Genomic DNA, 71930 nt, shown 5'->3' with positions numbered 1-71930 from the left:
TGACATTTTTCTCTTGGGCACGTCTCCAGTAAATCCCTGCACAGGTCCCCAGCTGGGGTCAGCGGAGGATGCCTAGGGTGGCCACGGAGCCCATGCCCCAGTGAGGCAGCTCTTGGCTCAGCAGCTCAGACCTGTCTGCTTTCCCTCCCCTGCCTGGTCCAGGCTCCTAAAGCCCGAGCTGCAGGGTCAACCCTCCTGCAGGAGACAGTTGTGCTCTGGATGTTTCCAGTCACTTCTCACACTCCTAAAGGACTTCAGGATGTGCAAACAAAAACAATAAAAAAAAAAGCAGCTGTGCGAAGAGGAGCTTAACACCATCAGAAAATGCTGTCTGGAGGAAGGAGCATCACTTGTCCTCACTAATGAGCTTTTGCGGGAGACGAGCTGCAGAAGCTGCTCCACAGTGGATGTGTTCATTGTGGTGACATCCCTTACGGGACCTGCTTGGGCAGGACAGGAGTTTTGTCACCTCCGGGACCATGGCGTTGCCGCCACCCAGCTCCATGCCCTGGGGCAGGCAGGCACGCCGACCTGCCACTTGTCAGAGCAAGGATGTCAGTGCCTCAGCCGTGTCTCCAGCTACCGCAGCGCAGGAGAGCCCGGGTGCTGCAGGTGGGGACATGGGACCGGGACACAGATGCTCCGGGCTGCTGCGTGGGCTGCGTTCAAAGGCCTCCAGCAATGAGGCCGCAGGGGTTTCCTGTGCCACGTGCTCAGATGCGACAGACATCTGGCAGAATTACTGTTGAACGGGCCGTTAAAGACACATGGGGACTGATGGACTGTCTCCTCCAAGAGCCACACACAACAAACCACTCTCCCAAGACCCAGCCCAAAGGGCAACAGGGCCATCGCTCCTGCGGCAAACCCTGCCAGCTAAAGCTTCTCCTTGCCTTCCCCACAGCCTCCCCACACATGAGACAGGGTTTTGGGGACTATCCCGCCCACCCAGCCCCTAGGTCTTTGGTATATAAATACCACGGCAGTAGCGTCCTCAGAGAGCTAGAGCAGCCCCTGACTTCTCCTTAAAGCTTGGGGCCAGACCCTCCTACCAAGCCCATGGCTGAGGCCCATGTTCCTGCACAGCACAGCTGGGAAGTTGGTTTCTCTAATGTCATTCTCAGGATGCTGGCAACCATCACGCCACTCCCTCGAGGGCACGGAGGAGCTTCCAGCTCCTCCTCACAAACTATGCTTCCCTCCAGCATTCGCAGGGAACAGCTTGTAACCTTCTCGAGGACAAGCCATCATGACCTGTTGTGGAACAGGTTGCCTCCCTTCCCTCTCCTCCACCTTTTCTGGCTGCAGCAACAGCACCAGCACAAGACTGATGCCAAGAGGCAAGAGCAGCTTGGTGAAGCAGAGGGGAAAGCCACCTCAGCTGGATGTAAAAAGGGTTAAAGCTATGGAAAAATTTGCCCTATTGACTCCAGTCAACGGCTGTTACTTAGGGTTTAGCAAAGCACGGCAGTCTCCTCTAGATGTTGGACCTGTTCCATAGAGCCTCCCCCTTTCACACACACTCCTCCAGGCTGCTGCAGCACTTTCCTGCACAGGGAATTTGCGGGCTGTAACTCCAAACCTTTCCTCCAAGGGTGACCCTCAGCATCCCTAAAGGAGCAAAAGCATCTCAATGGACTCCCAAGATAAAACTAAGAAAAAGGAGAACTTTGGGGGGGGATGTGGGAAGACCATGAGCAGAGGCTAGTCCTGGGACTGATAACCATATCCCCAAGGCAAGCTCTCTTATACCCAGCATGGGGGTATATAGTTATGCCTGAGACAAGCCTGGCAAACTTGAATATAACTCAGTGCTTTTGGTGTACAGGTCAGTGTGAGCAAGGTCCCAAGGAGACGCGGGCTCTGACACTAACACCGTCACAAGGCACTTGCCCTCCCGATGCCACAGACTGCACACCAGGGCAGAGCTGTAATATTTACCTGTCCCTACGGGCACAGGGAAAACAAGTTAACTGATCTTATGAAATCCGATAATTAATGTTTGTAAAGATTCAGAGATGAGAGTTGCTATATAATTATTTTATAGCACACCCAATTCCTTATCAAAAGGACTGGTGGTAACCTCAAAGCCTAGAATGATGCCTTGGTTTAATCCAGCCCTTTTCCAGCCCAATTTAGCAATAGCCAGGCTGATGCAGCGCAGAACGTAACTCATCCAAGCCCTTGAAAGACAAGTCAGGGTTTCAGAGCCCAGCCTAGGCTGGGAAGATAAAAATTAATGTTAAAAAGCAAGAGACATTCTGCATGAACAGTGCTGGGACCACATAACATCACTTACACTATCTAAACCCACCAAACTCTTCCACAGTTGTTTTATTCCCAGCCAAGACAAGCCTGGCATGAATTAGGAGCAATTCCACCCCAATGCCTGCGGTGGCACCCCTGGAAGACCAGTACAATGTCGATCCCAGCCATGCCAGCAGCTCACAACACGTGCTCAGTAGCAGAAGAGACTGGAGCAACTCAGCACCAAAGTGTTAGAGCAGGGAAGAAAGCACATCCTTACTTGTCATCTGCTGAACTGCTTGCTAAGCCAGGGAGGGCAACGAACGGGACCTGCACGGGTAAAATCATGTATGTGCTATCAGTCCCCTCCATGTTGCAAGGCCACAAGAGCTGAACACCCTGGAAAGCATTAGTCCATGAGCGGGAGGTCGCTCGGATTGCACATGGCACAGCACACAGCAGCAGCAAGGTTATTCTTAGGAGAAGGTGGTTTCTCAGGTTAAGCTCTTAATACCCAATTAATTTTTTTGCACGTTGCTCCGAACGCCTCTCCCTCTGCTTTTGGAAAGATGGCAGCATCAGATTTTCCAGCAGGAAAAGTCTTCTGTGTAACAAACGTTTTATTTCAGCAACGTGCTGAAGAAGTGCAAAGGGTCACGGGAGCTTTGAGATGACATCAGCCTCTTTACTATTAATCCTGTGTTGAATATTATCCAGGAGAGAGTAATTTTTAATGGGGCCCTGGTTTGTCTTGTTTAAACTTGCACATACCTGAGCTACTTTTAGGCCTAAACCCACAGAAAAGAAAATAATGCAACTTGGCTTTAGTGCAAGCAAGAGAAGTGCTAATTCCACCTTCTTTTATCTCCACGTTTACTCAGTAGTACAGAGTAAATACACAAAAATGGAGATTGTTACATTAAGGCACACCTAATAATACTACACCATTCTTAATGCCAATTAACTCTGGGGCCTTTCAACATTGCAATCACTCAGAGCACACTTCAGATAACACAGCTGATAGAGTAAGTAAAAAAATAAAAATGGTGTGATCAGCAGCTATAGGTAAGGCTGAGCTTTAATGAGTGAAACGAAAGCGTTTATCACAGCAGCACATGGCACCTTTGTTCTGCGGGTCTCCAGGGCTTTATCGATAACTAACCAAGCTTGGATACCGTTATTAAATATTATGCTTTTGTATGTACAAAAGGCAAGCCCCAAGCAGCCAGAAAGCAATTGAGGAACCCCATTTCAGTGCTAAAGTTTTAGCTTATCCCAGATTTACAAATAAAACCAGGTGAAAAGGAACTGAGCAACTGGGCTCGGCTTGCCCAGCAAGCCATGGCGAGAGGCAAGGAGAGGCAGGCATCCTGCCTCCAGCATGGCTTGGAGCGGGCTCGGTCAGAAACTGCCAAAGGAGATGCAACCATTTGTGTGAGCAAAGGACTGAAATCCAACCCATGTAAAGGACACCATTGCTGCCTGTAGAGATGGGTTTTCTCTACCAGGATGCAGGTTACACAGGTTTCCAGCCCATTTATTAGTAGTGTACAGACATAGCTCTCTGCTAGTGCCCCAGAAAAGCCTACCAAAAGTGTAAAGTTATATTAGTAATCAAAAGAGACTTTAACATTTTTTTTTCATAACCATCTGTCTGCTAGTAATGGAAAAGAGTCTTCCATGAGACTAGTGTCCGGGTCTGAGACCAGTGCCCAGTTACACAGCCAGACACCAACAGAAGCCAGTGCCGGCAGAGAGGAGACACGGGTCTGTGGTTCACGCTCCTGCTCCCAAATAACTCATGAGATGCCCAAAGCCGACTGAGAGAAACCTACAGTCAAGTGGGGAAACTCCACGGCTGACGAGCAAGCAAGAGGCTCCAGAAGCCTGAACTGCCCAGCAGTTCAAGAGGGAGCTTTTAATTTTTGTGCTCTAAATTAAGTCATCAGGTTTGGTTATTTTTGAGATGGAAGGTATGATCTTCCTTTCTAAATATATGCGTGGAAGGCTGCCAGGGGGAATGCGGGCCTCCAAAAGCAACAGGCAATTCAGCTTTCAGGAGAAGAGAAGAGAAGCCCTCGGAGACCTCAGGAGCTGTTTGGAAGGTCTTTTTCACAGCAGGGAGAGGAGACCTCGGTAAGCTTTGCAGATGGGGAGAGCCTACGTTTCTGATGCAAACTGAAAAGCGACAGAGCCTTCAAAGCAGAGAAGACGTGTGTAAGCAGAGCAGCCCTGCAGTTCAAACAAGCCACAGCGCTCTTGATTCAACAGCCTCCCGTTAATGAGCGGGATGGTGCCCCGAGGAGAAAGCAAGGAGCTGACGATACTCCCTGCGCCTTTGGATCACTCTCACACCTTTGACTGAATTAGCTCAGCTCGCTTTAAACCTGTTTAATGGCCAGACCGCAACGTTGCACATTGTCATTAGCTACCCAAGGGTACGGGACCTGTCTGACAGGTGCTCCAGGCTGTGATGAAGCCCACCGGGGCTTTGCTGGAGGAAGGCTCGGGCTCCTCGCAAGGGTGGGATGCTTCTGGAGCCAGCGGTATTGCCCAGGTCACGAGGGGCAAGGCAGTGCTGTGAGCATCGTCCGAAGTCCCACAAAGCAAAACCACCAACTATTTCCTTCTCCCATCAACCCCAAAGAGTGATTAGATTAATTAAGGGGAAGGTGCGCTAACGCCACTTGGGCACCAGCACCACCCAGGACACCAGAACACTCCAGACTTCAATGCACCAGAGGCAAAGATAAAACCCTCCACAAGGAACCAGTCTCAGACGTACAAGCGTGGCATCAGCCCGCGGGATGGGAGCTCTCTCCAAAGCACGCCAGCAGCTCTGAACAAAGGTTTTGAAGTTTCATAAAAATTCCAGCTTCCAAAAGCATTGCTTCTCTGCCTTTTGCCCTGAAAATCCAAGGTTTCCAAATGTTGAACAGTTCTAAATTTTCCACTGGGGATCAAAAAGCATTTAGGAAAAAAAAAAAACTGGAAAGGATTATTCAAAAAAGCATTTCAATGGGATGGGGGAAGTAACCTGCAACACTTATGCCAGGTGGAGAGTTGGCTCAATGTTCAAAACCAAGGCTTTAGGAGTTACTAAATTTAAGAAAACACCTTGTTACACCTTATAAAGGCAATTGATTAAATCACAGAATCTGACACTATGGAAAAATAAGTTATTGCTTGAGGGGGAGGGGAAGAAGAATTTTTTTTTCAAATGCAAATGTAACTAGACTGATTTGTGCCAAAGAATTTTTTTTTTTTTCTTTCTTAAACCTGCACTGTTTGTTCTGTGGCACAGACCAGGGAAACCTGGTTTCAGCTCAGAGCTCGTGTTTACAGGGCAGTCAGCAAGCCTCAGAAGGGAAGGTCTAGAGCCCTGGGATGCCACCCTGCCGAGCGCCGTGCAAACTGGGGCTGTGTAACAAGAGCAGCCTGATGGCCTCGAAACAGTAAAACCACACTTGCTTGGATTAGCGCTTCGGACCAGTTTTGCAAGTGCAATGACTTCTGAATAAGTGTCTAGAAGTTTTCACTGGGGCCATAACAAAGTCAGTCTAACTCATTTCAACAGGCTTTTCCCAGCTGCAAAGACGGGCTCACCCGTGTTTTATAGGGGAAGGAGCCTATCAGGGGAGATGCAAGTTAAAAGAGCAATACCTGTGAATTTTAAAGTCATCTGCACTGCCTTTTATCTACGTGTTGCTGAAAACATGAGCAGGATCATGGCAAATCAGGTCATTTCACACCACGGAGCCATAAAAGAGCTCTCCGGGTCTTGCTGCTCTGGTTAAAGATGGCTCGGGCAGAGCAGCGCTCGCAGACAGACGACCCACCAGCCCTTCCCAGCAGCCTTCCCCGTGCTAATCAGAAACAGCCCTATCCGACTTGGAGACTAAAACCAGTCCCCATTGCTGCTTTGCTGAATGAGCAAAACCCATCAGCAGGTTTCAAGTGAATTTTTCTTCTTTCCTATCAGGCTGGATCTAATTAGGAAAGGAACAGCACCATCAGAAAGGCTAAAATTAAACTGTCCCTTCAATTAATGAAACATTGCTGGCAGGAAAGCAGGACCTCTGGGCTGCTAGTTTGCTGTCTGTGTCTTTGGCTTGGCTGTCCAGGAGCAGCAGGCACTCCCCTGCCTTCAGACCCCACTTGGTAGTTGGATGCTAATTTAATTAAACCAGGATTTCAGCAACAAAATAGGTGACTTTCTGGGAAATGCATGAGTGGGGACAGGCTGACTAGTACTGCAGTCACTGTCCTAGAGCCAGAGCTGCTTCTTAGCCAAGAGGTGGAGAAGGAAGAGAGATGGAGGTAAAACAAGATTGCTGGCCATGCCGGTGCTCCCCAGCATCTTGAACCTCCACCAAGCATGAAGGAAGTAAAAGGGCCAGCCTAGACCCAAACTAACCCCTTCTTCTGCCTTACCCCATAAAGGAACCTCCCAAGCAGCCTAGCTTAAGCCAAAGGAGGGATGCTCTCATACTAAAATGCATCAAGGTTTCACCCAAACCCACTACAATCATGACAAGAAGATTAACAGGTTTAATTACTAGCTCCTGGATTTGGCTGTTGCTGCCAACTCCTCAGTGCAATACCACATACAGAAGTCCATCATGAGCATATGCTCATGAACATCAAAAGGCTTGGAGATGCCGCCTGGGGAAACCAGGTATTCTGATGCAAATACATCCAGCCCCATTACCCAGAGCTCGAAAGCAAGGCTCAACCAGAAATACAGCTTCTTCAGACCAGGATCCATTACAACATCCAGTCTTTCCTGCTTCTAATAAGATCTGGAATTGCCCTGAAAGAGCCTTTCTGAAGATAGTTCAGAAGAGCTGTTTTTAGACTTCTCCACCTCTCTGCACACACGACTCCACTGAAGGTCACGGGAGAGGAGGTGGTGACAGTCCCATCACCTCCAGATGTCTCCTGCCTTGTGACAGGGAAGTCACAGGAACCACACAGGGATCATAAAATTTGAAGTATCATCTTCATTTTACATTCCCTTGAAGACAAGTGACTTGCCTGAAGCAGGATTACAGAACATGACCCACTAGTTCCCAGTTTACCATACTGGGACGTGGCAGACTCCAGGTTTCCTATTGCAAATTAGCAACTCCCCCCACCCGTGTGGCAAAAAAGCTTCTGCTCAATGTTTCAAAATGAGTGACTTTAATGAGGAACATGTCTATTTTTCACACACACAAAAAATTCTCCCCAAAGACTGCAAGATTTATAAAAAAGTAGACCCAAACAATGGTAAGAGAAGAGGCCATTCCTGCACTCTGTTAATGGGGTGTTAAATTATCCCAATTACATGTGTTGCAATATCACATATTTAGCTCTGTTACAAGCAGTAAAATCTTGGCATTGCTTTTGGCCAAAGGCAATTGCTTATCAAATGCAGTGCCAGAGAAAAATGATAACTATTTCCTAATGCATTAGAGGAATTTTGCACTAGATGCAGAGCTTCATTAGCCATTGACAAATCCATTGTGACTGCATGGTTTTAATCCATGTGGGGTCTAAGCCGGCACTGCGAGAGCACGTTGCGGCAGGGAGGTCTGCAGAGAGAGGCTCTTGTTGAAAACGAGATGAGCAGAGCGCAGCCAGACACATGCACTGATGTGCATTAATTTACTCGTGCTGCTTCTTTTATTATTATTTATTTAGAAAGCTTGCTTTCTACATTCAGCGAGTTGCAAAGAGGGAACGCCAGCAGCACAGAAAGGATTTGTAAGCGTTCATTACGCCATGGGAAGGATTTATAGAATCATTTAGGTTGGAAAAGACCCTTAAGATCATTGAGTCCAGCCATTAACCTAACATTACCAAGTCCACCAAGACTACCAAGTCCACCACTTTGGCAAGAAGAGCAGCTGCAGGAGGAATCAGCAAAGCCGGGATGAGTGTCCCAGGTGTGGCTGCCTCCAGCCCACAGTGGCTGGACACCGCTCCCTGGGTGAGCACAGCAATCCTGCAGCGCCAACCAAGCACAACCCTACCCCTCCAAGCACCGTACCCACCTACAAGTGGGGGAATAAAGATGATCTGCTACCCTGAACAACATCCAGATCTTTGCTGGATACGCGACACATCCATTTATTCTGTTTGGAGCGCCAGGAGCACTGCAACGTCAGGATCGCTCTAAGTCACACAGGCACTCTTGGATTTAGGTTACTGGCTTGTTTCAGCCTGGTTTGGAAATCCTGCAGCGACAGCTACAGCCTCCCCCAGCGCTTCAGCAGCTCCATATCCCAACCCTGCTGGAACCTGGATGAGAAGAGCCTGCACTGAAGGGAAAAATAACAGGGGAGAGGAAGAAAGTTAGCTGAACTTTCTTTAACCCCAGAAAGAGTGCAAAGGGATTTCTTATTTTCTTCCCTCTGGTTTGTCCATCCCTAATTAGTATCTCAGAGAAAGCCACGTCGGTATTTCGTAACCCTGCTAGAACGGGGAGGCTCAGCCAGGATTGCTTGGTGTTGCAGAAATTTATAATTTACACTCTGTCCTCCCGGCACTTCTCCCAGGCCAGACCACAGGGTGTGCCAGGGGCCAAACTGCCAGACATGAAAGCATGCTTTGGCCCAAAGAGTCCTAAAAAGGTGACTGAAACAGGATCTTCTGGGAGCTGGAGCACCCTGGCCTGAAGCCAGCTCTGGGAACACGCTGGATCGTACCAACCACAGAGGTACAAGGACTTTGCCATCCAAAGGTTGGCCCACAAACGAGAGAAAGCACAACTACTGCTAGCAGCTTCCAGTGGGGACAATTCTCCAAAATTTTGTCCATTTAAGCTCAAGGGCGAGAAGCTCAGCTTGGGAGGTTGCATCTACCCAAGGCACAGCTCCTATAGATGCAAGAGACTGAGGTGGAGCAAGAAGGACCCAACCTGCTCCCTCCCAAAACTGCACAGCTAGCAGTTGGTTTGGGGGAATGCAAGTACTTCTGCCATCAGCTGCTAGAAAGCAGGATTTCTACTCCGAGCGGATATTTATAGGTGTTTCCCAGGAGTGCTGTGGCAGGGAACCACGGACACAGTCTGTAAGTTTGGGGAAGACTGAAGCAAGTTTAGTTGCATTCAGACTTTAAGGACTGGAAATGGGCACGTCAGGATTAGTTATTCGTAACAGCCAATTTAAGCCAAAAACATAACAAATTCTAGACTTGCCATTAAATAGTCACAACAGAAATCAGATCTAAGAGCTACACTCAACCAGTTCAGGGAACAAAATCAGTGCTAAATGATCTGTTACGCAATCAAGGGAGTTAAAAAAAATGCCATAACTTACTAACAAGCCAAAGCATGAGATTGCTCATGCAGAAACCTTGCTGTTCTCTTGGATCAAAGTGAATCTTGTCAATTCACCAATTCCTCCCACTCATGGGCTACCAAGACCTGGCCAGTACACGCCTTTGTGGATGGCAAAAAGATTTTAGACCAGATGTTGTCAACCAGCATAGCTCCACTTGGTTCATCTTCAGAGCAACACCACGGCTTTACAACCTGTAGAATCTGGCTCGCCGGGACGGTTGTTAAGAGGTGTCCTTAATACATATCCCACCCCGCAGAGCACACCCACCACAACAGGGCTCGCAGATGACTTCTCCTGGAGAAGTGCAGTCATTAACAGCTCGAGGAGGGGTCTCCATGGGAGGGATTTACTCCGAAGAAGACATCCTTCCTCATAATGTGTTCCAGTTTCCTTTTTCCCATTAACAGCTGGGGTATATTTATATGTAGCCAATTTAGCTCAGTGATTCCACGTACGGTACTGCAGCATCACCTTTTTCAAGCCCTAGCACTCGCTGCGTGCCCTCAGAGTGCAGAGAAACCTTTCTTCTGGAAAGCGGCGAGAAACGATCCCCAACGCTTTATAAAGTTGAACAAGGAGTTGCTAACACACGAAGAAACAACAGGAAAAAGGAATATAACTTTGAACAAAGTGGTGCAACGGCTCTGGAAAAAAACAAGCAAAAATTATCCAGTTCGTATAAGATATTCCGAAACCGGGAGTCAGTCCATCATGTTTTGTATTAAACGCAGATGTATATCATCTTCTCATCAAAGAGAAGTGGCTGTAGTTGTTACAGTCGGCCAGCTGGTTTTAAGCTCCCCTTTTCCCCGTAGTGTAATATATCCCGTGCTCGTTGGAGCTTACGTCCCATGGAATATCTTTGCAATTTGTAACCAGCGCACAATACAGCTCAGCTGTAATTTCATAAATCACCCTGGAGCCTCCGTTTAATAATAAATCTTCTGATAGCTCTGGATTGCAAGGGACCAAGCAAAGGTCTGAAAGGGGATTTTTTTTGCCTTTCAAAGAGAAAAAGAGATGCAAAGACATTTGCAAAATCCACAAGGGGTCAGTGTCTTGGCAGAAATCCTCCTTCAATGTTGAGGAGCACAAGCATGGTCTCAGCACCAGGATGTTTTTAATACTCCAAGACAAGGGTAGGATTTGTGGGGGCAGGGGGTTGATTTTGATGTTTCTCCCTCCCTCTGTTTTTAATGAAAAAAGCAACTGAAGCAGTAATTCTGCTTTGCTGCACTATTTTTCTGCTTGCTTCGGCACAAGTGACCTCTTAGGAGTGGGAGCACCCAATCAGAGCCCCAAAGGGGGGATGCCGACCTTAGACCCGCGTTGCTCAACCAGGATGGCTGTTGGGGCTGGGCAGGGAGGGGGCTCAGCACCACCACCCTTCCCAGAGGAACTTCCCAGCGCTCAGAAACATCCTCTAGGGTGGGAGAGCAATGCCACAAAGGGAGTGCAGGATCACAGCTCCTTGGATTCATCCAGTTCCTCAACACTGGTGCAACTCCATGGTGAGCTCAGGGCTCGCCTCTGGTGCCCTGGTGCTTCCCAGTTTGGTGGTGTCACCCCCACTGTGCCTGGGGACACCAGCCCAGCCTGGCCACGAGTCAGGATGGAGGAACACGAGGCTGCACAGCAAAGTGGCAGTGGACCAGTAACAACTCAAGTCTACCCAAACTGCAGCCCAAACCCACATCTGACCACGGGGCCTGTGGTGCAGTGAACTTGAGTACACACGATGCCTTGGAGTGTCATACAGAGCTTCAAATAAATATCAGCCTCTAAGTCCTCCCCTCTCCTTGATCCACTTCAGTAGCACGTTACCAACAGCAGGTCTAGAAAAGGAGGGAACAGATCATTTCCCAGCTCATCTCAAAACAATAATCCCAGAGGTATTTTTAAAACAAGGGAACATCTTGTTCAACGTTGCTCCAGTAGTTTTCATTCACAACATGTAGAAAGTAGGCTGAGCTTTGAAAGTTCATCTGCTACATTTCCCTACACCATTTTGCTGCCCACATAGAAGATCGCTGGATTGTTTTGCAGATGTTTTCTGTTGACTCAAGGACTGCTGCTCCAAGAGGTGATGTCCGGAGGCTTTATGAGCCTTTACTTTGTTTCCCTTTCTCTGATGCATTGTACTGAATCAGCTCAAACACACGGGGAGGCGGGGGGGGTGGTGGTGTTCTTATGGGGGAGTGTAGGCTGGTGAGAGAGAGAGGATTGCCCAAGTCTTACTCAAGGAGCAGCTCTGACCTCCCACCTCCCCCTCCACACACCATCACTTGTCTTGAAGGAAACATGTTTCACAACATCACATTGAAAAACTACCTCACAAGTTTCTTCTACATTTAACAAACCAACCAAAGTTTAAGAATGTTAAGCTGATATCAAAAACCTTCTGGAAATTTCATCTCAGCTTGCCTAGTTTCAGAGTAAAAAGGTACAACCATCTTTGACAACTCCAAAATCATTGCACAGCCCTGTTTTATCTTGCTTGATACCAGCTCATACACACATTTTCATGAGATACTTACTAATGCAAGAATTCAAGGGCATGGCTACCAAGGTTTGTGGGGGGTTTTTGTTTTTGTTTGTTTGTTTGTTTTTAAAGAAAAGAAATATCAAGCTCAGTTCCCATCAGGGCACCCCACACTTGAAGTCACCTCAGTTGCTGAGAGGTTTCCTGCCCAAGTTACTACGCATGCACTGCAATTTAACAGGTTACTTATACCAACAGCAGCATAAATACTGCTTATTTAAGGACTGCCTACCGAACCCAGCACAGGTTGGACCCAATTGGGTGATGTGTCAGATTTCGGGGATTGATAAAACTGGGAAGCAGAAAGGAAGAATAAGGTCTCCCATCATCTTCCCATGGATGGAGGGCTGCACTCCTACAGAGAACTTCTCCCTATGGGAACTGCTGGAGGTTTACATGCAGGATGCCAGTGACACCTTTGCACTTTGTGCCTGTAAAAGTACTTTGGGTGAGCACAGGGAGAGGGGAACCCATGTAAGGACATGACACCTCAATCCCCACACCCCAGGTGCAGAGAAAGATGCTCTCAGGCCCCCAGGGAGCAGAGCTCCAGCAGCAGCTTGCACAGAGTGAAGGACCTGGGCACAAGCAGCAGGACACAACATAAAGATATAAAATTATTTCCAAAGCAAGGTTAGTAGGCACTGGCTGCCCAGAATAGAAATAAGTATACTCATTTTATTAAACATATAGTGCACTGGAAGTGGAACCTCCATTTTGCTATCTGTTATCCTGCTTCTTCCTTCGGCTGGGGCTGCACGGCTAGAAGGCGCGTCCCCTGGGTGGTGGATAGGGGATCCCTCTCTGGATGGTGCACCGGATAAAATTGAAGAAGGTGCCGCGAACCAACGCAGCCTAAGGGAAGGCCACCCTGACAGAAAAACCACTGGCCCTCCAAGTCATGGGGGTTGGGCAGGAGGCCAACTACCTCCTCCCGGAAAAAAAATAAAAAGTTGCAGAAACAACGAGCATCAACTCAGAGATGGAGAAAATCAGTAATGAAGTGAGGAGGAGGAGATGGAACTGGATCGGTCATGTCTTGAGGAAAAAAACCAACAGAAGACTGCGCTGTGGCCCTTGGGACTCCAGAGCACGCAGCCGCAGACCGATCGAAGTGGAAGAACGATGTTCGCGCCTTGTGTGCCTCCTGGCACTGAGAGAATTCCGATTCAGATATCCTGCTTCTTGGGATTTGCAATAACCTTACATGCAAGACAGGAGAAACCAGAAGCGGCAACTAACTATGCACAGATGCTACAGATCTTTCCCCACAGACACAAAGGGAAAAAACAGCAAAAGCAGAGAACACAAACAATCAGCTGAACTAAAAGAAAAGCCCACAACTTTTAAAAAACAAAACCAAAACTTTTTGATCAGAAAATTCTGATCTGATGGAACAACTTGCAAGACTGCAGCCCTTTGGGCTAAGCCGTAGGTGAGAACTGGGAAGCTGAGCATTTTTCAAACTAATCAGGTTTTGATTTAGTTTCATCATGATTTTTAAAGCAGGAAGGACAGACAAGAACTCCAGTGCTATAGGACAAAGGAGTTCTTGGTTCATAAGAACATTCTGGGCATCCTTTCTCTGGAGAAGTAATTTGGATGCTTCTTTGAGAGTTCATCCTCCAGCTCACAGGTGAAACCCTCCAGATCCAGTCTGGTGGTGCTAACAGCTTGCTGATCCAACTCATTAGCTCATCACCATGCACATGTCAGAGCCTAGTGACAGGTCACACAGCAAGCTGCACCCCAGCCAGGCATCCTGCTCCCAACACCACTGATCCCAGAAGATACAGGTGGATTTGTCTCCTGCTCTAACCCATGCCTTCATCTTCCATTGTTTCATGGTGTTTGCCTCCAACCTAATGAGAAGGAAAGCCTTGCCAATGAACTGAGGCAACATCTCAAGCAGCCAAACCCCCTTCTACTTCCCCTTGCCAAGTATCATAACCCATAGAGGCAGACTCCGGATGCCAAAGGTGTGTTTTGCCAAGGAACTGGGTCCTTGGCTTGTCCAAGAAGCTCCAGCCAGGCACCTGAGCAGTCTGTCACTGGGACTGCATGGACCCACGAGGAAGCAGCAGTTTTCAGAAGTACTTTAGATCAAGGATGTCAAAGGTTCCTTCCAGCCATTTTCCAGAGCAGAGCATGGGTCCTATAGAGGATTACTCTACACACACACAACCAACTGGAGGAGGAAGGGGAGGATTAGCCCTTGTGAAATACCAGAAGCAATGACCAGAGGGGATCTTGTGCAGTTCACCACATGCAGCAGACAGAACTCAGCAGGGACTTCCCTGGTGGGAGACATTTTGAGCAAAGCAGAACAGTCTTATTGACCATCTATGTGCAACTGTTCCTTGAAAAGCTGCAAGTGAAACAGCTAAAAACCAGATGAGCACAGGGAAAGAAGCATGAGGGACATTTTAGAAAGGCATCAAACCCCCAAGGTTAGAGCACTGAAGGCATTCCCACACGCTTAACTTGTTTCACTAGAACTGAGGAAAAACATCTGTAGGAGGAAAAAAGCTTCTTAAAGTTTCCCATGCCAAGGGTTCAGCTCCCAACGAGTGTCACTTTGCAGGGAGCCTCCTCCGCTTCGCAGCGCAGCCAGGACGGGGGGACCCCCACGAGCGGCTGGGGGGGCCCTGAGCTCCATGGAGCAGCTCAAAGAAAAGCATCAGGACATGGGTCACTAAAGGATTTCTAAACCATCGTATGCTTCAGTTTCCAGCTTTATCTAGTTATGAGACTTCAGAGATTTGAACTGGAAGAAAGTGAACTGAGCTTGAGACAAGAAGATCACAGTAGTTCAGAACAGGGACTGTTCAAATAAAACTCTTCAAATCACCTTTAGAGACTGCTTTCCATTGATACGACTGTTCACCTCCACCACCTTTGCCATGAGATGTGGGACTGAAATCCTGCTTGAAAGAGGCTGAACCCCAACCATTCATGCATAGATCATGGTGTTCAGAGGGGGGGAGTAGGTAGAAGCTCTTGAGGCACCATGACTTCTGCTTTCCCAGGCAGGTACAAACAGGTTAAGATCCAGAAGAGGCTGGACAGGGACCACATGTGGTCTGAAGGGGAGAGAAAAGAGGATCCTGCGGAATTCAGATTTTCAGCAGAAAAACTAAGCAGTTTCTGCCAAAACCTCCAATGTGTTTTAACTTTTTTCTTGGTCTTCCAAGGCCAAAGAAAAGCTCTCCATAGGAAAGTAGCCCCCTTCCTTGTGATAACTGTACGTATGTGAGCCCAAAGAGTACACAAAGACCTCTGCAGAGGTGAGCAGAGAGAAGGGCCACTGCAAGGTCCCAGCTGCAGCACTGGTAAACACATCACATCGAGAGATCTCCTACAGATCCAGCACCAAACCCTCGAATCCAGAAATTCACACGCTTGGGACTTTTAAGAAGTAACAATGGGTTAATTATTGACTCACCAAAGCTATTTTTAAACAGCTGCTGTGACAGAGAAGAACTGCAGAAGCTGTTACAGCATCAGCTCCCCTGGACTGATGGTCCCACTCAATCCCCACCATGCGATCTGGACCATCGGCTGGCTTACAAAGTCCTCAGAAGAAAGAGAAAAACATGCTGAATTCCCCAGCATTTGAATCACATAAGCGTTTGCCAAGAATGGGCCTCCCTCGTTACAGTTTCATAATTCTTCAATCCTTTCAGACTAACTCAGACACCATTTGGGTAATAATTAACCATTCCCAGCGCCTGCTCAGTTGAGCTCTGCGTGTTCAAGCTTGGCATACAAGGCCTTCAAAATTAACAGCATTGCAAAGTTTATTTCTGTTAATTATGCTATTTTGGAAGGAGAAGAGGAAGGAAAGCAATTTCCAGAGACTAGCGAGGGTTTTCTTCTCACCCTTCCCCCCCAGCATCCGTCGGGAGAAGACACTTCACACTCATCGTATATCTTCCCCAGAAACGGGTTGTGGTTTCAATTCTGTGTCCCCAAAGCGAACACAGCGGCGTGTCAGATATCCCTGCTGCTACGGGAGGAGGCACAGTACACAAAGCCCTTCAGACGATGGCGTTGAACCGCAGCTGGGGTTTCAGTTAGCTCCCCAGAGCAGCTCGTACCGCCTGCCTGTAAAGCCTCATGTCCCACATGCCATCCCAATGCAGGGCACCACACCCAGACTCAGACCAGTGCTGAGATAGAGAGCATCATCCAGCTTAAAACATAAAACCCAAGCTGGCAGATGATAGAAGGCATGGGTGTCAGATGGAAGAGACAGCCAGGGACAAGGTGCAGAAGTTTCTCCCTCTGAAACCCACAGCCAGGCTGCAAAAGATGCTTTGGGCACTCTTCCCTTTCTCTCCCATCCATGTTTTCTCCCATTGCGCACGCTCTTCCCTGTGATGCCAGACGGGAGGGCATGCTCTGGGGGCAGAGCCAGGCTGTGCCCTCCTGCCACTGCAACCGAGCGACATGGTGACACAGCCCCCACTGTCCTCCAACACTGCGGTCACGCAAGCAGGACACTGAAAATGTTTTGTGGCCATTTCATTTGGTTCCGGCCCCATCACGGGTCCCTGGCACAGAGGCACTGGGGACTGAGCAAGCGCCCATGTCTCATGCACCACAATCACATACTACATAGCAGTGGCAACAGGCAACCCCATCCTGGCCGTACTGAGAAGCAGGCGACAGGTCAGAGATGCTCTCAATTTATTATTTGAAAAAAAATAAACCAATAAAGACATTTCTGGGAGCCTTTTATATGGACGGAATAATCCCGTTTCCTCTTTCCCCCGTGTCACAGATTGATGTCCGCTCTCTACAGGAACTGTGGAGGACTCAGTCCCATCACATACATCACAGGGCCATCGGCTTGTCACCCAGCTCAAATGGGCAGCTGGAGGGTGCTGAGGTTGCCTGCACCCACAGGGCTGTCACACACCAGGGAGCCACGGAGGGAAGGAGCTGGGAAGCACCAACACGCAGATGAGGAACCTCTGAGCAAACACTTGGCAGCAGTTGTAACGCAATGGAGAAACCATTAGCTCCAAGGAGCCTTTATTGGGACCACAGGCTCAGAGCGGGATGGGGAGATGCCACTGGTCCATGGGCCCTGGCAGCAGACAGTCTGGCATCCCCAAGACCAGTTCCCACTGCCAGTGCTAACCCCCTCCCGCAGATGCAATCATGCCGAACACAATCCCACAAACAGCATCCAGATGTCATTTGGGAGGCTAAATAATAGTTCTTGATCTTCTGACAATAGTGCCCAGAAGGATTTGGAAAACTGACAAAAAGCTTTGAAGTTTTATGTAATGTGCTAGGACTTCTACAGTGACAGCTCCATCATCTCTGTCCCACCCAGCTAAGGCGCTGAGCACCCTTCCCACACCCAGAAGTGCTGCCGCGTAAATACGAGCCCAAAACTTGCAGAGGTCTTGTGCTGTGCGTTCAGGAATCGGAAAGCTTGGTGCTGCTCTGGTGCTTATCTTGGTCTCGCTGGTCTAGAAGTTACGCTGAAGTTACCCAAGGAAGACCGCACTTAGGACATTTCCTCTGTTTCCTGATCCAGGCTGAAAAAACTCTGGGAAAAATTATTCCCAGAAAACATTGGTAGCTATAAGCCTGGCCCAACAGCAAACAGAAAGCAAGAGGCAGGAAGAACAGCAGAGCAGCACTTCTCAAAACTAGAGAGTAGCTGATGGGGTTTATTTTTCAACCGAGCTTCCTAAGGAAACGTGGGAGCGAGCCACCCTGTCTGTCCCTCCCCACAATTTTTGAACCATTTATTTGATTTTAGCAAAACCTGTGTGAGGATGAGCAATGTTGAAAGGCATTTCACAGGGTCTGGCATGCCATCTCACACGCCCCTTGCTGTCCCTGTGCAGGAAAAGGCTGTAGCAGAAACAAAACACATATTTAATAAGAAGCCTCCACAAATGGGATGCACGTTACCTCCCAGAGCTCCCTCATGCACACACCAGGTTTCATCTTGCTTCTCACAGGTTTGTTTTCAGCTTTGTCCCCCAAACCCTGCATCCCCCCGAGCCGGGGCCGGAGGGCGGCTGCGAGAGTCACATTTCCCCAAGAAATTCCGGGAAAGTCACTCCTGCTTTTAACGAGAAGATTTTTTTTTTTCTTTTTCTGCTGACTTCCATAGCCAAGCTAATAAAAATGGAAAGCAATAAGAAATTCCAGCAGAAGAGAGGTGTGGGGGAGGAGGAAAGGGAAGACACCGCTCATTTGAACCTATCCTAAATAGAAGATGATAGTTAGCCACGTATATCCCAGAAAGAATAGCAACAGTATATGCAATTATTGGGAATGCACACTTTAAGAGCATTTGCCAAAAATGCCTGCTTTTATTAAAAAGGAATGGTTTCACAAAGGCCCAACTGTAAGAAAGGTTGTAATTTGCCCAAATAAAACTTAATTTGATCCATGAAATAGCTGTGGTTTATTGTGTAATATATGTGCTATGTGTTTTAATTTAATAGAATCCAATATAATTGTAAGCCAGTTGAGTTTCAGAGCAATTTTGGGTTGTTCCCACAGTGTATATAGTACAGATGCTACTTTGTGCATCGCACCAGCACATACATAAATCAGGAATATAGAAAGGATTATCCACAAAGCAGCAAGCAATGCTTCATCACACACCAAACGGAAAATAAGACCTTTGAGGAAAGCAAAAGAAGTTATTTACAGGAAATAACTCTGGATGCTCCACAGTTAACTACTGCATCTCAGACTCCTGGACCCAGTCTTGGGGTGCCGGTACTGGGACAGCGGCTGCAGGGACCAGCCCTGGGGTGCCACCCAGCACCAAGCGATGCTGCGGACCCCGTTGCAATGCCACATCACCCCCAGCACACCTCCCTTCCTGGGGGCTTGCCAGATTCAGCAACCTAGTCCACCTCAAGCGAGGGGAAATGGAGATGAATCTTTATTTTTGCTTTCTAGGAAAGTTGTGGTCCACGTTGGCCTTCCGTCAGACCAGATCCATGTTCACCCACGAGGCAGCTCCTGCTCCCAAACAGCTCAGACAAGGGACAGGAGGGACACGATGGGGTGAAGGCACCAGGATCTCTCTCGCCTCCCCGCACAGCTCCACAGCCACCCCACACCCAGTTTCTCGGAAAACTGAGCTTAAAAACTAGCCAGGGCAACCAGGTAGCAGCAGACTCACCACCAGCCCCACTCACCAAATTCAACAGCTCAAAACCCAAGGCAACACATGGCGCCAGCAGCAGTTTTGCAGAGCCCACAGCCCCATCCCTGCAGCTGGCTCCCTCCGCAGGGCCATTTACCTGGGTGAGACATTGGATTTTTGGTCCTGGCATTTGTCAGAAAAAAAAAACAAACCCAAACCAACCAAACAAAAAACCCCCCAAAACAACCACCCCACCACTCTAGCTCCTGAGGCTCATTTCACACCCCTCAGAGGCACCAGGAGATCAGCAGCTCCGATCACGCAGCTGCCTCATCCTCTGAGCCAGGACCACGCCGTGTCCTGGGAAGCTGTTACAGCTCTTCCTCCACTTCAATCCCACCCGCTGGCTTGAAGCTACACACAGCCACACCACCAGAGCGGGCAGAAGGCCTGAGCCCACAGGACCCATTGAAGTTTTGGGAAGTGCAGGTACATGTACCAGCACCTCAGCAACTCTGCTGCTCTGTTAAAACATTAATTCGCATCCCAAAGAGCTGGAGATGTTCCATTACTTACAAAGGCTATCAAAGTCAAGCAGCATCACACCCCGAGACAAACCTCCAGCTCCTTCCTCCGCACCAACAGTGATGTTTTTCTTTTTCCTTGCTAGCCCATGCATGCGGGACAATATTCAGCTTTTAATTATACGTTGAACAAGTGCCCCGCATTTTTACTATGGAAATAAAATCCTGAAAAGAAGGATTATAGTCTAAAGACTGACAGACCCTGTAGAACTGAGGCAAAACCTGTGCCGCAAAGGGATCTTAGCCTCTCTTTTTAACAGGAGCCAAATGTGGTTCCTTTAAGCATTCATTTCTTTTCTATTCTGCCTAGTAAAAGGTAGTTCTAGTTCTCAGTCACTGTAGCAACAAATATCAAGGACAGGGATGATGAATGTCTTCTTGCAGCCTCTGGGACCTACCAGCAGCAACTGGCTGCTTCTCATCAGCCTATTGCACAGACAGTTTTAAAATGCAGTATTTCTCAAATTAAGAGGATCTTATCAAATAAACACGCTCCACAAATCAAAGCCCATAAGGACCTGGGTCCAATACTAGGAGAATTACTAATTCAGGACTCCCACTTGAGCAGACTGTGGGTATATTTGGCACAGGGAAGCCAGAAACAGACTGTGCAGCCTTCAACCTCCTGGTTGCACCCATAACACCATGGGGAACCAGCTGATGCCTCTGTCAGTGCTTTGGCACTCACAGATAAAGGCATCCAGCGAGTTTCACTGCCTGAGTAACACCTTAGAATATCTCTGTGTCCCACCACCTCTGCAGATGAGCCATAAAGCGGCCAGGGTGAGTCAGACCATTCATCTCGGGCTCTCCTGCAGGATCAAGATCTTACTCCTCGTTGACAAGGAAATTTGAGGGCTGTGGTCTGGGGAAACTCCACCTGAGAAGGAGTCACTGCCTTGGAGGGGTGAGACTCACCAGCTTCACAGCAGCTGAGGAACAAAACCCATGCAACACCCCTATCCTCTCCATACAAAACCATAACCTCTCTATACAAATAATTGATGAGTTGGAGCAAACTCCAAGGTCAGTGCACTGCTGAAGCCCTTCAGCACAGATGGAAAGGTGGGTTTGCTCAGGGATTTGCTGCCCCTGCACCTCCTCTGACCATGCAGGGCTAGGGGGTGCTACAGGGATGCTGCCATGCTAGTGAGTAGTGGCACACCCACCTCCTTCAGCTCAGAGTTTGACCCCCTGTGGCAGCACGATGGGTGTCCCAGCACTACTACAGGGGAAAATAGCACTTCCCTGCTGCGCTGCCCAACACATCCCTCCAAAAAAGCACTCGGTAATAACGCAGCCACATGGGTGACCCAACAACCTTCCCACAACAAAGCTAAACCTGCTCCAGCTCAAAAGCAATCACACAAAGCCCTGCAGCACCCCAGTATCGGGGCATCCAGAGCAGCCCAAGAGCTTGGTCCAAGCACAGCCCAGGTGGAAACACCCCAGCACCCTTCCACCTTCATTCTGCTTTCATTTTTGCCCTTAATATGGTGTAACTCCACATAGACCTTACTGGAATGAGAGTAGAGAACATGCCACTTACCTCTGGTGTTGGAAGACCACAACTATTCCAGGAAGGAGGAACCACACATGGAAGACCCCAGGAGGCTGGGCAAAAGGAAAGGGGTTGTGGCCATCCTGTTTTTATAGGGCTGAGGCAGATGAGCAAACACCAGCAGCTGTGGGTGCGGGCACATGAAACCCATTGGGTCGTTAGCAAAACCCAACGATGCCCAGCTGCTCCTGCAAACCCTGGCAGGGAAATAATTGTTCTTGCCCTGCGGTAAGTGCTCTCCATCCACAGGCACCCAAAGGCTGCTCCAAGTGCCAACTTACAGACACCCAACAGCTCCCGGGTTCAAACCTAGTGCGGGGGATCGCACGGGCAAGGCTTCAGGTGAGCTTCGTGAGGGTCCAGTGTGGATTTCAATAGCTTGGAAGTTTGAAAGCTTCTTTAAAGGGTCCTAAACTTGAATGATTACAGCAAGATATTAAAGGGAAGAAATGGGACAGAAAAGAATACTTGATGTCTTATTTCATTGCCTCACCATAAAATCCTTTTTTATTCCCTTTAAAGCCTTGCTGTCAACTGAAATAAAACTCCAGATTTATTCCTGGGGAAGCGTGTGAGTAATAAAAAAAGAAAAATTAAGCACAATCAGTGGATTGCACAAGGGAAACCCCAAAGTTAACCCTCATATTTCAACCCACAAAAATCTCTTTGCTGATGCAAACTGTTTGCATTTGCAAATGCAAAGAGTTAAGTTAGGGAAAGTCAACGGCACGTGAACGACAGCTTCCGTGGGCACTGGGACGAGGTCTTTTGTGGGCGGTACAAAAGCAAACAGCAATGCCCATTCTTGGTGCTATTTTGTCCAAAATATGGAAGAAGCCAGTGGAAAGTGGAACATGACGGCACTGCTGCATCTGTGTGTGCACATGAGGAGGAGGAGAGGGAGGAAGGCAGCAGCCAGCTCGGGGCGCGAATGCAAAGCCTTCTGGGGGGTGGTGGGAAATGCTGGGGAAGAGGAGAAGAGAAAAGGGAACAGGGAGAAGCAACTCAGCTTTTGGCTGGTTCTTCCCAGTTAAAATGAGGACGGTATTAACAAAAATCTCTTTAAAAACACCCAAACCATAAAAACAGCCTTTTGACTGACTGCGTGAAAGTGATACAGTGAGTGATGTAGGTGGTATGGCAGGACACACCAAATCTAAGCCAAAGGGGATAAAAAAAACCCTGCAAAGCTCTTGAAAGCTGGCTTTAAACGATAGTGACATGTTTTGACACCGTTCCCTGACAACAATGGCCGTAACACAAACAAAAATCCATGATGTCAAGTATTAATACTGATGCTGCGTGAACTCAACCAATGTGGTCCCAATTAAATATCAAGTATGGTTATAATTTGAAAAATGACTGCGGAAACGTCATTGCGACATTCCCTGCTCGGGTCTCTCCCCGACGTCCAGCCCGGGCCTGTGCGTTTCCCTGGTGGGATGCGGTCCCCACCTTCCCCACCCTTGCTGGTGAATGCTGTAGAAACACCAAATCCAGTTGCCACAATGCACGACCCTGATGTGCATCAGGAGGGCTTTTTAATAGTAAGTTTATGTCCTATTTTACTCTCTCTCTGAGTTTTGAGCTATTGAGGAGGTCTCATTGCATATTTTCTCTGCAAATATGAGGGCTACAAAAACATCCTCTGTAACACTGAAAGCTGAGGTGCTTCTGCAGTCACCGGACTCCAGACGCTGAGACTTTATGAAAATCAAATGTACGGGGATTTGTAATACAACTCTAAGACTTGGCAACGCTACTCACTGGCAATAAATAACCGTACTAACCAAGCGAAGCCAGACAATGTCCAACCTGCCCATGCAAGCGCGTGGGTGCTACAGTGCTGACAGCAACGAAGCTCACGCAGAAGTCAGCGAAGTGCCTGATTTTATCCAGGATTTCCAGAGAGAGTAAATCAGCCGAGACAAGCTCATTTCACCAGGACTTCTTCTGGCTGCAACTGCTCCTCAGAGCAAATGGATTCTTCCCAAACGATTCTGTATCAGTTTATTGCCTGGATGACAGACTGGGAGATCTACAGGACAAATCTGCACACAACTCATCTCTGCCTTATTTCAAGCTACGGGAGAGGCTCCCAAAATTCAGGCCACGCTATGGTGTCTCCAACTGAGGATCCACCCCACCATGAGTTGTCCAAAACCACCATTTGTTTCTCAATCATCAAACACATCCGGGAGCTACCGGACTCACAGACAACCCCTGTGCAGGGCTGGTAATGCAAACTGGTCCTACTGGGTAGCTTGTAGGGCCACGATCTATTCTGCTCTTCCCACCAGCACCGATACCCATTGATTTGCGCTGATAACCATTAACTTGCACAAACACGAACATGCACGCTCATCTTCATGATGTCTCCATCATGTTTTGTGTCATCAGAGAGATCACAGAGCCCTGAGCAAGAACAGCTACGGGAGATTTTCCTCTCACCTTCTCCGTTCGCTCCCTGGCTCTCAAACTGTCCTCATTTACCCTCCTCCTGGAGACAACTGCAGCCTTCCAGCAACTCACTTGTTGTTTTTCGAAGGATCGTGGCCGAGATGGGAGACAGCAGGCAGCCCTCTGGAAACCCCCCCTGACTGCAGAGCACCCGAGCAGACACTGCTGCGGACTTCGGTTGGGGGGGTGGAGACAATTAAACACCCCCCCCTATAATGCGAATACTTTATTATCAATGAGTGACTGGTATTAGCTTTTTGTCTGGGTATTAATAATATTTCAAAAAACCATACATCAAAATTAGGGCTTTCTCCTATTTTTGCTGTATAATTTTTCTTTTTTAAAAAAATCTGTATTGAAAGAATTATATAAGCCAAAGTGCATTTTCTGTTTTTTTGTCCATATACACATTGCACCATACATAAATAATTACATTGTAAAAATGACTCCATAATTACAAGTATAATATATATTTTCATATAATATATAAAACTTTATATTAAATCTAGGTAGATGATATTTGGGATAGTCTGTGTCTTTTTTCTCTTTTTCCTTTCGTCAGAGGCTGACCGTTATCGATTGTTACTGAGTAAGATCTCCAGCCAACAAGGACACGATGTGATAAACTGTCTTGAGTAACATGGCCCCCAGCCTTTGGCGAAGCTAATCCGCACGCTGTTCGGGTCGTAAGGCCCGTCCGCGTAATCCAGATCGGCCGTGTGCTGCAAGAGGCAGGACTTCTCGTAGTCAAACACCTTGATGGAATAGCCCGGCATCACCTTGCGCACTATCAAAGTCCTACAGTTGGGGATGTCCAGTGTCGGGGAGTTGACGAAGATGGGATGCTCGCTGCGGTTGTAAGCCCACACACCGTCCGGTTCTTTGCTAAGTAAAATCCCGTAGCCGATTTTACTTCGAGTCCTTCTCACAGTCTCGCTCCTGTTTTCCAGGTTTAGCTGTCCGAGGCAGAAGCCGTTTCCTTGAGGTAGGTCATAAAATATACTGACAGACTGTTCGTACACTGTGTAGAGGCGGCCGACGCGCGTCCGGTGCTCCCAATAGGCCACGTTACACCAATGGCTCCTCTTCACGGCATCGGGCGACGTACTGGCATCTGTGGGGGAAAGCAGAGGAAGAGTCAGGGTTTGCTGTGACCGCCTGGGAAAAGACAGGTATGGAGGGTAAGCAAATGGCTCCCCCCACCCATCGGCTTTGCTCATGTGGGAACTGAACTCGTGTTCAACCGAAAACCATCTCTAACCCAAAGACCATCTCCAACCCAAAGACCACCCCCACCCAAAGCCTATCTTCAATTATGTCAAATGCCACCAAGAAAGAAGTCTCAAGCAAAGGCTGGTGACCCAACGGGCCACCCACCAGCTCCCACGGAGCTCAACACCTCTTTCTCTGTCTAATTTGATGTCCAATCCTGCATCCAGCAGCCGGGACCCTCTGTACTCAAGATATGCGCATTTCTACCACCAAGAGCTGGCATGGATACTGTACCACTGCAACTCAGCCACCCCTGAGCTTGGTGGGTCCCCAGGCTCCTCCAGCCTTGCTGTAGTGGTGTACCCCCATTTTCAAAGGCCAGCTTGTGTTGAGCTGAAACACAGGGGATGTCCATGAAGTGCATGGATGACTGACACGAGTTATCTCTGCTATGCAATATTCTTTGACAGTGATGCTGATGTTCCCACAGGGAACAGGAACTCTGAGGAGGCATTTCATGCCAAGGGGGAATAGCTGCTATGAACTATACATGTCCTCCTACAAAGCCATTGGAATTCTCTCCAGAACAATGAGAAATGTCTCTTCTTTCTAGGAATTATATTCAAGGAAGACAGGAGGGACACAGATTGCCAGAAATCTGTTTAATTTATGATGCCTCCAGAATTTATGATGCCTCCAGAAGGAAGATGGGAACTCTCAGCCATAAAAGAGCCCCAAAGAGGGCAAATTAACCTCTTGCTGAATATCACTCCTGCTCCTACCACACCAGTTAAAAGAAATCCACTCTGGGATTTCAAGCAGGGAGCTCTGCTTCGAGCCAGCCCTGCTCCGTGCCCGGCATTAAGCTCCCTGACAATATATCACGCGCCCACGGCCTGCTGACCCCTCTGCCTTCGTGCCATCATGTCCGATTAACTCGCACGCAGGGTGATGCCATTATTTTGCTTCAGAGACCCTATTGACGCACCGGATTTCAAGTGCAGCCCTACAGCCCCGTTTCTTTTCAGGCTCAAATTACCCCGGAGGGGAATGGGCTCTCCTCCCCATTAGCAATCTTTGAATTAAGCGGCTTTGTTAGAGTTTAACTTGAGTTGTAACTATACAAATTTAAGAGGAGGGAGATGGGGGGGTAATTGGGCAAGCAGGGAGGCAGCGGGGCCAGCAAGATGCCCTTTGCTGTGAGCAATGCTTATCATCTTGCACTGACCCCTTCACCCATCACAGGTCTAAACCACCCCCAAAATGCCAGATTGGCCCCTTCCTTCCCCATCATCTGTTTAAATAATTTTTATGACCCAGCACAGCCGCCAGCAGCCCCTTTTCAGTTTGACGTGCATTTTATCCAGATCTAGGAAGGAAAACCCACAGCAATCAGACATTTCAACCCCACTAGGAAAAGAAACACCATTTCTGTGCACTTATGGCAGTCCTCCATGGAGGAGCGAGCCAACAGCTTCATGCCCCCTAATACTGGAGGTGATGTCCCGGGCCTCCTAAAGGCATGGGAAAAGCCCTGCTGAACACAAATGGGCAAGATTCGCCCCTTAAATTCAGAGTTAGTGACTCTGCACAGCAGGAAAATGGGTGAAGACCGCTGGTCAGAGCAACAGCAGCATCCTGGAGCTGGGTGAGGCAAACTTGGGTTTTTTTCCCCCCAAGGACCAGGTCCTGTCCCCCAGCCACAGCCCTTGTGGCAGGGTGGGACACTCCACCACGGCCCAGTGGCACCGATGGGTCTTTGTGCCTCTGTGCTTCTGAGCCATCCTCAGTGGAAACCACTCAGAGTCACTCTGTAATAACCTCATCCTAATGCTGCACTCTGCTAACAGCAAAAATCAGCAAAACCAAAGGCTTTTCCCCATTCTTACTCTTTGGCCAGTAACTGTATTTCCTTTGCCATCTCAAACGATCCTCCTGCGTCCGGACCGCCAGGAGTTAAAGAAACAACCCAGCTTGCTCTGAAAGGGTAATGACTTCATTGGCAAGAACATGATGCATATGTTGTACCCAAGTACATCATTAAATACTGACGACTGGACTTGACTCTTCCTGAAGTATCTCATGATGCCTTGCCAAGTACCAGCCATGCGAACACTAAGTTTTAGGGAAGGAAGAGAAGATTCAAACGTAATTCTGGGTTACAAACCCCCCCAGCTGCCGAGTGCCAACATGATGCACTAAGATCTCCACCAAGAATGGAAACTTTGGCGAAATTGGTGATAAAAAGCTTCAGAACCTCTTTGCAGTATTTCTGCAGCAGTTGCAAAAATGATGTTAACTAAGTTTATGTCATTAACACACAGCTGACCCAAACAGTCTTATCTAATTGAACGTTACTGAAGCAAGACCATCCTTAGCTACGTCTGTACGACCCCCTCAAATCAACAACTTGGCATGGATGACAATGGTTTGACCTTCTCTGATAACATCCCTTGGTCTACCACCGTGCAGACTGCCGGCACATTTTGCTCTTTAAAATGCACTATGGCACATAATTCCTTATTTTTTTTTAAGAGGTGAAACAAGATGTAGTTCATAAATGATGAAAGCGGCACAACAGCAGAAAGAAGAGGTACTGAGCCACTGAGCTTCATCTGCAGGTACATCTTCCACAGCGTCCAGTTTCCAGTCATCTTTCCCCTAGGACATCATATAGTTGAGATGCCCACAGTGCCTTTCCAAAACCCTTCTTAAATTTTGCTGTTGTCCCACTCAAGTGATGCTGGGGGGGTACAGACAAGCTCACAGCTTTTCATCTGCCCACCCGGAGGCTGCTAGCAATTACCGAGCTCTGCATCTGTTTAACCTCCCAACCTCCACAAAGCCCTGCATGCCCATTAGCTAAGTTGGTTTTGTTATTACATTTTTTAGAAACTACTACTCAGCCCCTGAATTTCCCTTACAGACTAAGAATGGGACAACTTCAAAACTCAAGTTTCCCCATCAGTTGAATTAATTAGGGCAATAGTCAGCAATAAATATTTAAATAGGTGTTTCCCATGGTTTATTGCAAATTACCATACCTAGTGGGGGAAAGCAAAGCAGGAGGAAACCAGTGTCCATTCTACAAGAGCATCTCACTGCCGGTGCCACCATCCCTGGTGCCATCTCTGCTTTCCAGAACTGGCAAATATTTTGGCAAAATCATCATCTCCCCATATGCTGAAAACAGGGGGAGGGTTTTTTATACCTCCTGCTTTCACGCATCTGAAATACCGTTACTAAAATCGCTTCCATGCAATTTATGCCATGAGCTTCAGCCCATCCACCCATGCATGCATCCTGGGGGGTGAAATCCCCCAGGCCAATGTGCGTCTCATCTCTGTCACCTCGTCGCAGCTCCTGCCCGGCAGTGACCGCTCCGCCAGCTTAAAGCACTCCTGGAGAGATGTCCTGTGCTCCTTCCAACGGGCAAGGACATGAGTTTTAGGTAACTGCACATCAAGCAGCTAGAAGTTTCCCTTCCACCCTGCTTTTCCTGGCCTGGGGTGAAGAAAGGCTTTAAAAGCCATGCACCAGCTGCAAAAGCAACCTGCCCATGGCCCGCAGGCAAATAAAACACCCTGAAAGGAGACAGTTAAAAGGCTCATCCGAAAAGCCTCTGCCTCCGGAAAGCTTTCGGCAGGGTCCCTCTTCTCCCCCAGCCCCATCCATCGCCGCCCTTGCAGGCTGCGGTGGGTTCCTTTGCCTTCTTTTATCTCCCAGCGCACTCAACCAAATCCTGAAAAGATGAACTCATCTCGCAGCCCTGACATAAAGCAAGCACTTTAGCAAGCCCCTAATACAAGGGGGCCTGTGCTGTGTCTTATCCCCTGCCAAGTATTAGTTTCGCCTCCAGCTATTAGCCACTACCACTCAGCAGACAGCAGGGGCGGCCGGCAGAAAAGCATGTCCTCTGCCTTTTAAATAAATATTCCATTTTTTCCTCCTCTATCCACGCTGCCCTTTATGCACAGACAAGAAAATCCTTATTTTTTTTTTCTTTTTTTTCCCCTTTCTGCTGGAACAGAGGCAGGCTTGTTAGCTTTCTTTTTGAAGAAAGAAAAATATTTTAGTCCTGCAGTGCCTCCCTCCATGGTATACACCACATTTTTAACAACTATCATTGTAGGCAGCTACAACTTCTAACAGCTACATTTAGGCTGGCGTCAGGGCTATCTCTTCCATCAAAGCCACCTTTATCGATCAGATGGACGGGCTGAAACTCTGTCTCTTGTTTACTCGTTCCTCCGGGTCGCCGTTTCCTCAGCTGCAGCGATGCCTCGCAGCAGACACATCCAAAAGGAAATTCAAACAATTTAAGATAAAAAAACAAGATAGGAAGCAAGACGGAGAATCAAAACCAGAACTTAACAGGAAAACAGTCTTGCACGGCTCAGGCAGAAGGAATACGGGTACAGGAATAAATGCAACGAGCAAATACTGCAAATCCTCATGGCGTTAGCAGCACTGCTGCTTTCGCTCCCTGCAGAGTGTGGAGGTAAAGAAAACTACTTGAGGTTTTAGATTATTTATGATTTGACAGAGCTTTATGCCAGTAAAGTTCAAAGCAGTGCATTAAAAGAGAAAAGAAAGATGCTTTTTTCCAAAACAAAACGTTGCACAGTCCCACTGCTTGATGTTGCACTTAAAAGCAGGATGGAAAACATGGGCAGATCACAGAACACACGATTAAAATATCTCTGATTCATGCTTCGGCTCTTCCGAAGCCACCAAACCTCTTCTCAGCAGGTCAAACACTCCCCACAATATACGGCTGCAAGTAACATCTTGCTGGGCAGGGAAACGGGGGTGAGAAGGGGAGTTTGCTGCAGTGCTTTGAGGAATATTCCCGTTTTTGCACGGACGCCTGAGGAAACAGTCACAAGTGGTGCCGTGTTGCTTTTCCAAGCAGAGTGCCTCGTGAGGAATGGGTGATGCCAGCCCCCCCTTCCCCACCTAACCCCAAACCAGGCTCATGGGTTTTTCAAAACACACTTAAGAGGCGCCCAACAGGGAAGACGATGAACGTAAAGAAAAAAAATCACCGCATGCTCCAAATGTGATGGGGGCTTGAATGCACATCTGGGCACCTGAAGAGATGAAGTAGGGTATTCAAGTGTCCCCACAACTCAGCCCACACCCCATTTTCATGTCCCACCCTCCTGTACTCCTGCGTCTCGGGGCAGCCTAACGCTCCTCTGGCCATGGAACTCAGCTACATCCTTTCTCAATGGCCAAGGTCTTTCTTCAGTTTTATTCTTCGAACTCTGTAAGATACATCCTCAGTCTTTCTTCTCCCCTCTGCTGTAGCACAGACACATGCTTACACTACCCAACACACAGGAGCGTGGAAACAGGATGGTTATAGCCACACATGGGTCACTGTGAACAAGGTCCAGATAAAAAGCCCAGCACGAAGAACACACACGTTTCCCCAAAATCTTTTAACAGTTCACTGGGGAGCCATTGGTTCAAACAATCCCCCATTAATACCCTCAGAAACAAGGCACAGGGTAAGGAAGGGGTTAAAACTTCCCACAGCAGAAATGGAATTTTTATGGCCCTGCAAAAAAAAAAAAAAATTAATTGTCAATCTGCCCCAGCAAAGCCCACAACCATTTTCGTTAAGCCAATATACTTAAAATACCTCTGCCTTACAAGTTTCAGCTGGAATGCATCACTGCGGCCCCCCGAGAGCCCCCATGCCGCAACCACCTCTGGCACGAGACCCTGCCCGTTCGGGTGGGGGAGAAGCCGAGCATTGCCCCCAGCACGGGGCTCTCCCATGCAGATGCCCTGCAGACACAGGGCCACAAACTGGCCGCCATCTGTCTGTCCAGCCTCATTGGGAGCGGTGGGGTGGGACTTTGAAAGCACCTTCCCACTCTTGGAGGAGCTGCAGCTATTGGTGAGCCACATCTTGGCCAGCATCCACATTGTCAGCCCATGGGAGTGCTCCAACGTTGGCTCCACTGTATGTATTTCAGGCAACATCCCAAGCCCACGAGCAAACGAACGCAGGAGGCTGGGCAGGACTTGGGCTACCATCCTGCGATGGCCCCGGGGACACCGGAGGAGCGGAGGCAGCAGGAGGTTCTCCATGCTGTCCCCCAGCAAAAGTCAGGGAAAGTCCTAAAGAGGACAAGGACAGTTTAGTCCATTTTTCTAATCACTTCTTGGTTTCTCCAATGAAGCAAGAAGCTGCGTGTTATGGAAGAACGGGCTCGTGCCAGGAGAAGGCAGCTGGGTGCAAGCAGGAGATTGAACAGCCACAGGCTTCTTCCTGGACCTTCTCCTTAAGGCCCAGAATCGACTGAGGATTCTTTAATGTCCCATCTTTCACCAAGACAAACGTGCTCTCTGATTCACAGAGGTCCTGCATAGCTGTCACCAGCTCCCCAGCCCATGGCTGAGGTCAGCCGTAGGGACAGCAGGCTAGACCTTCCCCATGCCGCAGAGCATCAAACTCTCTCCAAGCTGCTGGTTTGCTCTGCTGAGAGAGACGGCAAGATTCAGCCCAGTTGATACCTCAATTATAAAATAAGAGTGTGATTTCATATTACAATTAATCTGGTGTCACCGCTGTTGTTGCACAAAAGGGTCCCACCTCCTCCAACCCCAACACGGTTCCTGGCATGTTCCTCCCATTGGACGCGGCTGTTGTGCAGTCACAGAAACCAGTTCAGCTCACTCATCCAGCAAAAAACCAACACCAAAGAAAGCACCGCAGACAGGCAAAAAGAGCCCTCGCTGCCACCATAACCACCACGGAGGAGGCACCTTCCTCCTCCTCTTTCACCTCCTTCTCCTTCATCTCCAGCCTTTACCTTGGAGCAGAGCTCTGGTGCTCCCCAGCCTCCTTCCATGAGCCGATGTAATTCATTAACCCAGTAGATGATTAACTCAGAAGAACACTTGCACTGGGTTAATTAATTAAATTAGTTCAAAAAAGGGTCTGACGGGCAACAGAGCCGGTGGAAGAGGCGCGTGGAGAGGCCTGGGGGGAAAGGGGGACATTTCCATGGCAGCCCAAGAAACAAAAGCAACACAGGACAGGAGCCAATGCCAAGAATTAGGATGAAAACAATTTTCTCTGCATGAAAGAAACCACTCTGCAAAATCATCAGCTCATGCTAATTTTTTTATATCCTTCAAAGAAAAACACAGGCCATGTTTAGTTCTGCCTGGAAATTGTAAGCCATCATCAGTTAGCTTATTTTCAAGCTATACTTAAGGAGTTTGTTTCTAACATACCTTCTCTGGCCATTAAATACACAGTCCAGAACATCATTTTAAGGTATTTTAGCAGGTTTTTTTCCAGCTCCCCTGCATGGTTTACAAAGGTCTTTTCAGCCAAGGGTGAAAAGTCCTAGAAAGTAAGAAAACTGGAAAAACCCAACTCAGGTATTTTTCACTGACATTTTTATGCGTTACTTCTGAAGGCCAATGTTTTCAGAGATTTAGGTGATTTATTTTTTTTTTTTTTTTTTTTTTAAAGTCGAACAGTCTCTATATAATCTCAGCTTCCCTTGCTCACAGCTTTCGCAGGCACATTCATCGCTTTTAAGTTCCTGGGCTGTGCATGTAACCGCTTTATACCTGGCACGTAAAAGTTAACACAACAATGTAAATACATCTTCAAAAGGAGCCCAAAACGTAATCACCTACGTTGGCTGCCAATTATGAAAGCACCAGACCTGTCATCAACCAGAATTTGGCCGAGACTTCTCCGCTGCTGGAAACCAGCCCTGGGTAAGTCCAAGCCCAGCAAAATCCCGGGGTTGTGCTCGGCACCTCCCTGAGCACCCGCAGCATCCCTGCTGCCCGGCCGTGGGTGCCCCCACCCTGCGCCCCAACCAGCCGAAAAAATGGGGAGAGAAACGAGCTGGTGAAAGACATGGGGGACAGGGTGGGGGGGAGATCTCCACTAACCGATTTTCTGTAAATTCAGGTTTGCCGAAAATCTTCCGAGCATCATCTAGCTGGGGTTGGCTTTATTTCCGCCTCCTGCTGCTAGCTGGGCAAGGGACGGGCTGCACACTGGGGAAGGGGAAGCCTCATTCCTTGTGTGCCCTCTGCAGGGCAGGACTGTGAAGGTGGGGGATGCTGGGACAAAAAAATGGGGAAAAAAATCCCCTTTTTTTCATTTTTAGGTTGAGAACTGGCATGTTTTCAGCTGCTCCAAACAACTGTGCAGGCAATCCCCTTTTTTTCTATTCCCAGAGCCTGAAAAACACTGAGAATCCAGGAGAAATCACCCCATAAATCACCCGATGGCGGATTTCGCTTTTAGCCGCCGCCGCAACGTCCAACGCTCCCTTCCCCGTGCCGCTCCCGCCTGGCGCCGTGCCAGCCCTCGCTATTAATTAATCCGGGGGCCGCCTGCTGCAATCCCGGCTACACCAACTGCATCCGACTTGGGCTGGGCTGGTGGGCAGAAGTTGGGCCAGCCAAATCCCGCGGGACCTCCTGAGCTCTTCTCCCTTTTGAAGCCGTTTCGGCTTTGCCAGAGCAATTTTGGGTGCTCCTGGGCATCCCGACTGGTGCCCTCCGGGAGGGAAATAATCTGCTCAATGACCAGAGCTGCGGCAAAATGCAGCATCCCACGGTGGAGGAGAGACTCTGGAAAATGGTACAGATAAATAATACTTTTCGCTCATAGAGGAGTTTTGGCTGAGCACTTCGTAGCATTTTAAAAGCAGAAACTAATTAGTAGGTCCCTCTGAAGAGAAACAGGAATAACCCCACTTTCCCCCTCCATCATGCCTCTTGGGCAGAGCATGTTGGGTGCCGGACTCAGCTCCCGGCTGAGCCTGGGAATCACCTTCCCGGAGGGCGATGGTCCAGAGGCGTTGAGGCTCGGGCTGTAACCAAACCAAAGCCCTGCCTGGTTCACACGGGCATTAAATGAAGGGTTTCTGCTGGGGCAGAGGGGAGACTGAGGTGATGGAGCTGTTGTGGGAAGCCAGATGCTGACTTGGCAAGAACGTTGCTGAGGTGGCTGCAGAGATGCCTCTGAAGATGCTCGAGCCTCTCCCATAAGAGCATAGGACCACTAACCCAGCACAGGACACACATCCCTCCAGCCACTACAAAACACCTTCTCTGAAGAAAAACAGCAGATTAAAAAAAAAAAAAAAAGCCTTTTTCTCCTCCCATTGTTAGATAACACGAGGGCATTGAGCTCCTCCAAACAGAGGGCTGTCCTGCAGAGGCCACACAGCCAGGCAGCACACCATCACCTACTCACACCGCTCTCGGCACAGCCCCAAGCCCAAATTACAGCTTAGCTTCCTCCGGTAGCACCCAAAATTTGGCATTTGCAGAAGGCAAATGCTCAGCAGTTCCCCTACACAAGGCCTCCTTCAGATGTCCCAGGCTGGTCATGTAAAACCTGCTCCCCAAAAACACCAGCAAAGCTGGAAATTTTGGCTTAAGAGCTTGCACAGGACATGAGAAACAAAGCAGGCTGAGACTGCAGCAGCTTTGCCGCGCTCTTCTGTTTTTTCTAACCAGAAAATGAGCGGAGATGCTTCCCTGGGTGGAAAATCAAAGCAAACCCAAATAAAACGTCACCGTCAAGATATATTTTGAGAGCCCGCAATCACGCTCCAGCCTGAGTCGTTCCCTCCAGAGTGAGAATGAAGCCAGCCTCGCCCCGCTATCGCACCTCTATAGGATTTACAACTTGGAACCAGCCGTGGGGTTTCGGAGTGAAGGCAGACGACGTGAGAAACAGCGAGCGGGCTGAAAAAACCCAAGGCCACCCTGATTTCTCTGAAGCGAGGACGCCGCGCAGCCACAAGCAGCATCCTCGAGAGAAGACCGAGACGCTGGAGACAGATGTCTGTCGGCTCGATGCCAATACCACTGCAAATATCAAGGACTGTAAAAGCTTTAGGAAACTATCACCGACCTGGAAAACAAGCTACGACGGAGGAGTGCCAGGCCGGGGAGGCTCCCTGGGGGCCACGAACAGGACTCCATCAAATGTTTTCCTCCATATGGGCTAGGAATGAGCTGCTTTGCTCCTCCATGGCTGGCTGGGTGCAGAGTCCGGCCCCAGGCAGCCACGAGACCCCAGTCTGGGATCCCTGGGAGAGCAAAAATCTTGGGCTTTCATCCCAAACCCCCACCAGTACCCAGACCGGCTGCGGGTCCCCCGTCCCAACCCATCCTCTGCTCCCCAAAAAGGGCTCTGGCTGATGCCTCCCCTCATCTGATAATTCTCCCCCAGCATCCTTAAAAAGAGCTTTTTTTCCCAGCACGGTATCAGTACCCTCGCATATATGGGAAGCAGACAGGGGTTGAGAGTGCAATGGAAATGCAGGCTTTGTTCTCGCTGGCCGAAGCCCAAGATCCTTCTCCCGATAAAGCTCTCCCCGAGACTCGCTGTCTGAGCAAGGCCCACAAGACGGGGAGCCACGGCTCCGTGGTCACCACCGCGTGTCACGCCGCCTGCGTGAGTCCTCTCTCGTGGTGGATTTGCTCAAGTTTTACAGGGAATTAAAGGATTTTGGGTGCCAGTGTGGCCTTTGCAAGGAAACAATCCCCTCGGTGTGCAAGCCAATTTGGTCACGCTAAAAGGATAAACCTGTATGGGGAGGTCCTAGGGTTCATATCTGTTGGAGAGGAATTAAAAGCAAGGGGGATGGAGTCCGTATGTGGTGTGAGCAGCGTGGGAAGAGCCCAGCAGTGGGCAGCTGGCGAGGCAGAGGCAGGTCCCTGGTCCTGCGGCGCTGGCGGGGAGCATGGGGACGGCTCCTGCCCCCCGGCTCGCACACGCACGCACGTCTGCAGCCGGGCCGGGAGGAACGTGCAGAGGGATGCGTGCATGCGTGTGCACCCACACATGCCAGATTTTCCGATAGCTAGTTCATGTATTTATGTGTAAACATTTTCTGGGTCTATTCCAGCCCTTACTCCAAGCAAGCAGCTCGCTCCACTGACAACTGCTTGTGGCCAGCATCCATGGGCTCTTACTCCCACTTCAAGCAAAGACTAAACAATGACTTAAGCATCTCAGGATTTAAGCCCCATAGTTGGTCCCTCACATTCACAGTCAAAGCAGCGAGGATGCCGTGCTGGCGGTTTCTGCTTTGCAGGAGGACCTACACCACCATGAACATGGTGGATAATAATCCTCGTGCCATTTGTGTGCCATGGTGGATGCACTGGGAGGGGTCTCCCGGCCCTTTTTCTGTAAAATCCACAAATCAGCAACCCAGAGGAGCAGATGCGGCACAGGGCACGCGTTTTTGCTAGCCTGGGGTAAGATCACCCCCAAAACCCAAACATACCTCGTGTTGTTTTTATACTCCCTGGAACGGCACTGTGAATTTATTTATGTTCAGATAAACAGCAAGAAAATTTGTGCAAGGGATAAGGAGGGGATGAAGGATGAAAACCAATGCATTTGCATGAAATCCCCAACATTCGCAAGCATCGCTGCAGCCCAGCGAGGCAGTGACATGTGGCCTCCAAAAGTTCCTGAAAGCATCTTCACCATCATCTCCCAGATGACAAAATTCCTAACCCTGTATTTGCACATGGAGAGTGGAGGTGACTCATGCTAATTACCCTCCCTGGCCAAGAAGGACTTGTTTTCATTTCTAAAAACCACAGTTTTGTATAAAAAAGGGGGGGGGGGGGGAATAGGAAAATACCAAAATACACACACAAATCCATGGGATACATCCTGTCCTGCTGCACTAATATGAATCCCAGACACCCCGATACTCCAGCTTCACTCAGGATCTTCAAAGAGAAAAGGATTTATGAGTTACAGCATGGACACAGCCAGAGACGCACGGCAGAGACGCTGCCAGCATTAGCTCTGGGTCTCCCAATTTCCAGTAACGCTCATTCAATATAACCCAGCTAAAGCAATTTGTGGGTGTATAAGCAGAGCTCAAGAAGGGTCTTCGTTCAGTTTAAAAACCCTCCCACCTTTCTTGGACAAGCTCTCATCTTTCTTACAGGGCAGTGGAAATTTGAAGCTAAAAATAACCTTTTCAGGTTCAGGACTGGCCTATGCAGGGTTCGTGGTTGCAACTCCTCCACGAGCCATTTCGGGGGGGGAATGCACAGGCTGCAGTTATAAACTCTGCAAATTAAGTACCGAAGTAAACGACTTTCCCATCGAGAGGAAAATGGGAAGGAGAGCGAGTCGGGCTCTTTGTAAATCAAGGACAGGGAGATTAACAGAGCATGTGAATGCTTCGTTATGGCTAACAGGTTCAAGACTGCACACCCTGAACACAGCCGAGCGCTAAAGGAGAAACGTCAAATTCTTCCCCTCCCCTCAAGGGAAATTTATTTTAAAAAATAAAGCAAGGCCTATTGGGGTGAAATATGCCTAGTATTATACATTAAAAAGACAGCCTGTCAGCAGCCTAAGAGACTCATTTCTCCATTCTCCTGTAGGTCATATATATAAAAAATATCCATATGGATGCAAAGAACCCCCCTGCAAGAAACCTGAAGAATAACTGAGTGTAAAATCAGGGTCAGTATTTTGCAGAAATACATTCACAAAGCTTCAACAAGCAACACAGTTCCCACTTTGGACAACTTTTGCTCATTATTGCAACATTTCTGACTATTTCTGATGGGGCTGAGGACGGTGTGGAAGCCTCACCGTCCAACTCCAGTATTTGCATGGTACAAACAAACCAATGCTATCAACGTTATAAACTCTGTGAAGTTCCTGCACTAGAATCCTTAAATTGTTAAAAATAGGAAAGAAACTGCACAGTTCACATATTTTATAAAGCTGGGTTAAATCAACATCTGCAAAAAATATCCCTGTTAAACGAAATAGCAGGATTTCATTAAGTAAATTGCAAGTTGGCAAAAATTCTGAAAGAAAGGGAAAAAGCCACAGCCAGCCCTGTAATTTAAACCTTATTTTAACTGTGACAGCATGACTGCGAGAGGCTGCATTTCCAAACGAAAAAATAAAATAAAGTCTAAAAAAAAGTACCTGTTGCCCCTGTTTCCCACCTCAGTGCACCACAGTGTCTGCAGTCATTATGCTAACGAGCTTTTCCCCAAGGAGATGAAGAGGGAGTGGGACCCGCTCCCGGCCCTGCATCTTCCGTATCAAACCAGGATAAAAAAAAATAATATTGAAGCCGGATAAAAAATCCAGGGTTTTCCACCATGCGAGCACCCGGACGCCTGCACGGTGGTGGGGGAGTGATGGGTGACAATGTCTGTGAAGCCCTCGGAGCCAAGCGGGCTCGGGTACACCCCCGTGGGTCTGCAGCCCATGGGTCTGAGCCAGCATCGAGCAAGCCCTTTGCCTGGAGGCCGAGCAGCCAAAAGCTGGGATTAGACGGCTGCAGGGCTGGGAAACAGCTCAGTCCGGGTGACACTTCATCACTTTCTGTATTTTAAACACATCCTGCTCCCCTGCACAAGACCGGGAGCCAGCCAGGGGCCGGTGCCTGGGGAAGGGCTGGTGGTACCTACCCTATCCCGTGCGGGCAGCGTGGTCCTGCATGTGTGCCCAATAGATCTGGGTGCCATGGGCAGGGTGGGGTGGCAGCAACTGAGCTCCTGGCTTGGATATCCCAAAAAGCCCCTAAAGGGACAGAATGCGTCCTGCTACCGAGCAGGACAGCGGTGCTCACCGGTATGGAGATGCTTTCGGATTTTCCTTTCGGACTGGTGTTTTAGGGCAGTTGCGGCACCATCTGCACAAACTCGGGGTGCAATGCCACCCCCAACCCCAGAGCTTCAGGGCTAACCTCAGCCTCGAGGTGTGGCCACCCCCAGCATCACCTGGGGCAGGCAGGGAGCAGGCAAGGCATCGCCTGCCCTTCCAGCCAGTTTTCCAAACCTGCCGAGCGCCTTTCCTGCCCGGGGTGACTCAGGCGGGCTGGGCTGGGCTGGGCTGCACGGGGAGGCCGTGCTCTTCCCACAGCATCGGCCAAGAGCCTCTGCAGGAGCCATCCCCACAGGCGACGGGGACAGGCGCTGCCCGGCCGGGTGGGCTCCCACTGTGGGGACACCCTGGAGGGCACTGTCCTCCGGGGCCACCTCCTCCAGGGTAACACCCAGCACTGGGCACTCGGGGGCCAAGTATTAGCTCCCGAATGACAGTAATTACAATTTCCCGCCCAAAAACTCTGCTGTCCCAGGGAAATCACCTGGAAGCAGCATTCTGGGATCAGTAAAATCTCTTGTCCGGCACATAGTGAATCTGTTTACGTTGAAAATAATTGCAAAACTTCAAAACAAAACCTTAAAACAACCAGTCCGATATGCAAACTCAGAACTTAAAGAGGAGACCTTTAACAGAAAGACCGATTATTTGCTTACAACATTTTGGCTTCGCTATTTTTCCTGGCACTTACGACGCCAGAGTTATTTTGAAGGGCTGTTTGCTGCATGCGGAGCTGAGAAAACAGCGATCCTATTTCCTTTCTGATCTAAACATCCGTTTGCCGTGCAAGCGGGAGGAAAAAAAAAAAAACCACCAACCAACAAAACCCCCGTGCATCTCAGGAAGCCCAAAGAAAGGGGTGGTGGGTGCCAGTGGGGAGGAGAGGAGGCAGGCACCCACCCCGTGTGAGCCAGCTCAGCGAGGTTTTCACCTATTGCCATCCAAGGGGGCATCCATCCTCTGCTGGCCCTAAATGAAAGGGAACGGCCGCCCCAAGGGGTCTGGGCCGCTCGCCTCGATGCAGACCAAATGAAGGACCCCTGGCCAGACCCTCGCATCTTCCTTAACACGTCCATGAAGGCAAAGGCTGTCTGGCTCGTCACCACCAGTGGCTGCAAAGCCACCGTCTTACTGCAGGATTCAGCAGCTCCTGAGGCTGAACGACAGGCAGCAATGCCGGAGGAAGCAAGAAATAAAAGCTGCATGGGCATCTTGTAGGCATGCTAAAGATACAACATCGCTGGAGCGTTGCAAAATTGAATTTAGGAGCAAAAGAAAGGTGCTTGTCCTGGGGCAAGTGCAAGGCAGAGCAGGCAAACCCCTGCCTGCTGCCAAAGCTGACCCCACGTCACGTCCAGCTGCGTGGCGTGAGTCACCTCAGCACCCAGCAGCGAGCGGGATGCTGTAGGGGTGCAGGACTGGATGATCAGAGTAAGTGCAAGGGCAGGGTGAAAGTGGTGGAGATTCTCATGCCTCCCCGAAAACCAACCCGCAACGACTGCCTGTGTCTTGGACACCTCGCATGTCAGAACGCACCCGTGTCAAACCAGCCACCTACAAACCACCATGTCAGCACCACCTGAACCCCCAAACCTCACAACAGGAGCCCCCAAGGCTGCAAGTCACAAATCAAACCCTGCACGGAGACGAGATCTTGCCCATGCAATTGCTGCACCTCCAGCAAGGTGCCTCCTGCCAGGGCTGGTGGCTGTGGCCATGGTACCTCCCTGTTTGGGGGCACACACGTGTCACCCCCAGGACTCGTGCTGTCCTTGTCACCATCTCCTCCCAGCTATGCTTTCCACCCTTCGGTGAGCTAAGGGCCAGCTTGCCGTCATGTTCCTAAATTTCCTGGCTTTTGAGGATACAAGCCAGGTCATTAACATTATTTATAGGTTCCTGTGTATGAGTTTCCACTTATTTGTCTGCTTAAAAACAGTTAGGTGAAAAAAAAGAAATTCCTGGAGGTCAGACGGTTAAAAAAAACCCCATGTCCATGGTCTGATGGACCCAAAGGATCAGCAGCTCCTTTAGAGACAAAACTGTTTCCTTAAATGCTTATTGTGTAAATATTTAAGCTACTTTATAAAATTTTTACAATGTACTTAGGAAGCATAAATCTCCCCATCAGAGCACGGCAGGCCATCGCAGCGGTGCACGCTTAGACGGTTTTAAGAACACAAACAGGGACATTTCCAATGCTAATGCTGGACCCAAGGGGCCCCAAGGTCACAATCTTACGGAAATAATTACTAAGCTGATCCCCTTCATTCACCCCAAAATGGAGCCTGGTTATGCGCAACAAGTCGTTGCAGTAAGTCTAACTCCAGTGTCCCTGCTTTTTAAAAAATCTATTTACAGTTACTGTGTAGTGGATGGCATTATGGATAGAAGTCCTGAGATTTTTCTTTGAAATCCAGCACCAGATTTAATGTTATACAGGCAAATGTAAGTCCAAAATCATCCACTAATACGCATCCATTTCAAGAATGAAATGATTGGCTTTTTCCGAATGCCATGTGTCAGGTCTGAAACAAAGCCTAATTTGTTACGGCCGACTTCTGCATCCCTCACCGGTACGGATGGCTGCAACCAAACCAGCGCCAACCATCCACCGCAGCCGCTCTCGTGGGTGCTGTTTGGAGAGATGCACTTCTCGGAGGTGAATATTCCCTTGCATTAGAAAAAAAAGATGCGCTGACTGACACATCTGTATTCAGGGTGGTTTCCATATGGAAAGCCTTGCAGCTTTATGAGATTTGCTTGGACATGGTGCTTCCCAGCTCGAATTCTTCAAAATAAATGTACATCTTCCTATGTAATGCACAAAATAACGTCTTTAGCAGTTTTTCCCCAGAACGGTTTCTTTACTATAATTTAGGTGTGTTTGAGGCAACGACAACAACAAATGGAAACGGGGAACTGGAAGTTTACTCACTTTGGAAAGCACAGCTTTCTGTTGTATATGATGAAGTGCAAAGAAAAGTCCGGAAAAAACTTGGATGGGAGTTCAAACACCGATGCCTTAAAGATGAAAGCGCGCTCTTCGATTAAATGTTTAAATAAAGTTTTCTCATACTAAATCATTTAAACGTTTTCACATTCTTCGCATTTCTAGAAGCGCTGTTTGCTTTTATTTATTGTCATAACCCAGTGCCCTCAGCAAGCAACCATGGCTATTTGAGGCAACCTGTTTTCTAAAGGGAAAGTTCTTGCAGGACAGTAAAAACTCATGACGAGCAAGGCAGCCCAACTCTTATTCTCCAACCCACACTTTTTCTCCAACCACCATCATATTTTCCTCTTTTTCTTACAAATAAATTCTTCCACGCTGCACGTGGGGACAGCCACGTTCTGCTCCAAATATTGACCAGAAATTCAAAGTAACTCAACTGACTTCACCGTGGTTGTATTTAGACAGCTGTAACTCAGAGCAGAAATTGGCCTGGGCGTTCAAATTGTCTTTTTTAGAAACGCTCGGGCCCTTCCAGTCTGCCGTCAGTGATGAAGTCAGCCTTACTCATCCGAACACGGAGTACGGCTCTGCCATCAGCACCATGAAACAGCTCCAACAAGCTTAAAATTTGCGTGCGATTCCTTCTTTTAATGACGCAATTGCATCCAGTGGAAGGGTCTGCCCACAGATATTTTGGCCATCCCCTGCTTCCAGCGATAGCATCTCACCAAGGTCATTTTAATGCTTGCAGACAACAGTGAGGGCAAAGAAACAAGTGCCCTGCTGCCACCATGATGTGAGATGCTGGGAAAGCTTTAAAGTGACTGTGGAGCCATGCTCAGACCATGTAGACCTGGGATGTCTCATTCACTGAGGTGCCCGTCTAAAGTCCTTAAGTTTGTTGAGGAGGTACAACTCTTGCAACCATAAAGCACAACGCTCAAGCCGCGCGATGCAATGAAGCTCTAACCTGCCCTCTCCCAGCCTATGCTGCAAAGCTTAAAGGATCGAGTAACTACAGAGATATCAGAATAAACGGGGATAAACTTGCCATGGGTCATTTCAGAGTAGAAACACTGGAAAGGTTTTTATGACAAGACAACGCAGCAGTAGCAGAGGAACGGAAATCTGAATTTCTTTTAAGATAGAGCTTGATACACATCATGCGATTTCCAAAGACAGAAGGCAACTGGGCTAAGTCACCCAGCGTGTCGTTACCAGCCCTTATGTTCTTACTTCCTTGTAAATCCATCATTAATTAAAAAAACAACAACCCAGACCCAAGGGGACATTCGTCTTCATGAATCCTGAGTCCTGCTCAATGCTCAGGGTACCCTGATGGTTTCATCCCCGCTGTACTCCACTGAACCTCTCCCCACGAGCTCGCAGGGCTGTTTGGTTAGCGTGTCCCAGTATAAAACTCCGTATTTATTTTGGCACTATTCATTTAGAAGGCCCTAAAACCCAAATAAAGTCCATTCCCCTTTCTGTGTATCTGCAGCTATTGACACTGCTCATGACCAATTTGCAAAACCAAACAAACGCGCGTTGTGTAATGGAGCTGGAAAAACAATCAGGAAGGGGCTGGAGATCTGCTCGCAGGTTCCCGCGGGGAAGGCTGGAAGGGGCGGCAGCCCAGGAAAAGATTACAAGAAATTAAACTTTTACTCTGATAACAACAGGCGCTATTTTCTACCCATGACATCATGCTCCCAACCACTATTAAACAATGGAGATAGTCCAGCGCTGGTTGAAGTCGCGGAGAACTTTGCTGTTCGTTTCAGTGGCCAGCGCGGTACATTTCCCTCTTTTAAAAACAATTTTTTTTTTTTTTCCTTTCATATGCCTCACAACCACCCAAATCCCCTCCGCTGGCTCAGCTGACACGAGGATAAATCATGGCATTCTGGGTCCATGCGAGCAAGCCCAGACCTTTGCGGCTGCACTCCCCAGCAGCAAATGATGAGAAATAAGCATTTTTGGGGCACCACTCATCTGACTTTTAGACTTCTCCCTTACAGAGAAAATGAATTGTGTCCTACAAATGGCTTTTTCTCCCTGTTGGCTGCAGTTAAGTATCTTGAAGAACAGGTCAGACATGGACATTTGTATTAATCTAAGATTAAGTGTGAGGACTGCTACCCAGACAGCATCAAAATGGCCCCCAAAATTACCAGCTCTTTAATTACACGTAACAGCAACATCTTACTAAGGTAATTCAAATCTTACGGGTAATGCGTCATCCTTGTAGGTTACTCTGGATGTGAAATCAAGCTGGAAATGGGACTGTGAATGTAAATACGTTAGTGGATCCTTCTACCTGCAGACACAAAACTGATGTGTAATTGGTGGCATTTAGCTGCACCTGATTAACTAAAGGATGTCCTCAGGATTCAGTATTTTTCAGCATTGCTAAAAACAACGCACACCCCCATGCCTTGAAGAACGTAAATGAGATATCCGGATGGTCTTTTACAGCTACAACCCGCATGCTTCAGCTTTGCAAAAATCGAAGTGGCTGATCTAAGATTAAACGGACTATTTAGAGGAACCAGGAGCTGAAAAAGCACAACGCTGTGGTGTGCAGGAGATGGTAAAGTTACAGCTCATATTCACACATCCCCTATCTGAGAATCAATTTTTAAAAACAAGACCTGCCACTCTTGCAGCTTGAAGGACCCCGTGATGGCCAAATCCAGGCTGCTGCCCAACAGAGACCCATCCCAGCCACGAAAGGGTCTCTGCATCAGCAGAAAAAGGGTTTCCTCTCATGTGCAATGTAAAAGGCAAAGCATAGTTTCTTTTTTAGCCCTGTTGCTAAGACAGACATCTACAAAAATAAGTCCTGCTTGCACCCTCCCTTATGCACATCCTTGTTCCACTCCTTCACAGCCCGGAGACTGGCAGAGGACGGGGCGAGTGATGCACAGCCCCACGCGCCTTCCCCGGCGAGAGCCCGGCCTCGGCCAAACTCACCTGGTTTCAGGTTTCCTTACAAACCCTGAAACATAAATACCTTCCTAATTCTGCTGGTGAAGCCGAGCCAAGTTTCTGGCAGGGCTGCGTTTGGGATTGAAACAAGGGGAAAAAAAACACAGCGGTTTTGACCCAAAACCAAGATCTGCCCCCCCAAACTTGGCAGTTCCCACTGCCTTTTATTTTGTCTCAAAACTCAGGGCTCAAACACCCTCCTTTGGGAAGGGGTGGGATTTTCAGAGCCCTGCGAGACACCCAGCTCCCCATCTAACATTGGACATCTTGATGGATGTGTGCTACAGCAGCCAGCACTTCTCCAGTGCAAAGACGAGGCAATCACAGCTTTTAATGCAGCAGAAACCCCAAAAGGATGGGAGCCCTTTCCTAAGCCCTCGCTGCAAATCCCATCCGTGCCCAGCGACGAGCGCTCGCAACGGCGACAGTCGGAGGCTGCACACAAATATAGCTGCAGGCATCTTTCCGACTGCTGCAAAGTCAAGTTTAAAAGCAGGATGTTTGGCTGAGCTGCTCTTCCCTCAAATAAACACCCACAACCTTACTCAAAACAGAGAGGCACCACTCTGGGAGTACTTCAGTCGCCTGATTTCCAAAAAACCCAGCCTTGATTTTTCCCCCTTCACTGCAGGAATGCCACCGGGCTGGACGGCACCTCGGGAAGGGAGTGACGGCCAGAGCACTCCAAGGAGCACGCAGGCATCCCGGCACACATACGCAAGTGTTTTCTTATCACCCCTTTTGCAGAGAGCTGCTAGGTTGAGCTAGCCAGAAAAATCGTGTTTCTGAAGCTCTGAAGTGTTGAATTGTTGAGAACTTCTCCCTGCATCACAGTCTGCTTCATCTCACCAGAGGAAAATAATTCAAGGTATGAGGGTGACCTGATACTTCAAGCTGGGTCTGCGTCTGCGTACAATGCTTGGTGCTGCCTTTGTAGCGCCGATTCAAGTCAGTCTGGAGACCACAGAAGTCTCCAGTCGTGTAGGACGCCGCACCACTCACAGCAGCGGCACCGGAGCATCACGCCGAGGAGCCGCGCTCCCATCCCTGTACCGTCAGTTAGGAGGGGATAAAGATACAGCGCTTTGGAAAACCATTTCTGCTGCCTGCGTGTTACATGCCTTACACAGTATTTCAGCTTATTCACATGACACAAGCACTAAATGCAATTTTAGAAGAGAAATAAGTAATAAAAGCTCCAAAATAAGCCTGTGCTGTTTCCTTCAGGTGGATGCACTCACCCAGGCACTGGAGAGAGGCTCTTTCCCTCCGTTAGGGCAATAAACCTCCCGTTTGCGGCTCCCTTTGCCATCTGCAGGGCTCGACCGAAGGGCACTGCCGGCAGAGACCCCTGCCTAGGCAAGGAGCCAAAGCCAAGATGTTAACCCTGATACGTGTTTTAGCTACAACCCCCAGTTTTCCAGTTTGTGCTGCCTGCACCAACTGGGCACTGAAGGACAAACACGAGCAGGCGTTTTGGTACTTAATGAAGCAGACAGGTGTGAGTTGTTAATGCTTTAACTAATTTCACTTGCAGTTAAATCCTCAACTTGCTTGCCTGCATTGGAAGCATCCTCTGAATGTCCGAGACCTTCCTGGGTGTTTGAACAGGGTGAAAAACACGGCTTGAAATCCCAGCAGAGGCTTCCCATGCTCAACATGCCACAAGCACTCAAACCCCGGGATCTGCACCGAGCCAGCCTGACCCGCAGAAGAGCCTGAGAAACAAGTAAGCGCCATGTCTTAACAAACCTCTAATCAAAGCAAGCTTGTGCTGCGATGGCCGGAGGCGGCCGAGCCACGGCAGCGAGCCGGAAAGCCGTGCGGCACATCCCGCATCCCGGTCCTCCCCCCACACCGCCCACACGGGCACCCAGGCGATGCTCCGACGTGGGACGGCTCAGAAGCCAGCCCAAAACCCCAGGCGTAAAAACACCATGTGTTTCGAAGAAGACAGAGCCAGGAGAAAAAGCGTTCTGGAGGCTGAGGGAGAGCCAGGCGGCAGCGAGAAGCAGGGGCCGAGCACGCCCCGGCACCGCGCGGTGCCAGCTTCGCCCTCGCCCGGCCCCTCCGCACAGCTTGCTCCTGCCTCCGAGGGGAAATTCGCTTTGCGAGCCAGCTGTTTCTCATTGTGTGCCTCTTGCAGCCTGCATGGGGGGAAGAGAGCCTGCAGGGAAGGGGAGAGGAAAAAGGAGGGGCGAGAGTATCGTTGATTAAAATAATATTGTGTAGAAATCTCAATGAGAGGGAGAAAAGGGGGGCAGAGGAGAGAAACAAATGTTTTCTGCAAGGCAGCGATGGAGCGGCGGCTATTCGAGCCGTGGCTGATCTGGGATTATCTTCTGGCTCTCGGAAACGTTCCGGTGTTGGTTAGTTTGTCCTCATTTAAACCCTGATTGATCGTATCGCATACATCCAGCCAGGACAGCCCCTTCCCATCGGCGAGATAAGGCAGCCCAAAAGCATCACCAGGAACGAAGCCTCTGCATTTAACGTGGACAACGCACTCTCCGCTTACAGAAACCTTCATTGCTTTTGTGCTGGGCTCTGAAAGCAACCCTCTTCAGCAGCCCGAGACTTTGGGAGGTGACAGCCCTTCCATTAGCACCCCCTTTTTTTTTTTTTAATTTTTGCTGCTGCTTATGTATTTTAAAATGAACAATTAAAATTTGCAGCACGCTGGGATGTGCACGCATACGTCAGGCTGGACGGGAAAGGGCTTCCTGCCCCACCGTGAGCAAAACCTGTCTGGTGACAGACATGATCCAAACATGCAAAATGCCACAATGTTAGACAGGTTCTCACAGTTTTGCTTTTGAGATTAAATTACTTTTGGAAAAAATAGATTTCAAGCCAAGAATTGGGAAACTTTGTGATATTACTTTTACTGTTTACCTTTTTTTAAATAATCGCTACGGTCCGACTGCATCTCTTGTGGTTGGCTTCTGACTGCAAAGATCTCGGTTGAATTTTCTGGGACTAACTACCCCTAAACCTCCTGATGCCACGCAGGTCACCCACGGGATCCTTTTGTCCACGGCCAAAGCAAGCAGGGAAGCGGTGGGGAGGGAACCACGTTTAGGACTGTATCAATCACCCCAAGGTAATGCAACCACGCAAAGCCCCGGGAGGAGGCAAGCCTGGCGGCTACGGCAAACACCGCAGCAAAGCAAGCTACCAGTGACCCCTCCAAACCACCCGGGGACAAAACGCCCATCTCCCCAGCCCCAAACACCTTGCAGGCCGGGTGGCCAACCTGCCCCAGTTCTGCACGCCTGGTTTTGCATGCAAGCCTCATTTAGGATAATTAAAAAGCCAGCTATAACCCCTGCTGCATCTACATATATATACACATATCTGCTTGCCTCCCATGCAGCCAGGGCATGGGAAGGCTTAAGTGCATCCTCATGCATTGCGTTACAGGACAGGGCGGGCAGATTGTACACCAGCACACGCGAGTCCCTGATGGAGCTCTGGCACTAGTTTCTCATCAGCAATGAGCCCTGGGCATCCAGTTTCCTTGATGGCTTCGAAAAGCTATGCTCAGCTTTTCCTTCCTGCAGGTTTTAACGAAGTCATTAGCTGACGCTTCCCTGCGAAGCAGCGGAGCTTCACAGGCAGCGGAGCTCAGCGTATAAAACACCAAGTGCAAGCAGCCTTTGAAGCAAAGCCCTTCAAAGACAGACACATACCAAATCCACTGAGGTTTTTTACACAAACAAATTCAGCATGGCAAGAGCAAAACTAATTTGCAAAGACCTTTAATGTTAAAAGTCTCAAATGACCGACCCTTTCAAGCACAGCTGAATTCAATCCAGCTCTAAAGGTCCGCATTGATGATTCAACGTGGAAAAGACCATTGATATTTCAAAATATGTGGCCATAATTACCTGGAAATAAAAAATGACTCTAATTTTCTTGTTTCAGCAGCGAAGAAGCTGCCCAGAGCACTCCTATTCTAAAACCAGTGATGTGTGAGTGACTTTTTTTTTTTAAACATACTTTTGCTGACATTTCCCTTTCATTAAAATAGCTCAACAATGGGGGGAAGAGCAACTCACCGCGCACATAGGATCTTTACCTTACTTTGTACTCGCAAAGGAATTTCCTTGCTCTCCTCTGGGGTGGAAGTTTCCACAGTCACACGTGAGTGGCTTTGGCAGAGCGTCCCATGGCATCCCAGAAACGGAGTCTCTCCCTTTTTCCAGGAGATAGCCATAAATCTTTCGAGGCCGGGTATAAATCAGCTTGGCTAAGAGAAGACAGATGCGATGCGCTGCCCACGGGGTGCAAACGGCCGCCCCTCTCCATGCTCACCCCGATGGGATGGGGCGGCCGTCGTACGGCACGGCTGCCTGCAGACCAACAGCCATCCCCAGCACTTGGCACGGCTTCAGATGGACGCCTGCACGCCGGCCAGGGATGGACAGAGGCTTTGCCGACGGGTGGCACGGACACCAGCTTCCAACACAGACCATCCCTCTGTGCAAGCGTTGAAATAAAGCTCAGCACAAATGGAAAAGTCGGATGGACTCCCACGCTGGGAACCTCCCATGATATTTAAAGACAGGCCAAATCAGAAAAGGGCTTGTTCTGGGGTCTCGTCCTCCAAACAAGCCATCACCTGGCTCACTGGGAAACAACTTTGGGTTTTGGTGGGGCTGGTATGTCCCCACCAGAGACATGGGCTCGGGAAGCAAAGCACACACCCCATCATCAGCTCATTGAGGGACATGAAATAGCCAGAGAGTCTCCTCTCGCCCACCCCTTGTCCCAGGATCACCCTGCCCCATGAGGACAAGAGATCGCACCACAGGAACACTGACGGCTTTGGCTGAACTAGGAGGATGGGGACCAAGTGATGGAGTAAGGGCCAGACGGGCCCCACCCTGTGATCGGTCCTGTGGCTTGGTCCCCTCTGGGGCTGCGCAAACCACTTCATGTTGGCCTGTAGGAAATGCCGCTTCCCCAGAGGCCACGGCTGCGCGCTGGCAGACACCAATGCACGACGGCCATCCCACCACAGGGATCTGATGGGCTCATTCCCACCACGTTCATCAGCTGCCATTGATGGTTATAGACTGCAGCAGGTCAATGAGTTAGTTATAGCTACCGTTCCAACTGACCGACCTATTCACTTCCTTGCCCGCAGCGTTTCCCTAGACTCCCCACAGGAAAACTGAACAAAAAGGGCAGAAAACATGACATGAGAAGAGATGTCTGGGGCATCAATGTCAAAGCCCTGGCTAAGGCTTTCGCCATGTGCTGTTGAGCTACTCAACACATGGCACCTAACAGCATCCAACGCTCCCTGCAACACCCCTGCATCGGCACGGCCACCCCGATCCAGCTCTTCCCCTGGCACTGGATCGGGCGAGCAGACTGAATGTGCCATGGATGCAACGCTCATCCAATGTCCTCACCCGGACAGAAACCCAGCAGAAACCCACCTGAGATGGAGGAGAAAGCCCCCAACCAGGTTTTGCAAACTCCAGAGCTAGTGAGAGCTGTCACCCTTGCGCAATTCAGGCCCCAACCAAGAAACAAGCTCCACAATAGTGTTATTTATTTTTTTTAAGTCACAAATTATTTCCAGCAGCAGGAAGGTGGAAGGATGCAGCGTGCTGGACCCTGCTCGCCGGCACCCAGCCAGTCTCATAAATGGTTGGCAGCCAGCAGAGCAGCAAACCCATTTCTATTGAAATGAGCTTGTTACTCCTAATTTTTACTGGCTTCCCGGTTGATTCATAAAGTTTTGTTGGGTTTTTTTGTTCGGTTGGGATTTTTGCAGATCTCAGAAAGCAATTCCTGAGACACTTGGGGAAAACAAGCCCTGGCCTCCCCACGAAGGGCTGCTTCTGCACCCTGGGCACAGGCATCTACATCCCCCTCAAAACTACAGCGTCTTGTTTTCAGGCCTTCATAAAATCTTACTAGAAAGAGTTTTCCAATTTTGAATAGGCCAAAATCAAAACCTCATGGATTCAGTTTTACCATTATTAGCCCTGTGGCAGAAACAGCTAGAGACTTCAATGGCAGCTGCAGACACATTTTATGGGGACAGTTTGGGTCTGAGACATTAAGCTCCCCGTTTTCACATCTGCTCCCTCTCTCCACAGCTGGATGCACCAAGTAGTTGCACTAGACAAAACCAAGCAGATCTAATCTCAGAGCCTGAGCTTTTTATAAGTACCAGCGACTATGAGCTGTGAGACTCGGTGCAGCTTTGCTCACTGATCTCAGCACCTGCACGGACGAAAGCTCCTCTTTTCAGATGGGCAAGGACAGCCAAAGTGATGCGCCCTGCAAACACCAGAAGCTTTACAACAGTTTTACTCCATCAAAAACCCCAACACAGAGACTGTACAACACAACACAGATGCACTTAGCACTGAGATGGGCCCCTGGACACGAGCTAAGAGCACCATCAGCCAAGTCAAGCCCTGGGGGAGGATGCTATGGGAACAAGCCCACGCAGTGTCACCTCCCCCAGCATCATTTACGTCTGTGTGATATTTCAAAGTGTCTTTAACACTTTAGTACAGCACTTCCCGTATGCTTTCCTTGTTGCTTAGACTTAATTACTGTAAAGGCCTTTCCCTACACATTTGTTTTCCTTTTCCAAGCGTTGGACCCTAAAGAAACCTGCAGCACAAGGCAAGGGGCTACTCTGTAATTCCTCAGTTCCCTTTTTGCAAAAAGTCGGGTTATGCCACATCTTCTCTGGATCTGAAGAAGAAGAATGGGGGGAAAAAAAAAATATATATAGCTCATTTTCACATACAGCTCACTTTGGGGCTCAAAGAGCAACAAATATAAAAGCCACAGGAAGAGTTCAGGGCACGACGACTGTGTGTGCTACAGAGCTCGGGGGGAAGATGCAACGGTGCTCCCAAAGGCGTCGCTGGGGACCAGCGACACCAACGGCATTTATTCAGAAGCGAAGGAAAGGAGAGCTGGGGAGTTCCCAGCCACCCCAGTCCGTGTTTGCCTTCCCTGCCACCGGTGCGGGATGGGGCAGGCAGGGATGCTCCGAGATCCCACAGCCTTTCCACGGGGGGAAGACAAATCAACCGCCTCATTCTTCCAAGTGGACAAACTTGCATTTTGCCGACACGGGATCTCACAAACGGACCGTTGTCTGAGCGCAGCGCCAGGCGCTCGCCCTCAGAATAGGCCGTGCTTTATAACAGCCAGAAGGGGGGGAAAAAAAAAAAAAGGGAAATAAAGGAAAGAAAAGTGATGTGCTCTGAACAGCACATCCACCCTTCCGGGACCCTTTGGAGACAGGTGGAATAAATCTAAAGACGACACAGCGTTATCATCACCCACCAACCAGACACCCAAGTGTTATACCTCCGTGCAGGTATCCACGGGGCTTTTTTGCAAACCCTTCAGTCAATGCTTTTTTTTTTCTTTATTAGATAGACAACAGTGGTTTGCATCACTGTGTGAAAGTGTAAGGCAGCTGGCATTTTTTTAAAAGTCTTTAACATTCTTTGGCTCCTCAAATGGAAAAATCTTTAGCAAATGAGACCTTAATAAATGGAAAGAGCTGAAAAACAGCCTTTCTGCTGGCACGTTTCACTCCCGCTAATGGAATATGTAGATAAAACTGACACAGTTGTGTCTCAAAACCTTCCGCAGTGCTGCTGCTGCGAGAAATCCTGCCCAGGTATCCCCAGCGTGGTCCTCCTTGCATCAAGAGATGCCTCTGCAGCAGGATGAATCCTCCAACTCCTCCTCCAGCCTCTAAAACACAGCCAACGCGAGGAAAGGGCAGCCTGATCCTCCTCAGCCGCTGAAGAGCACTGAGGAGGAGGAACATCTCCAAACCCATAAAACCCGAATGCAGGCGGAGGAAGGGGAGGGCAGCGACCAGCACAGCTCTTCAAAGCCCAGGCGGGGAGATGGCCAAGCTGCAGTGGGTCCAGCTGAGCGTCGGTGTCCAGCTGGGAGAGCAAATGTGACACGAGGGCAGTCGCATGAATTGCCATTTGGGGAGGGGAGGAGGGCTTTGCTCCAGGGTTTGCTCTGGGAACCGCGCTAGGAACGGTACAGGGAGGGCTGAGGGATGCTGCAGGGCAGGACCACGCAGGCTCCGCTGCAAGGGGCCCTTGTACCATCAGAAAAGGCCTCCCACTCCCCCAGGAACAGAAAACTGCTGTGAAGAAAAATACCAATTTTCTACTGACCCCTCTCTCTTGCACTGTTGGGAATTTGACTTTTTGGCAGGTTTTGTACATGGACTTTTATAACTTGAAATGCAAAATGCCGAGCGCACAGAGAAGCATCGCAGCCCATCTGTTCTCAGCCAAAGTTCGCATCCCCATGGAGAGTTAGGAACAGGTTTTGTTGTATGAGGGAATTCAGGTCTGGTCATCAGAGCTAGTTCTTCAGCACCACACAGCAGCGCCGGGGAAGCAAACCGCCATCACCAGCACAAGCTGCTTGCCTTGAAACGGCTGAAAAAAAGGCTGATTAAGGAGACGCTTTGGCAGGAACAGGGCTTCGGTTTTAATTGCATTTATATCCTCTGATGCTGCTGGTGTTTTCTCATAACCAAAGCGTGGGATGACGAACCAAAGCGATGCTCAGCTTCTCACCAAAGGAAAAGCAACTCCGGGAAGGAGGCAGTGGGGCAGCAACATGCTCCAGCGCTTCAACACTGGAGACCATTTAATCCCTGCTCCAGCCCCAGAAGCTGCAAAGGCCATTATAAGTCAGCATTTAGCAACTCTGGAAGACGTCAGCCAAGACAGGCATTTCCACGTGAAATGTTTTTGTTCTTATGGAAAAAAAAAAAAAAATCAAACAGGAATTGAACAGTTCTCAGCATCCGAAGCCCAGACCCCAGCACTGGCAATGCATTGCACAACTTCTCATCAACCTCCCCTCTCCGAGTGCTCAGTCCCCATAGCAATGCTTTTTTCCAGGCTAAACACCCACTTTCTGGGGGAATGAACCAAGGGAAAGGCATAAAACAGGAGGGAGAGCAAGTACGGCCCGCTGCTGGGACATGCACCATCCAAACACAACACCCTGTGAGCAAGGTGGGACCTCAATGAGCCAACGTCCCTCCTCATCCTCAATCGCCGCCAAGCACCTCGATCCCCGCACAGGACAGGGAAGCAGCACGCTCCTCTCCTCCCTCCCGGAGCCCACGGCACGGCAGGACACACAGCAGCGCTCGGCGGGGCTGGGAATCACAGCAGCCGCGTGCCTAATCCCCTCCGATCCCAAGCACTTGGGAAGGACAAAGAGCCGAGTCTCCTTTGCCAGTAAATTGAACCTGCGGTTCCAGGGGCTCAAGGCACTTCAAAGCCTGCAGCAGCCCGGCCAGCAGCAGTAAAGGGATGTACTTTTCGGCTGTCGAGCAGCAAAGTAAAATCCACACAAATAAGCAGTGTTCCAGAAAACCAGGTTTAACCAGCAGCAGCTCCGGACGACGGGGGATGTTTTTCCTGAAGGTTTTTTTTTTTTTCCTCCCCCCTCCTTTCCAGTTTGTCTTAGGGTATTTCTTTTTTTTTTTTTTTTTTTAATTTCTTACTAAAACACATCTTGAGCTCCCACACCGCACAGCCCTTTCGGGTCTGAGCATCCTCCAGAGGTAAAATGCTGAGTTAGGTATTGGAGTCCGGGAAAGGAGGTGCCTTTGATGAATAGCAAATCTACAGACTTCAATCGTTTCGGTGAGCGCCACAGATTTAATAAGTTATTTCCGTGGAAAACCTTAGTAACTCAGTTATGAATCAAGCCTATAAACACCTCTCACTCATCAAAGTGCCACAAAAAAATCTATTACTGTAACTGTGAATACAAGCCTCTCTCTACAAGTCCCTATAAGAAGCCAAAATTCCTCCTTCAAAACATTCACCATTTTCAAAGGTCATAAATACACTATGTCCAGTATTCAGCAAATCCGTTTAAAAAGCAAAACACAGGCACAGAAAAAAAGTCAAGTTCAAACAAAGACGTACCATCAGATATGCACTGTTTAAAAGACACAACCGGAGTTACATCAAAAGAACTTTTACTACCTAGAAAGCCATATCCAGCTCCTAATAGGGTGCAAGAATGTAATGTTTTGGCTACAATGATTAAACTAATTTACTTTTAAGTAACTTGCTTACTTCCTGATGTTTCTTTTTTTAAGTGTGATGCTTAGGTGCTTGGAGAAGCGAGGGATGTGATTATTCTGTGATTCAAGGCCAAACATCATAACTACTCAATGAACCACAGACAAAAACATATTTTATCTGGGTGTTGTACTTACTCCAAGAACTTCTAGGCTGAAAACATCCCGGCTAGCTGCGAAAAGCCATCCCAGTTCCACGTAAAGGGAGGGAGAGAAAGGGCAACTCACTCTCCTTCTCTGCAGAAACATACTGAGAAATTCAGTGTACTGCCTACAACGAAATGGTGCTCCCCAAATACTGCCCGTGGTACATTCATTTTAGGGCAGCATCGTTGGCTGGCTCCAAGACAGCAAATTCTCCTTCAGAGCCGGGGAAGCTGTGTGTACACACGCAAAGGCAGAGGTATCATCTGCTAAGCAGCTTTAATCCCTGCATTAGGCACGGGGCCAAATATTGATAAGACCAACCTTCTTCCACCCCTTGTGCAACAGGCACTCTCTGCTACTCCAGACAAATGATCGTAAGGCCCTGGCAGCCCATTCTGCCTTTTTTTTTTTTCCTCCTTCCTCTGGACTAGGGACAGCTCCGATTGTCCACGTTTTTCTACGTGCTGTCTGTGTTGGAGGGTTAAAGCAGTAGTTATCAGCCATCATAATAATGGAAAAAGAAAGCTGTTCTTGCACGGGAACCAATGCAAGCAACGGATGGTGACGGGGGAGATTTCTGCTCAATTCACAGCTCTGCTGCAGCCACCCCATCCACCCCGGGAAAATCACTGACTCCCTGGCTCCTCGCATGGAAGAGCACATGGGAAGAAGGGAATTCACCACCGTTTCATCAGTTCAGATGAAGAACATCACCAGAGCTGTCTCAACTAAAGATGCTCCTTGGGGCAGGCAGGTCCCTGGGACACAGCAGCCCTGCTCGAACGCAGGATGCTGTGGGAGCTCCCTCCTGCCCTCCCTCCTCAGCACCATCAATGCACTGCAGAACGGTGCTGCTCTTGCACGGCATTTGTACAGCTCGTAACAGAGGGACATTTCTCCATCTCCCAGTCCAGAAGATACCTTCCCCCCTAGAAGTCAGTATTTTTGTAGGCTGGCGATGACATGCTCTCACTGCACAGGATGCAAAGCCTCCTAACAACCTTTATTTCCCTCCTCGGGAGACCTTCAGCACAAACCAGCTCTTTTCCCATCTCCAGCAAATTCCCCAGTGGTCCCTCACCCTTCACAAAATTAATTTCCCCTCCCCACGTTACTAACTTGGCTCAGCTCCGAATTAATTTCAAGACCAAAAGGCTTGTATTGCAAGCTCATAACCCGTAGGATATTTTTATGAACAGGTGTCACTTGCTTTAGAAACCCTTCTACAGCTGCACGGCCACTGCCGAAATTTCATCCTCCTTCCAGAGGCCTGCGTTCTGCACGGATGGGGTCACCATCACCTCTCCTGCTTCTCCAGACGGGACGTTGGGTACAGGTGGCAACGTGAACGTGTATCGTCACCCAAGCGTGGTCATCCACAAGCTCTACAAGAGCACACTCCTATGAACCTCAACGCTACAGCTCTTGGGTTTGGTGGCCAAACGTGAGGGTTTTAATGGAGAAACAACCGCGTGCAGGGAGTATCTTCCCCACCCTTGATCTAACACGTTCTTTCTTCAATTGGTAAATAAGGGTGTATTTGCTCAGTCTCGATGCTCTGGGCAACATCTTCAGCTATACGTTAGCAACGCCAGTGGAGTACTCTCTGCTGGGTTACATTGCTCAGGGGTGATGCACTGCCATCAACAGGCCTTGGACACAGCAAGGAGCCCACCCAGCTGCAGGATCAACGACCCCTTCCCTTCCCCTTCTGCTCCAAAGAAAGAAGTGTTTGAACTCCAGGAGCTGCCACCTGAGCCACCCACCGTGGCAAGCACAAACATAACGCAAAAAAAAAACCCCACAGCCCTCCTGTAAATTACAGGCTCCAGTGGATTTATCATCAACCCAGAAAGACATTTGTTGTAAAATGAAACAGCACACCTGCATCCCTCTGAAAGGGACAGGCGCTAAAAGCCCAGGGATGCTGTCTTCGAGAGCTTCCCCACCTTCCCTTTCAGGGATCAATTCCGTGATTCACCCTGTAGTTTGCAAAGTTGCCTTTGATGTCAACCCCACGCAGGACCAGAAGCTGCCCATGAACAAACCCAAAGCAAAGGTAGGTTATTATTTTGAAGTTCTCCCAGCCATTGAGAAGGATGCTGCTGCACGGTCACGCTCTCCAGTGGGGATTCCGACATTCACGACCGTCCACAGCCACATGGGGAAAACCTTCACACAGAGCAAAGAATTCCTCTCTGAAGCACACTGGAAAATAGATGCACTTTATTTCCCGTTGGCAAACTAAAACTATGGAGGAAAAATGCTTAATATAAAAACATCTGACAAAGCACCTCCAGGATGTATTTTTTTGCATCAAAGAAGTAGCTCTTGGCAACAGGCTCACTCCTCCGACAAGAAAAGTTTTTAGCCAAACCCTGATTGTTATAGACTGCACAGGGTAAGACACGCCAGCGAACTTAAAGTTAAATATGAAAGAAAAGGAAACCAAAACCATTACTGGCCCAAATAAACATCTGTCTGTGATTAAACTGGATGCACAGATATGCTCTGCTTTTTTTTTTTTTCTTTAATGGATTTATGTTTCTGCAATAGGATGAGGGGAAGGAAAGGATGAAAAGGCTTCACGGTGCTGCTGGGTCAGACCCATCCTGCAGCCCCCAGCCCCCAGCGCTGCCACCCTGAGCCGGCACCTGCACCCAGGGCTGCAGTGGGAGCCCGGCACCGAGAGGCGCCGAAGCCAGAGGCGATCATCAGAAAGCTGCAAAACCAACATTTCACCCCCCGAAGAAACTGCCACCCTGTTAACGAGAAAACTATCTTTTTGTTTTTCCTCTATTAACAGGTAATTTCACAATCTCTCCCCCAGTCTGGAAAGGGCAATGTTTGCCCAGTTTCCACACATATCCGCCTTACATATTTATAGGTTTTTTTTTTTTCCCCTATTCCTAACACACAGGATCTTCATAAATTTCCTTGTTAGCATAAATCCTTGCAGTCTGTTATTTCTGGGGGGGAGGAAGAGAGACATTCACCTTCTCCATTCAATGGGTTTTAAAATAGGCTTCCTTAAGTTCATCCTAAATATTGCTGGAAGCAGAAAAAACCCTCCGGCTCTCGCTTTGGAGCTGTGGCGTTGCTTCAGCGGGGCTGAGTCATCAGCCGGGATGGATAAGCACAGTCCGGCCTTCCTCCTCCTTATGGGGACCCTGCTCGCCAAACCCGACACCCCCAGTCCCACCACCCTGCAAGCAACTTCTCCACCTTCCCAGGCCTTGGGGAAAAAAAAAACAAAACAAAACAATTTAAATAAGCTCCAGCCCATTCAGTCTCTCTTTGTTTCTCCTCCTTCTTTTAATTCACATTTATCCTTCACCAACTTTGGAGGTGATAACACAAAGTCACTGGGCAGAGCTCATCTGTCCACGGAGCCCATCACCCTCTAGGCTTCGGCAGAGCTGCTCGGAGCAGACTCACGCGTGCGCTTCCACTTTTGGGTACGGCTCCCCACCGCTCCGCAGCGCGGAGAGGAATTAATCACTCCTCCAACAAACCACCAACTCACAATTTCTTCTTTTGCATGCATGTTCTCAGCTACAAATGGGTTCATCAGAGCTGAAACTCTTGAAAAGTTTTAGCACATGGGAAGTGAATTGATTTCAAAGTAAAAGAAAAAAAAAATTAGTAATTTTGGAAAAATCTAAAGCAGCTTCTTCCCTGGCTTCTCACTGCTCACCAGCCCCTGCTGTCCCCACTCTTCTCCTGCCCTTCTCTCATTCCCAGCTCTCACTTCTCCCCTGGTAGCACTTATTTCTCCTCTTCTCTCTGCTCAGGTGCATTACCGAGCACCAAACTGCTTTCATTTCTCCAGCTGAATCCACCCAGTGCTGAGCATCCCCCAGCTCCAGGCACCGGCTTGGCCGGTCCGTGGCAGGAGATGCGGGCGCGGGATGCTGTCCTCCGGCGCGCCGCAGAGCTAAAGGGAGGTGGGTTGGACACGGACACCCACGCTCGGCAAGGAGCTCTCTCCCTCTGGAAAACCCTGCCACACACAGGGCTCGAGCCTCGCGGGCAACATCAGTTCACAAAGGCATTTCCATATGAACAATGAAACTTTCCGCACAAGCACAGGTATGACTCCCGATTAAGCAAGGAGTAACGAGCAGGCATGTAGGGACACATGAGACAGGCTCTAGTGATGAGTGCCTCTTTTTGAGGAAAAATAGCTATCATAAGAGCTTGGCGCTGACTGCTGCAGGCATAGTCTTTGTTAAGTACCTTCAATGGAGACTCCCAGCCGGTGCAGGACCTCTGCACGGCGGCCGGGGACTTTGCTGCCAGGCAGCAGTGAGCTGCACCGATCACTATGTGTCTGCTCCTACAGCTAATTACTCATCCTTATTTATTATTGCTCCCAAGAAAACTGATGCCCCAACATTTCTGCAGTCTCTACAGGACGGACAAGCTGCTCCAGACCTGCAGCAGCCACAAGCAATGGTCCAGTCAGCTTGGTGACCTACGGGAGGCTCCCAAGCAGCACCACCATCATTTGCCCTCCTACCCGTGTTCAACCCTTCCCCTCCTGCATGGTCCTCAGGACCTCCAGAATTTAATGCCACCACTAACGAGAACTCTGGTCATGGGGCTTTTTTAGCCCAAAAGACAGACTGACACAGCGTGCTGTGCAAGGGGAGCGCTGAGGAGCGGGGCTATTTCATGGTCTTTAAGAGAGGGTCCCTCCCAAGGAAGGTGAGGGATAGATAGCCTGTGGGATTTAGGGGAAGGCAGGGAATCCCAAAGCCCATGGCCCACAACATCTGCTCCAGCACGTCCCCACCATACTGAACCAGTTCCCACAGCAGCAGCACAGCCCTCTACAAGCCTGGCAAGTCTAACGGGTACAGCAGCTTCTTGGCACGCAGTAGAGGAGCCAAGTCTGAGGGGAAGGAAAAAAAAAATTTACTACAAATGTTCCACCAATTATGAGTCACGGGGCTGAGCTTTTGTTCCTGCCTTGCTGGATTTTGCCCTTTCCCTGGTATTTCCCCAGCTCCGTCCGGGGGAGCCACGGGGACGCCGATGCTGGCCAAGGCTCTGCCGGCACCCAGGGGACAGGCACAATCCCGGCCAGGGGAACCGCCCGGGCCCAAATTACAACTCCCAAACCTGCAGGGTTTCTTCACTTCTGCTCCCCAGGCATACATGGCTGCAGAAATAAATCTAACGAGGAAAAGATGGAGCCCCTCTTTGTACTCCCGCAAGCCTGAATGTGACACTGCTTGAGCTCAGAAGACGGAAACTTTGGGATCAAACACCTCCAAGCGCCTTTCCCACCAACCCCGATCTTCCCAAGCCATTGTACCTCACTGAGAAATCAGGAGCATCCCCAATCCGAGGGAAATGCTGTGGCTGGACGCTGATCCTTGGACAGACAGCTTCATTTCATGACCCAAACGCTTTGAACCTCAGATGAAGAGGACGCTGGGGTATTATCCATCGATCCAGTTCATGACACACAAGGTTGCATCTGCATAACTACTCACAACTTGTGCTTCCTGTTAGCACAGACTGTTACTCCGAATTTTATAGTGAGCCTGTTAGTTCACTGAAGACTTTTTCCTGTTTTTAAGAGCGGTATTACAGCCACAAAAAGGTCTACTTCAAAAAGAGGCTGGGTTTTGGGTTTTGTTTTTGGGTTTTTTTTTGGTTTGGGTTTTTTTTTTTTTTTTTTTAATTTTATGCATATGACAAAGATGATCTTTTGACTTCATGCTAAAACTTCCTGTTAAGAAGTTCATCAAGTAAACAAATAACAGTAGAAGAATGGTTCTCTTTGTTACCCAAAATTGAATTTTGTGGTTTTAGTAGGAAAAGCCTTTTTGATGATCAAAGCCGAAGCAATAAATAGTAGTGGCTTGACGCTACATCCAAAACGTACTTATTTTTGGAACGGGAGTCAAACGCATGTTGAGCTCCTTCGGTACACACAAGAAAAGGCAGGGAAGACCGTGTGCTTCGTGTATCATTTACACAGGCCTACATTTCAAGCAGACCTATTAAATAAGCCGAAATGGAGAACAAACAAACTGAAACATGGCAGATAGACTAGAGTCTAAGTGGTTTTTTTTTTTCCTTTTACTTCCCCATGATGACAAGTATGGGTTAACTTCCCTGAAGCTCTTATCCTCTTTCAGCAATCATGAGCACTGGGGAAAAATAAATCGCACAGCCCCAGACTCTTATTAAAAGTTACACCATTGGAAACTACACAGGGGGAGAGGAGGTATCCGATTTCAGTACAATCTCGGTCACATGTTATCATTATATTGGTCAAGTAAAAGTTAAAATCTCTCTTCTATTCCAGAAAATCCACCAGATGCCCCATAAAGGGCTCAGCTGCGAGAGAAGCTAAACCATTACATCCTTAGGAACCCCGGTTTTCAAACTCGGCTACTATAATTAATGGCAATTATCAAGTTACAATAAAAGCCATGGGCATGGGGAGCTTTACGGACCTGTATCCAGCCCGAGGAATGTTTGTTAGGAATTGCAAACACATATTTATTATAGCACAACCCTGAACGATCCAACTCCTGGCTATCAATTGTTCCCCTGCTATGGACACTTGGCAGCACAACAAAAGCAAGGCGGGCCGGCACGCTGGATTCGGCACGCGGCAGCGCCGCGGCAAAACCGACCAGGGCAGGAGAACCTTAAAGGAGAAGGAGAAGGGAAGATCGCTGGAGGGAAACGCGCCACCATGCCACGACACTGCGGTGCCACGCTGTTTAAATGCTCTTTAAAGTGCTGCGGAGTCTGATGGGCTGAAACATCCCAAGGAAGTCCAGGTCTCGTCAAACCCTCCGTAAACTCTTGCAGGCAGAGAAGGAGAAGAGAAAAGCCACGGCTAACGGACCAGTACCCCAAGGGTCCTCTCCACCACCATCGACTTACAGCATCCCCCAGAGACAGCAGCAAACCCCATCCACACGCTCAACAATCCGGCAACTCAGCACCAAGGTGCCCAAGTCCTATGCTACCGCAAAGCCTACCCCAACTGCTGAAGGAGGTGCATGAGGCTTCACCGGGATGAAGGTTTGTCTACCTTCATCTTAGCTCTCAGACCATTAACCAGGTCATTTTTTACATAGAAATTAAACCTGGTCCTATAGACAGGTCCCTCCTCTCCCCCATGCAGCCAGCCCCCAGCCCGGGACAGCGGAGGGGAAGGACGTGAAACGATCACCGCAGCCACAGCCCAACGCCAAGCAAATGAAAGCCCCAACTCTCTACCTGCTTGCAGGTAAAACCACCCCAGGCCTTCCAGAGCACCATTAAATGAATGAAAGGTTGCAGGGGTGGGGCAGAGAAAAAAAAAACAGGACCTAATTAAGCAAAACTTTGTTCAGGAGCTTCAATGGCATCGTAGCTGGGAGCTCTGCTCATGAAAGCAGGGTTTGCACTGCAGGGCCAGGACCCAACAGGTAACGCAAGCCGGACGGACTCGGCAAGAACCAGCACAAAGCAGCACCGTTTGACGTGGCCTCACCGCTCCCACCACGAGAACGGTGACGGCATACAGCCCAGCCCCACGCCAGCCCATGACCCCGGGGCTCAAGCGAGGCCCAGGCAGCTTCCACGGGGGACACGCACAGCCCCGTGGCCACCTCCCAAACGTCCCCGCTTGTCCCAGCACACTCATCGGACAAACAGCATCTTACGGCAACCCGCGGAGTGCAGACATTGAACAATTAACTCAAATAGCTGCTTTTTCCTTCTTTTCACACCAAGAACATAAACCAACAGCAGCACCACAACCCCGTCTCCTCCTGCTGTCCTGCCCCAACCACGAGCTCCCCGGCGCAGACCACACGTGCGGGAAAGTGCAAACATCTGCCAACCTGAGAAGTCTCCGGGCGTGACGTTGGGCGAGTTTGTAGCCTCTGTTTCAGTGTAAGACAACGTGGAATCTGATAGATCTGGGGAGAAAAAAAAAAAAAAAAAAAAAAGAAGCATTTTTAGTCCTCCTGCATTTGCAAGCACTACGTGAGCACCCGTGGCTCTTTTGCTTCCCATCGCCAGCCCACCTCTCCCCAAGAGAGACTCTCCACCAGGCCAGAAAGCAGCGATTAACTTTGTACCTCTACCATGCAAATGCAAAGTTTGAATTGCTTCGACCACAAAAATAACTGCAGTTAAGTTGATCAAACAAGTAGGAACTTGGTGCTTACTGGATAAAGTTACATTAAGCCTCTAAACAATTCATAGTCACTATACTTAATTATCACCATTAAAATTCTTGAAGCTGTTTATTCTTGCTTCCTTCCTTCCTTCCTCTTTGCTGAAGCGAAGGAAACTTTGTTTTAACAAGTTAAGAGTCTTTGTTATTCTCTCTTGCTTACACCCCTCTAATTAAGTGCTCAACTGTTTGCTCACAGATTAACTATTATTTTTCCAATCGAACAAGCCAGTGAAGCAAATTTCAATCCCTGGCTGTTGTTTTAATAAAGTCACGTGTCACTCACTATCATCTCTCCCTGCAGCACAAGCAGTTTCTAAAGGGAATTAACTTGGAAGGGGAAGCGTGGGGAGGGACAACTCCTTTTTTTTCCTCCATAACTAACAACAAAAAAAAAGAAAAAAAAAGAAAAAAAAGAAAAAAACACCAAAACCCATGACCAGCAAATTTTGCTTGGCAGGACGCTCTGGTCACTGCCCCATGCCACAGATCGGCTGCAGGGATGAAGGAGCCGGTCCCTCCGCCAGGCGCGCACGCAATGGCTGCACGAGCGGCTGCGTCGCAGGCAAGTCGCAGGCAGCTCCCAGGCCCGGCAGGGCAGGGACTCACCTTTGGCACAGGGCAGCTCCCGCCTTCCCTCGGGGCTGGGTGGGACAGGCAGGCACCCTGTCCCGCTCCTGTCGCCCCCCCCCCGGCAAACCCCGCCTGTCTCCCTCTGCCACCTCCCCATCCCTGCCCAACGGGGAGCAAAAGCAGCTCCCCTCAGTCATTACCCTCTCTGTAAATCAGAGGCACCAATTACAGGACGAAGGCAGAAATCCCACACTCGGTTGCACCGATCCTGGCAAGAAACCCAAGCAGGACGTGGGATTCTTCCCTCCCACATCTGTGTTTCCCATTTACTTGAGCAAGAAGCGGGCGCTAAGAAAGGATGGTCAGGATGCAGCGATGCCAATTCGCAACATCTCCAAGCCAACGTGCACCATGCAGGACCAGGCTCCAAGGCTGCCCTGTGCCAGGCTCTCCAGCAGCCTGCCCTTCATGCCCAGCCTACCCACCCAAGCTGCTTTCACTCGCTTTAAAACGCTTTTATAATTCATCAGGAAAAGTGAAAAGCCGTTCAGAAATTATACAGTGCCGAGTTTCAAAGAGTTTACGTCTCATTTTAATAATGAGAGGAAGGTTAATAGCCGGTTCCTCCACGGCGCTGTGCAGCCAGGGCTTTATGGAAATGGCACCCAGGAGCTCCGACTCCCCCTCCGCTCCGTCATCCCACAGATTACACACGCAGACAAAACATGGCGCCTGGTAACCTTTCATTACGCCTTCATTAAAGATAGCGCTTCATATTATTTTGGAAAATATGCATGTGTCTATGCAGTAATTTGGTATGATGAACTGACATCCATTTACTTCTTAAAACCTGTCAGCTGATGCTTGCTCAGAAATAATGAGCAGCCATAAAATCCCGACTTGTTGGCTTTTGCCTGACGTGCCGTGTAGGGATGCCTTAGAACCAACACCAGGACTGCACCATGAAAGAGCTGCCGGGAGATCAAAAGAGAGAAAATACATACCCAGTGGCTTTTGCTCATCATTAGGAGACAGCCGAGAGTAGGGAGGTGGTGGAGACTCTGGAAAAACAAAACTTTCTGTTAGTGCTGTGTTCGGTTTGTCAACAAAACCCTTGCGCTTTCTCCTTCAAGGCAGGAACTCTTCCAAGGTTATAAACACCCAATGGAAAAAAAAAAAAACACTTGGAAGCAACTTGAAACCGAGAGTTTTTCAAGCCTTTGAAGAATGAGGGTTCCACCTTGACCTTCCCAAGTGGGCTTTACTACTGAAAATGCTGCAGTTCTCCCCTACACCCCTGCCTGGACACCCACAACCTGAAGCACGCAAAATGGCACCTTGCTCCCAAAGAACGATGCTTTCATCGTCTGCGTTGGGAGATAACCCTCCAACCATGGCTCAAACACACACGGGCTTAACAACAGCTCCCTGACCAGGTTGCAAGGACTGAAGAAGGGCGTCGGGCGATGAGAAGATGCTCCTCTCTTGGCACACAAAGCCTGACACCAGGGACTGGGCTGCCTTCTGCCAACAAGCCACCAAAGTCACTTTGGTCCAACCCAACAAACCCCTTGGCACCCCTCCCATGACCCTGCTCAGCCTGACCTCCCTTGAGCAAAGCTCCCAAGCTCGGCTTTAAGCAGCAGCCCATCAACAGTCATGCGCTTAAAGTTAAACAAGTCCTTAGAAGTGCTTTGCTGGACCAGGTCATCTAACTGGCTCTTGCTGTCCTCGTAAGAGTCACGACCATGCGAAAGGCTGTCAAAGGTCCTCCATCAACTTCACACACCAGTTAGAGGGTTTTTTTTCCTTCTGCATTATGGAGCAATGTGTTTCTTGAATTATAACTTGCTAAAATTGAGGAGCGCGCGGCCAGCTGGGCTATATCACGGCACTGGCATTGAGCAGACACTGACTTCAATGAGAAATTGTCCTGAAAAGTCAATGGCATCACATTGACCCCAGGCTAGTGCAACAAGGGCGTGCTCCTCAGCCCCCACACGGATCCGAAAGCGAGGCACCCGGTCCAACAACTGCAGCTCAGCTTGGGTTTTCACCAGGAACAACCTCCGCAACCCCTGTGTGATGGCTCTGGGACGGCCTGTGGGCATTTATTGCTTCTAAGAAAAGGTTCCTCATCTCCCCTAACCGAGCAAGCTGCCCAACAGCAAGATGCTCTCCTCACAGGGTGCTTAAGAGTCTCAAAATAAAAAATAATGGAGCTGATGTCCCAGTCTGGGTGTAACGGCCCGACCTGGTCCCACGCTAGAGCCAGACCCGCTGCCATGGGGCACTTCTTCGAAGCACCGAGGTGCTTTCACACCGCTCCGCTGCGTCACCCCACAGTAAATCGGGTGGCGAACACGGATGGTACCACGCAAACACTTGTGGAAAATGGCCTTTCCCAGGCTCCTGCCACCGTCCCCAGCGCCCGGTCGGAGCGGGTGGGGCCCTGGCACAGCCACCCACTATCAAAATGATAAGGAGCCACTCGATAAGAGCCCTGCTCTCTACTACTCCCTGCATGGAGCTTGCAGCCACAGACTGCTGGGAAAACAACTACCGCTGCAGGAAGGCGACTGGGAAACTCTGCCCGTTTCTAAAATAAATGCACCGTTCCTACAAATGCACATCTACTCCAAGTGAAGCAAGAAAAGCTGCTTCCAGCCTCTAGCGACCTTCGGGGGAAGCACGCCCAGCATATAAGTTTCTTTCAAAGAAGTGATGCAAAAGAGAGGCAGGATCCCGGATTGCAAAATAAATAATAATAATAATAATAATAATAATAATAATAATAATAATAATAATAAAGCTCTTGCCAAGGAAGTGACCGTCAGGAGGGGGTTGGTGTCCTCCAGGACCCCTCAAAAAGAAATAAGAAAAGCCCGAGGAATGCATGAGCCGCAGCTGCCCCCCTCCCACGCGGGTCCGGCGCTCCCCCCCGGCCGGGGCATCCCCGCAGCCCCCTCCCGCCCCGGCCCCGCTGCGCCCGGCGGGGCCCTGCGGCTTTAAGCCGGCGGCGGTAATTGCCCGGCTCCCCGGCCGCTCCGATAAACAGCGAGCCAGGCTGGCGCCAGCAGTATGCAAACTGCATATTATCGCCCCTTCGGCACCTAAATAGCAGGGGGGACCTCCGCGGGAAGGGGGGGAAGGAAAAAAAAGGCGCGGGGGGGGCTTTTAAGCACCAACCGCTGTCGGCTGGGAGGAGGGGGGCTGCCAGCCCGGGGGACCCGGGGCCAGGCGCATCCCGGCCGGGCATCCCCGCCGCTGCGCGGGGCCGGCTGCCCACGAGGGTTCAAAAAAGCGGCGGAAAGGGCCAGAAGGCCCGAACCCCCAAATCGGGCGGGGGGTGAAGGACCCCGACCCCCCCCCTCCCCGGCTGCTCACCTGGCCCACAGAGGCGGCTGAAGTGGTAGGGGTTGCAGCAGACGGTGGGGCCGTCGGCGACGCCGAAGCTCTGGCACTCGCAGAGGGGCTTCAGCTCGGCGGGGTGCTGCAGGTCGGGCCAGCGGAAGAGTTTGCCCAGGAGCAGGTGGGGGGGAGCGGCCTGGCCCCCCAGGCGCAGCTCGGTGCGGGCCACCAGCACGCAGCCGCTGGGCATCCCCCCGCGGGACTCCACCGCCTCCAGCAGGCTGTCCAGCGAGCGCTCCTTCAGCCGCTTCAGCAGCGAGTAGGTGACGGCCTTCAGCTCCTGCTCCAGCAGCAGCAGCCGCGACCGAGCCTCCCGGCCCCGCCGCTCCGGGGAGCCGCCGTCGGTCGCGCCGTCGGGGGCGGCGGCGGTGGTGGCGGCGGCGGCGGCGGGGGGCCGGTGTCCGCCCGGCTCCCGCTCCTTGAAGAGGCAGCAGGTCACCGTCCGGCCGTCGCTCTCCGGCGCCCGCCGCGGGCTCGCCCCCTCGGCGCCCTCCCGCCGCGGCGGGGCGCGGAGCCGGGCCCCGCTCCGCTCCGCCATGGGGTCCCCGCGGGACGCCGCCTCGCCCCGCCGCTGCTCCTCCGCCTCCCGCAGCAGGCTGCGCGCTACCGCCCGGATCTCCGCCGAAGGGTTCTTCTCCGGGATCTTGCAGCTACCGGTAGCTCCCAGGTCGTGGCCGCTCCTGGCGCTCCCATCTCCGCCGTCCCTGTCCGGAATGACGCGGCTCCTCCAAAGTCGCCGCACCAGCCCTGAGCGTTTGGACCTGAACATACGACACCGCGGGCGGCCGGGGGTCGCGTCGCTCTCCGCCGCTCCCCCCCCTCCCCCGCCGGGCTCCTCGCTCCGCCGCCGGCTTTATCTCATCTCAGACCCGCCGCCCTCGCAGGCTGCGCCGAGCGCCCGGCGCGGCGCTTCGTTTCCCCGCGGCCCTGCCCAGCGAATCGCCGACGGCCCGCGGCGGGGCCGCACCATGGGGGAGGCGGCGGGGAGGGAGCGCGGAGCGGGCATAGACGGCGCCGCGGGGGCTGCGCCGACGCCCGCGGCGGTGCGGGGCCGCTCCCGTGGCGGCGCTGGGGCTCGGGCGCGCCGCGCCGTGCCCTACATCGGCCGCCGACCGGGGGGAGCGGCGGGGGCGGCCGGCGGGGACGCGGGACGGGGAGCGCCCGGGGCAGCGCTGGGCTGCGCCCCTCGGCGGCTCCACCATACAACGGGGTGCGGAGGGGCGGGGGGAGCGCCCCGGCGCGGGGGTGCCGCCCGGCGGGGAACTGGCGCCGGCTCCGCGCTCGGCTCCCTTCGCTCAAAAAGAGTTGGGGGGGGGAGGAAAAAAAAAAAAAAAAAAAGAAAAAAAGGATAAAATTTACAAAATACAAATCGAAGAGGCGCAAAACCAGCAGCAGAACCCAGAGCGAAGGCCGGCGTCAGCACGTGCGGCGTCGTACGTATCCAGGGCTCGGCGCCGCTCCCGGGGCCGCGGCTGCCGGGGCCGGGGCCGCCGCCGCCTCCGCGCTCCCTCGCTCGCTCGCGCCCGCCCGCCCTCGCTGGCTTTTGTGTGGCTGGGGCGCGCGCGCAGGGCCCCTCGCGAGCGGCGGCGCGATTGGCTGCCGCCCATCATGTGCCAGTCTAGACACTTTGGCGGCTCCGCGCGGCACCGGGCCTTGCGCAAACACCGGCTCAAGTTTCCGAACTCTTAAAGGGACAGGCGCACACCCCACACCCCCCCCCCCACCGCCGCCGCAGCCGCCTCCTCACCAACGCGGGGAGCGCCCCCCCCCCCGCCCTTCCCCGCCGCTCCGGCGAGGCGGTTTCCCCCACCGCGCTTCCAGCCGGCGGGCTGCCCCCCGCGGGGACCGGGAAGGGGGGTCGGGGGCCGCCCGGCCGCCGTCGCCCGGGGGAAAGTAGGTCAGGGCGGCGCGGCGGCGGCGCAGGGGTTAAGGCCGCTCCCCCCCGCCGGAGCCGCCGCGGCGGGACACACCCCCGCGATGTATCAACTTGTCCGCCGTGGCAAAAGTTCAGGCCCGCTGCGCGCCCATTGGCCCGCCGCCGCGTGACGCGCGGCTGCGCCGCCGCCCATTGGCCGGGACGCCGCGCCGGCACCGCCCACTCCCCCCTCCCTCCCTCCTCGCGCGGCGCGGCGTGCCCGTGAATGAAAGACATTCCGCGGGCGCCGCGGGCCGCGCTGCCCCGGGTCCTTGCGCCCGCCGCCGCCGCGGGGGCCCAGGGCGGCGGGGAGCGGCGGGAGGCGGCGGGCCCCGGCCCCGCGGGGGAGGCGGGCGGGCGCCGGCGGGGGGCGGGGGGGAACGGCGGCCCCGTGGGGGCGGAGCGGCGCCGCGTCCCGCCCCAGGCGGCCGGGTGGGAACGGTGGTGGAGGGAGGCTGCGGCTGGGGAACCGCGTGGGGGGTGGGACACACCCCCCCCCCCAAATTAAAAAATAAATAAAACCCCCTAAACCGGCGATTCCTCTGGCTGGCCCCGCAGCGGGGGTTCAGGCGGCGGTTCCCCGGGCGCATGGGCCACTGCCCCTGGCAGGGACCCGCTCCGGAGGAGGCGGCTCCCGCAACCGGCCCCGCTCCCGGGGGCTCCGCTCCCCCGCACCGCACCGCACCGCGGGCCGGGGAGGGGACGGGACGGGACGGGACGTTCCCCTCGCCCCTGGGCAGCGGCTTCGTCCGGATCAGCGGGACCCGAAAGCAAAGGAGCTTTGTCTGCCGGATCAGCCTGAGAACCGACCCGGGAGCTTCAGTAATGAGCAAAAATAAATCCTGGCAATTCATTCCCCAGCAGTTGACCAGCTAGGGAAAAAAAAAACCAACACCCAACCCAAAACAATAAAAGTATTTCAACCAACAAACTGTGGGCCACCTGAACGTTCATAGTTTGTCTCTTGGCGTCTTTGGGTAGCTCATGCCTTAACTGAAGGTCCATGTCCACATTTCGCCAAACTTGCATAATGCACCTAAGAATATGATTTAAATGCACTCGGTTAAGTTTGTACAATTTTTTTTTATGGCAAACTTAATTTGCATGTGTCAGCTTAACGTGAGGGATGCCAAAATACTCCATTTAAAATCAATAGCTGTGTGCCACTAAGGTTGGCACCAACAATTATAGTATGTAAACAGCGATTTTGACTCGGGGGGTTACTTGTGCACCTACTGACCTGTAGGACCAGGGGCAAAGCTCCTTTTCCCCTGCCCTTTTTGGGTGGGTTTTAGGAAATATGCGGTTTGCCTTCTTAAAAATGCAATGTAAAAAAAAATCATGTAAATCCTGTAAGGGACCTGCTGCCTCTGCCATTGGGTTTCCTAACTGCTACGGACAGGGGGTTGATGGTCCTGTGCGGCGCCGTCCTCCTCCGATCGGCTCCAAATCCAATCTGGGAGTAAAACCAGGTGATGTTATTTGGGTACTGACTCACTTTGCGTGGAAATAATGCCCCGTGATGGCCATGCTGAACCCCAGCGCTCTCACCGACCTGCAGAGCAGCGATATTTTACATCCACACCACACTTCACAGCTATTCACAAAAGTCCAGCGACATCCCACTGGGGTAGGAAAATGCTATTAGCCTTTTTTCACGTTAGGGAATAAAGACCAGTTAAAACGCATGGAAGGGCTGCAAAAAAGATTCAGCTTCAGACGTGGAAGCAGAAATTGGGATTTCCTGGATCTCGGACCCGGGCAGGATCCCTGCCCATCCCCAGGCTGCTCCAGAGAGGTTCCAACGCTTGTTTAAAATCCACATCGATCAACCTGTCCTGCGTGACCCCAAGATTTACCTCCCTAAATGCAGCTGATGCTTTTCTTTCCAATATCGTATTTACAAACTGTCATCCAAATTATAATATGCCACAAATGTGCAATTACCAACATTTAAATATATATAAATCTTAAATATAGCACTGTTCAAACTAAGGTTAGGTTATTATTTCAGCAAGGAACATATTACTGCTTATCCAACACTATATAATCATGGTGCCTGCAATATGGCACGACGAACAATGGAGCTTTCATGGGACCCGGGGCGGCCGACCATCTCTGCGGGCGCAGGTATGTGATGGAGAAGTCCTGATTTCACCCAAGTGCCATCCATTTCAGCTCTTGCAACAAGAGTACATTGTTCCGTGCTCTAACGTGGGCAAGAAAAACAGAGCACTCAATTGTACTTGTCATAATGCACATATAATTTATAGTAATGTTGGTTATTAAAGGATTTCTAGTAATTAACAGCAATGTGCTCCTTTGCTGCCTTTTTCCCCCCCCTCCTTTTTTTTTTTTTTTTTGCCTGTCATAATAACAAACATTCCTGGGAGATGCTCTGGAACACATCCTATAGGTCTTGGCACAAAAGCTAGAGAGAAGCTTTTGAAAGCCTGCCAGTCTTATCTGACATGGATCTCCCAGGTACTATATAAAGCCAAATCCTCTTGGGCCCAGGAGGACCGTGGGTGGCCGGGAGGGCGCCGGCACCAACCTCTTCCCAAAGCCAAAACTGCGACCAGGGAGCGGGGAGAGGGGGGAGAGGGGCCAGCGCTGCCATCGCGTCCACGCCAGCACGGTCGAAGGCGACAGCAGAGCCCAAACCTGCAGGCACGGACTGCTGCGGCCCGGGTTTTCAGTAAGGAAAAATAATCTCCGAATTTTCTGCTTTTTTTTTTTATCTCTAGCATTTTATATGTTTCTGGTCAAAGGGAAGGATGCAGAGATTAAAACACAAAAGGAATAATTGCCATTTAAACAATACTCTAACAGCTCAATTTGTAGATTATTTTAAT

The 71930-nt window shown here is 50.2% G+C and overlaps 1 protein-coding gene across 1 annotated transcript; it reads right to left on the bottom strand.

Annotated features, from left to right (window-relative positions):
* Positions 1–24236: 24236 nt before the first annotated feature.
* On the bottom strand, positions 24237–68282 carry SMAD6 (SMAD family member 6). The gene is given in 6 exon segments (XM_082321363.1): positions 24237–24971; positions 62839–62916; positions 64754–64810; positions 67137–67473; positions 67476–67571; positions 67573–68282. Coding segments are annotated over 6 exon segments (1467 nt in total). The 5' UTR covers positions 67930–68282; the 3' UTR covers positions 24237–24429.
* Between the last annotated feature and the right edge of the window lie 3648 nt (positions 68283–71930).

This window comes from Platalea leucorodia (genome assembly GCF_965183815.1).
Source record: "Platalea leucorodia genome assembly, chromosome: 9".
Classification (NCBI taxonomy): Eukaryota; Metazoa; Chordata; class Aves; order Pelecaniformes; family Threskiornithidae; genus Platalea; species Platalea leucorodia.
The sequence above is the reverse complement of the archived record's forward strand: the minus strand, read 5'-3'. Positions and strand labels throughout refer to the sequence as shown.